Source organism: Anastrepha ludens, chromosome 6, assembly GCF_028408465.1.
Source record: "Anastrepha ludens isolate Willacy chromosome 6, idAnaLude1.1, whole genome shotgun sequence".
Classification (NCBI taxonomy): domain Eukaryota; kingdom Metazoa; phylum Arthropoda; class Insecta; order Diptera; family Tephritidae; genus Anastrepha; species Anastrepha ludens.
Genome location: NC_071502.1, coordinates 80100338 through 80152818, shown reverse-complemented (window position 1 = coordinate 80152818; position 52481 = coordinate 80100338). Strand labels below are relative to the sequence as shown.

At 37.0% G+C, this 52481-nt stretch overlaps 5 protein-coding genes across 13 annotated transcripts; all 5 read right to left on the bottom strand.

The window, feature by feature from the left end:
- Positions 1-4972: 4972 nt before the first annotated feature.
- Positions 4973-12369, bottom strand: LOC128866486 (alpha-amylase 2-like). 7 transcript variants are annotated; one of them, XM_054107280.1, is made up of 4 exons: positions 12256-12369; positions 6451-6742; positions 5914-6384; positions 4973-5853 (listed from the first exon to the last, which is right to left on the bottom strand). In XM_054107280.1, the coding sequence occupies exons 2-4, from the start codon at positions 6640-6642 to the stop codon at positions 5014-5016; spliced, it is 1503 nt and encodes a 500-aa protein (XP_053963255.1). In that variant the 5' UTR covers positions 6643-6742; positions 12256-12369; the 3' UTR covers positions 4973-5013. The 7 variants fall into 7 exon arrangements, with proteins under 7 accessions (XP_053963255.1, XP_053963254.1, XP_053963256.1 ...); XM_054107279.1 differs by having other exon boundaries at positions 6451-6721; XM_054107281.1 differs by having other exon boundaries at positions 6451-6710.
- A 4501-nt stretch (positions 12370-16870) lies between these two features.
- Positions 16871-24208, bottom strand: LOC128866454 (alpha-amylase 2-like). 3 transcript variants are annotated; one of them, XM_054107213.1, is made up of 4 exons: positions 24138-24208; positions 18349-18605; positions 17812-18282; positions 16871-17751 (listed from the first exon to the last, which is right to left on the bottom strand). In XM_054107213.1, exons 2-4 carry the CDS (start codon positions 18538-18540, stop codon positions 16912-16914), a joined length of 1503 nt encoding a protein of 500 aa, XP_053963188.1. In that variant the 5' UTR covers positions 18541-18605; positions 24138-24208; the 3' UTR covers positions 16871-16911. The 3 variants fall into 3 exon arrangements, with proteins under 3 accessions (XP_053963188.1, XP_053963187.1, XP_053963189.1); XM_054107212.1 differs by having other exon boundaries at positions 18349-18640; positions 24082-24157; XM_054107214.1 differs by having other exon boundaries at positions 18349-18566; positions 24138-24155.
- A 3236-nt stretch (positions 24209-27444) lies between these two features.
- On the bottom strand, positions 27445-44066 carry LOC128866943 (leucine-rich repeat and death domain-containing protein 1). The gene is made up of 6 exons (XM_054108003.1): positions 43373-44066; positions 43050-43296; positions 29045-29227; positions 28350-28497; positions 27975-28286; positions 27445-27896 (listed from the first exon to the last, which is right to left on the bottom strand). Exons 1-6 carry the CDS (start codon positions 43454-43456, stop codon positions 27773-27775), a joined length of 1098 nt encoding a protein of 365 aa, XP_053963978.1. The 5' UTR covers positions 43457-44066; the 3' UTR covers positions 27445-27772.
- LOC128866941 (fructose-bisphosphate aldolase-like) lies at positions 34096-35977 on the bottom strand. Its single transcript, XM_054108001.1, has 2 exons — positions 35041-35977; positions 34096-34974 (listed from the first exon to the last, which is right to left on the bottom strand). Exons 1-2 carry the CDS (start codon positions 35837-35839, stop codon positions 34466-34468), a joined length of 1308 nt encoding a protein of 435 aa, XP_053963976.1. The 5' UTR covers positions 35840-35977; the 3' UTR covers positions 34096-34465.
- Positions 44067-51249: 7183 nt separating the features above from the next.
- LOC128867129 (histidine-rich glycoprotein) lies at positions 51250-51660 on the bottom strand. The gene has a single exon (XM_054108228.1). It carries the CDS (start codon positions 51658-51660, stop codon positions 51250-51252), a length of 411 nt encoding a protein of 136 aa, XP_053964203.1.
- Positions 51661-52481: the final 821 nt, after the last annotated feature.

Here is a 52481-nt window from a genome sequence, read left to right as displayed (position 1 = left end):
AACATGATATGCTATATGCGAAAATTAATTCTAATATTTAGTTGGATATCCACGTTGCTTCAGGACTTCACTCAGCCTATTTGGCATTGAACTTACTAATTTCTATGTTTCCTCTGCTGTTATCTTCCTCCATTCTGCCTGCATGACACTCCGCAAAACCTCTTTACTAGTAATCATTTGCTGACGAATTATTTTTTCCAATAGATCCCACAGATGCTCGATGGGGTTAAGATTTGGGGACTGTGGCGGTGTTTTAAGCTGTTTTGGGGCGTTGCACAGTGCGGCCGATTCCCGAAAAGCTGGCCAAAACTCAAAAAATTAAGTAATTGATTCAAAATTTCTTACTCGGGGGTTTGTCGGGGTCGCTGATTACGAATTTGATCTTAAAATTTTGAAAATCCATCCCCTTCCACCCCTATTGGCCACCCCCTCACGTGAAATAGCGTATATTCAAGAACATAATCAAGATGCATGTAAATTTATATGTTTTCGGGGTCGCAAGGTAGCAAGTGGTAGCAGCTGAATCTTGTTTTATTCAGTAACCATTACTTTTTTGAGTAACCCTTAATAGGTTTCAAAGCAGCATATGACTGCGTTGTATTACTATACAGTTTGAAAACTCAAATTTTATAAAAAAAATTGCAAAAAATGTATCTACGTATTGCTGCAGTTAAAAATTTTGTGTCGAGGTATTGATATGTACTAAAGATTTCTCGTATTTTACTAACCTTCCGAAGATGATTCCATTTGGTTTTGTTCAATTTACTCCATTACAAAATCTTTCAAATGTGTACAACTTTCACTATTCATCGACAGTAATACGATGCTCAAACGAAGGCCACGTTGCGACTGAAAATACAGAGGATACTTAGGGTACAGGACGTTGCTATGAACGGTTTTCACTACTCAAGGCATTACTGTAGCCAACCCAAAGGCAAAAAAACTCTATCTAGAAACTTTTTTTTTCGACTTTTGGCCAGCTTTTTGGGAATCGGCCGCACTGTGCGTTGTACAAGAACCAAAGCTTAACGATCTCGGCTGTGTGCTTTGGGTCGTAATCTTGTTGAAACCAAAATGTCTTGATAAGCCGAGATTTTCTGCACTTTGCTTTAAATTCCGTTTTAGTATGTTCAAGTATGCCCATCCATCGTCGAATTAATAAATTCTAACTGACCCACCCCATTTGCCGCCATGCAGCCCCAAACCATAACCCCGCCACCTCCGTGCTTAACCGTGCCAACAAGATTTTGTTTTTCAAGAGCAGTTCCAGGTTTTCGCCAAACCATTTGACCGCCTTTTATTGCGAATATACAAAATTTACTTTCGTCTGAAAATATTACTCTTTCTCCAGAACTGGGGAGGCTTATTTATGTAGGTACTCATAGGAACCTACGTCCGTTCACAAGAGAAATGAAAGGCTTTCTTCGGGCGACTCTACCACGGTATCCAGCTTGACGTAGAACATTTCTGGCAGTTTCAGCGCAAATACTTTTTTTAAATGTTTGATTTATGTTTTCAACTAATTTTGAGGATGCAATCCGGGGATTAACCTTTGCCAAGTTGATTAAAGAACGCTCTTCCCAGGTCGATAATTTTTAATTAATATAGACAAGGAAAAATATCTCAAAATTAACGGTATCTTTCAAATAAACAGGTCGATCGCAAACTTTTTGGTGCCACATTTACATGCTGCTGAAATTATTTTCCCGTTATCTAAAAAGGGAAGTGAGGAATTTTGTTTTTTTTTGCTCTTAAAAGCTGTAGTGAATAAACAAATTGTAAAGATTTCAATTTAATCATAATGTTCTATTTTGTTTTTAATAAATTTAAGAAGGCTATTCGGGTGATCGCAAACTTTGTGGGGCATGTGTATGTACGTCGCAAAATGTATGCAGCAAAAAAATATTGGTTAAGTAACCAATGTCTTGAAATCGAAAGGCTACAAGATTTACATGATGACTTCAATGTTCACAAAAAATTTAAAGAAACTGCAGGGAGTCGTAGAAATACAAGTTGGTCCATCCTTGTGAACTCATACAACAATAAAACTATATGGAAAGATTATATAAAAACCCTTTTCATTGATAAAAGCAGATCAAGCCGTAGTATCATTCGTAATTGCTGTTCGGTTTTCCGATAAGTAAACATGAATTCGAAAATGCTATTAAAAATATAAAATCAAATAAAGCCACAGGTCTTGATCGAATTCCATCTAAAATTCTGAAACTTATTGATGACGATAATTTACAGCTCCTAGTAAAACTTCTCAATCCTCTATATGATACAGGTCAATATCTTCCAGACTGAATGAAATCAACGTTCATTACCCCTCCGAAAAAATCCGATGCTAAGCACTGCAGTGAATATACCTACATACATAGATTGATAAGTCGAATGAGCCACGCCCTAAAAATATTTCTTGAAGTTCTACACAACGCAATTTATAACAAGCGCGAAGAAGCAATGGGACAAACACCATTTGGTTTCCGTAGAGCAATGGGTACTAGAGAAACCTTATTCTCTGTCCAAGTGCTTGTCTAAAATTGCCTTTTTATGTTTCATAGACTACGAAAAAGCATTTGACGCTGTGCAACATTACAAATCGTTCAATATTTTAAGATCCTTGAACGTCGATAAAATAGAAATTCCAGCAACTCGGAATTTATATTATCACTAAACAGCGCATATTATAGTTGATGGTGACGGCACTGAGGACATATTCTTTCCCATTCTCTCCATTGCTCTTTAATATATACTCCGAAAGAATATTCCAGAAAGGTACAGAAAGCAATGAGGACGGTATTAAAATAAAAGGTATTTTTCAAAACAACATCAGGTTCGGCGACGATACAACTCTATTATGTGACAAGATGGCTGGCTTTCAAAAACTTGTCAACAATATGGCAATGCACAGTCAACTATATTATATGACCTCAAACAAAACTTATACATACATAGCTGCTAGCCGAAGAAATATGCAATACAACAATATTCAACAATATTTATTTAACAATCAATGCTCCTGTAGAAAGAGTAAGTAAATTTAGATACCTTGGTTGCCTGCTCAACGAAAACTGTAGACTCAATAGAAATAAGATGTCGCACTGAAGTGGTAAGTTCCGCATTTCTTAAATATGGCAAAGTCCTAAATATCGCGTCTTCAATCTGCAACTAAAAATATGCTTCGTAAAATGCTGAGTATGGTCAATTCTGCCACATGGCATGGAAATATGGGCCATAAAATTGTCGGGCATGAATAGTATTTGAAATGTGTCCTCGTTAGAAATACCCTGGATCGAACACGTTTCTGATGAAGAAAATAAGACAAACTACTACAGAGGTTTCGAACGCAAGCAGTTTTCTTGGTTGAGAAAAATAAGTCAGTGGACCGGTAGACAACGTATGGGTCTCCTCTTGGAAGCAGTTAGAAACAGCCAATATAGTTCAAAATCTATAAAAAAAAAAAACATTTTTAATAATATTTTATTTTTAAATTGTATAATCGCTTACATCCGAATACGAATAGCAAATAAAGAAGAAGAAAGTGCTACAAAAGAAAAACTGAATTTTAATCTGTATATTAATGCCACCATTAATTAAGTCGTTGGTGATATTGTATTTATAAAGCGGTGGTCAGAAGAATTTAATGATCTCTATGCCCCGCAAACGCCTTTTACAACTCTAATAAGACCGATTGGAGAATGAGTTTCGATCGTCTGGAACTCGCAATGCCAAATTTAAATAATCAAGCTTGATTTCACTCCAAAACAGTTTTTACTTTTCATCTTAAGGGGTTAGTACCAGAAAAATTATTTAAAAAAAAAATCGCTTATCTAAAAAGTGAAAATTCTTATAGTAACACAACAGAAACCCATTCACAGTATTTTTTTAATTCAAGATAGTGTATTTTGATTAATTATATTAATTCATTAATACATTTTTCAAACGTAACTCGCGGTTATTTCACAGTTGCAAACAATTAAATGAAATGTAAGCAATTCACTACAGCGAGCGGTTCGTCTTTGAAAACAATACCGCACAGTTTCAAGTTGACCGCTTGCGCGACGTCTTCATCTTCGTTTTCGGCTTCACTTCCACTCTGTCTGCAACCTTAGGGCAGTCTGCTGTTTCTACAAATAATGAGCAAAATTATGGAGTCCTTGTCTGCTCTCAGTTATAAAAAAACACTCTCAGCTTCCTGAAATATTCTTTGTATTTTTATTGAATCTTACAAGGAGAAACTTTATTTTTTCAATAAACAAATCAATAGTAGTCCTCTATGAACTCTACCACTATAAAAGACCAGCAGCTGTGTGCAACGGATCCCAAGCTGTGCCTACTCTACATACGCAGTTTGCTTATAGAGGAAGAAGCCCCCGATGGCGTTTTTGTTTATATTACTGCAATGTTAGCAGTGGATATTCGCCTGCATTTTATTTCAGACCTAAACAATGTCGTCTACTGGTAAAAGAATAATCAAATAAGTCCAATGAAAGAAAATCAGTCTATGTAATTTGCCTCTCTCAATCGAGAGACACGTCGGGACTCGTACAACTGTTCGAAGTGCCAAGGCAACGGGTGAAATATCTTGGTAAGCATCTCGATAAAGGTTTGCTAGGAGAACTTACATATTTTTAAAGCGTGTGACATTCACTCAGAAGCCGATACTCTGAGGGCAAGTTGAAAACAAACTACCTCGCTACAAAACTATAACTCTATAGAACCTTTCTGGACTTGTGTTATACTTACAGTATGACGATTTTCTACGCTGATTTGCAAGTTGATCAAAGGCAATAAATGATTGAACCACACAGCCATAAGTCCATGGACCATAAAGGCCATTAAAACGTTACGAATATTAAACTACGTCAAGGACTATTTTGCTTGACAAATAGGGGCGAACTTTAAAGTAACGAATTATTTTACTGTGTTATTAGCAGCAAATGGCATAAATGAAATAAACAACTTAATATAAATGTATTTTTCTGGTATATTTCTTTTGTTGGCAATCAATTACAATTTGGAATCAACATGAATGGCCAAAACACCATCGTCTTCATTTTGGCCAATTGAAATGAGAGCACGACCATCAGAGCCCACCACAACCAATTTTCCTGTACATGCTGAACCAGACTTTTCACCGGAGATGATGTCGCAATAGGTGCCAGCGGGCAAACAGGTGTCAATCGTGACGTTCAGGTCGTAATAATCGTTGTTGAATGCCACAAAGGCTTTATTGCCACGGCAGAAAGCTATTTGGTTACTGCTATTGTCCCACCATCCTGTTAAACTTGTTCCAGCTGCGATGTTTCTGAAGCCAACCATATTGTAAATTTGGCGCCAACGGTGCTCGCATACCCAACCGCCACTGCAAGAGTTATCAGCATTGAAAGTGGGACTGGCAATAGTGCTACCATCGGTTGTAGGGGGGCCTTGATCGGTGTCGTCGAAAGCGAACGAAGACATGACGCGCGTAATACCAAATGGATGGGCCAACATGAAAGCATTGGCCATTTTGTATTGCTTTGAATTCTTGTAGGTGAGAATATCAGAACCACCAGCACCATGACCACGTTGATTGTCGTGATTGTCCACAAAGATAAAAGCACTACCAGATGCCAAAAATCCCCACTCAGTACCCCAGTTAACGAGCCAACGAAGTTCATCACTACGTCTAAATACCTTGCCGATGGAAGCAGAATGGCGGAATTCAGTAACAACACCGAAACCAGTGTATTCGTCTTTGGAGATAGCTTCACCACCCAAATCTATAACCTCTTGGTAGATGAATGGTCGTGAACCGGAAGCAAAACCGTGTTCGGTGTTAAGATTGTTCAAAGCGGAGTAGATGTTCTGAAAAACAATCCAATTATACTCTCAGCTTTAAAGATATGTCTATATAGAGATGTGTACCTTTAAATCGGACGGCCACATGTGTTTTGCAGCATCAACACGAAAGCCAGCAACACCCAAATTAATTAGTTTGTTGAGGAATTCAACTATGCGTTCTTGTACCCATGAGTTACTTTGATTGAGATCCTTCAGCCCAACCAACTCACAGTTGCGCACTTGATTTGCATCGTTATAATTGTTGATGGCACAGGTCGCATGGAAATCAGTGCTGGAGTAGGGAACAGCTGGGAAGCTCTTGCTGCTGGGATCCGCAGTTGAACCTCCAGTTCCACGAGCATCGGAATGATCGGCGGCCATATGATTGAATACCACATCGACATAGATGCGAACACCGACGTTGTTACAACGTTTTACCATATTGGCAAATTGTTCCTCGTTGCCCGATCGCGTGGTCAGAAGGTAGGATATAGGTTGGTAACGCTCCCACCAAGGACGACTGCTCACAACTACGTTTTCATTTACTGGGGACACCTTTGGAAGGAGAAGAAAATAGTATAAATATGTATGCCATATTATGGTAAAGTAAGTTAGCAATACTTGAACGCCACCATACGCCTTGGGGCCAAGGAAATTCTCACATTCGGTAGCGATGTCATCCCACTTCCACTCGAAGAGATGCACCATTGTGGTTCTTCCCGATGCATAATTCGGACTGAATTGGGCGGTTACTCTGTGGCTCGCAGCGGCCAGGATTAGCAGCACACAGAAACTGATTTTAGTCAACATCATGATTTCGAGGTTTCTTCCAACAAATGCTTAGAGTTTGCAATTTGAAAATTTATAGGAAACTTTGGCTGCTTATATACGACTTTAGGTATAGAAATAATCACTAAATATTTAATCAAACACTCAAGTATGTTAAGTGTATTCATAAATAACTCTGCCACTAAGGGGGCTGAGTTTTGTGATTAGTAAAGTTTATGAATGGTACGAAGTTGTTAATGGGTGGTTTTGGAAAAAGATAGCCAATTCACTTTGAAATATTTTAAGAATACTTGAAAATCAGAAAGGCCAAGTGGATAATTTAAAAAAGAAACATATTTTAGTGATACTTTATTCAACTTCAGATCAGCTATTTATTAAAATATTAGTAGTGGATCAAAACCAAAACCCTCCTACAAAAACACAACAGTCGTATGACAAACCTACCCAAGGATCTGCGCATGAAAGGTGTGCTTGACTCGATAGTGAATAGTATAATCAAGTTTTTCACCTTTGAAGTTGCCTTCAAATGAATGCTAGATATCATCATTTGATCCCGTTATATTTTTAATATACATATATCGATAAATTACACTTAATAGAAGATAAATTAATTTAATTGATCATTGGAAATATTGCTTTTTGAGGACATGCGTGGCTATAACTTTCTGAAACATTTTTTTTCTTTTTACTCTGTTTCAGATATTTCAGACATGGAGGACTACAACTTAACTCAGGAAATGAAGATACATGCAGTTATCGTCACTCGATGTGCAAATCTCACCAATTTAGAAGTCCCTAATTTTCTGTTCATTCATTCATAAGTTTAGCCATGAATTGAAAGCATCAGACAACTGTTGCAATATGCAAATAAACGAAGAATCCTCCGACACTAACCGATCTGCAGAATTTATTCAAAAAGAGCAAGCGATCATTGATGAGGGCGTTTCAAAATCATTGAGGATACTTGGGAGGAAACTTACTGTTTCAGAAGGTCTTATCCGTCCAGTTGTTCATGAAGATCTTCGGTATAAATCCTACATTATGCGCAGTAGACAGTTTATGTAGGAGCAAACGGGAGAACAGCGAGCTGTCCGATCAAAATTTTCTAAAGAAAATTAAATACCCTGAAAATCTGTTTATTTAGATCTGTTTTCTGACAGTCTCTTAGTTTGCCGGATTGTCGTTTCCTCTGCGTAATATTGTATTATTTCTCACAAATAATTTGGATATACTTATCTCAAAAATTGCGGCCGCCGTAGCTGAATGGGTTGGTGCGTGACTACCATTCAGAATTCACAGAGAGAACGTAGGTTCAAATCTCGGAGAAAAACCAAAATTAAAGAAAAACATGTTTCCAATAGCCGTCGCCCCTCGGCAGGCAATGGCAAACCTCCGAGTGTATTTCTGCCATGAAAAAGCTTCTCATAAAAATATCTGCCGTTCGGAGTCGGCTTGAAACTGCAGGTCTTTCCTTTTGTGGAAAAACATCAAGGCGCACACCACAAATAGGAGGAGGAGCTCGGCCAAACACCCAAAAAGGGTGGACGCGCCAATTATATACATATATATATACCTATATCTCAAAAATTTGCCTTTGCATTCTCTTACTCTTCAAGCAGATAAGCAGTTGAGTTTACAGGGTTTTCGTATCCAATTTCTATATTTGTGATTTGCACTAAATTCTCTTTTTTAACGCAATTTTGAAATAGCACGGTTCTCTAATAAATGTTTTTACACGACGTTTTTGTTCTTGTACGAATTTCTAAACGAAAAATGGTTTTCTAAGCAAAACATAATTCCTAAAAGAATGAAAAAAGAAAAAAACAAGAAAAAAATTGTCGGGTAAGATTAAATAAATATACATGCATACAAATGATCCTTCAAAAACGATGCAATAAGTACATTTTAGAACTAACCAAATCCAACTGCGCAATAAAATTTTATCGTATTCTCGAACTCGTTAGATAAGAAGAATTGTATAGGTCAGCCTGGTTGGCATTAAGCCACGCATAAACCTTTTGGCTCCTAGCGATACCAGATGTAGACCGACCTCTATGAATATTGAAAGTAGACATAATGTAGGATGTCAACGCTTGAGGTGTATCAAAGCAGAGCTGGGAGATCCGCTTTTGAGACGTCTTCCAGACCCTCAAACAGTGGGGCTTCCAGGCATTATAAACGCGTTTTTGATAATGCGGGACAAATGCATATAAGGTGTTCTAAAATTTTTTCGACATCCTCATGTTAAATTCATGTTGTTCAAGGGTATACAAAATATAATCTACTGCAAAAAAAAAAAAAAAAAAATTGTTTTTGCTATTTGACGCCTTCGAGGCACTCGTATAATAATTATATGCGGGCGCCGTAGTCGTTCCGTGACTACCATTCGGAAGTGCTCAGGTTCGAATCTCGGTACATGGAACCCCAAAATGTTAATATAGAAAAAGTTTTTTCCAATAGCGGCCGCCCCTCAGTAGACAATCTCATAAAAGATATCTGCCGTTCGGAGTCGACTTAAATCTGTAGGTCCTTCCATTTGTAGAACAACGCACACCACAAATAGGACGAGGAGCTCGGCCAAACACTCAAAAAGGGTTTAAGCGCCAATCATATATTTATATTTAATGACCCAAAATACTCCTCAATGTCAGTACGTGTATGGCTTTTATTCACCCCATCTAAGCTCCATTGAAAACCTTTGGAGAGATTTAAAGAAGCCAATCGGAGAGGAAACATTCGAAAATAAGAAGGAGTTATGGCAAAAAATCAAAGAACTATGGTATTTCACTCCCACAGAAACTTTCCGTAAGGTCATCAATTCTATACCAAATTGAATGTAGTACAAAAAGTGATAGACAATTATGGTGGACATAGTGATTATTGATTCAACTTCGTTAATGAAAGCAACACTTTTAATAAAATCATTAAGTTTGGTATTGCTCATATTTCTTTTTAGTACTTATTTCTGTTGCTTGTTCTGATGTCGCCCAAGGTAGTCCTAGGTCCGTTACTATTTGCCCTATTCATTAATGATATCAGGAGGAGTAACTTTCTTCTATACGCGGATTTTTAGATCAAATCTATTATGAAATGAAATATCTAGAAGATTTATCTCCTCTCCAGCGTGAGTTGAATAACTTATATAGTTGGTGTGTGCGTAATCGTTGTTCCTTAACATTAGTAAATGTCACTATACTTCGCATGCGAAAGGTTTTAGTATTGTACCAACATCTTACTACATCTCAAGCTCGCCGCTAAAGTGAATTAAAGAACCTGAGTGTTTATTTAGACTTCAAGCTCAACTTCACCACCCACATAAATTATATGATTTCTAAATCGCTCGCAATGTTAAACTTTACTCGTCGAAATAGTTCTTCATTTTCTGATCCTTATACTCTCAAACTGTTACTCGTTCTTAGTTCGGTCCAGTTTAGAATACGCGGTATTCGTTTGGAGACCGTTTCATGCAGTATATATTAATAGATTAGAGTCTGTACAGAGAACTTTTGTGCGCTCGATAAAATTAGTTGATCCCATACCGTCTCATAGCTCTCGTTGCTTACAAATAAATCTCATGTCTTTCGAGTCTATACGTGTTTTGTTGTCGATGTGTTTTGCCTTTGATATTTGTGCGGGCTCAATAGATTTTTCGTATCTGCTCAATAAAATTCATTTTAATGTTCCCTCACGCATTTTCCGTTGTAATGAATAGATTTTTGTGGTAATTGATAAAACTGTTTATGGAATGAATGCTCCTTTTAGGAGGACGCTAACACAATTTAATGCTTATTCTTCTTCCTTAGATTTTGATTTTTCTTACCTAAGTCTACTTCTAAGAAATTACTTATAAGACTCTTGTCATAGGGTCTTCGTTTGTATCTATCTGCCTACAAGCGTCCTGTATGTTGATTAATAAATAAATAAATAAATATATTTATTTTGTTCGTATTGTCACTAGTTTATGATTTCTTCTTCTTAATTGGCGCGATAACCGCTTACGCGATTTTGGCCGAGCTTAACAAAGCGCGCCAGTCGTTTCTTTCTCGTGCTAACCGGCGCCAATTGGACACACCAAGTGAAGCCAAGTCCTTCTCCACCTGATCTTTCCAACGCAGAGGAGCCCTTCCTCTTCCTCTGCTACCACCAGCTGGTACCGCATCGAATACTTTCAAAGCCGGAGCGGTTGTATCCATTCGGACGACATGACCCAGCCAACGAAGCCGCTGGATCTTTATTCGCTGCGCTATGTCTATGTCGCCGTAAAGCTCATACAGCTCATCGTTCCATCGCCTGCGATATTCGCCGTTGCCAACGTGCAAAGGTCCAAAAATCTTACGCAGAATCTTTCTCTCGAACACTCCAAGCGTCGCTTCATCGGATGTTGTCATCGTCCACGCTTCTGCGCCATACGTTAGGACGGGCATGATGAGAGCCTTGTAGAGTGTTAGTGTTGTTCGTCGAGAGAGGACTTTACTGCTCAGTTGCCTACTTAGTCCAAAGTAGCACTTGTTGGCAAGAGAGATTCTAGGTGGATTTCAAGGCTGACATTGTTATCGGTGTTAATGCTGGTTCCTAAATAAACGAAGTCTTTTACAACCTCGAAATTATAACTGTCAACAGTGACGTGGGTGCCGATACGCGAATGCGCCGACTGTTTGTTTGAAGACAGGAGGTACTTCGTTTTGTCCTCGTTCACCACCAAACCCATTCGCTTTGCCTCTTTATCCAGTTGGGGAAGGCAGAACTAACAGCGCGGTTGTTAAGGCCGATGATATCAATATCATAGAACGATTCAGTTCACGATTTAGAATCCTTGAATTATTAATTATATTTGTTATATTTATCTATGAATCTGAATATATATCTATTATACCTACATTAATGACCCTGTGGTGTGTATAATATTACAATATAAATATTCAATCCCCAATATATCATATTAACAATTCTTCAAATTGGACAAGAGCTGTTTGAATTGGTTCACATGGGCGGGCTGCTACTGTATAGATTTTGCTTTATTTTACAATTTCTTTCAATTCCTATTTGCTCCTATAGTATAAGACAACCAATGAGAATTAAAGTTTTGTGTTACGTTACGGCGACGGATGAAAACAAAATGTTTTTTTTAGCAAACATGTTGTAACCTTGTATTGTAAGGACATTGGCCAGCGATACACGCACACGAACATAAATGATTGGATATTTTTAATCGTTGAAGTGCTTTTTTACCCCCCACAAACATTCTCATTTCTTTTATTTTCTTTTTAAGTAGTTCCACTTGATAGACTTTACTAGATGCTTACACTCGTACCCTTAATTTATAACAAGGCTAACAATTGCTTATCGGTTTACTTATAAGTCCAGAGGACGAATATTCTTTGATTCAATCTCAATGGTGGTCTATCTTATCAGTAGCATTCAGAGGCAGTAAATTATCACAATAAACAAATATCACACATATGTACACACATAGACATATGCAAGCATACATATGTATGTACATATGTATTATTTATGATACACTTAATTTCGCGTAGTTTATTCGATTGCTGTTTTTCTTTGTAGTCATTATGTTAAAGATATAATTAAAAATATCGGATTAATTTTTTTTTTTTGCGAACCGTGCTATTCACATACATAGTTTACATATAATTATTTATTTTTGGATATTTTTATCTATCGAACTAATTTACTATTCACAATTAGCTGCGGCAACTACTTGGTGCTGTCATCAGTGAGGCACAACTGATTTCAGATTGGCGACTGCATTTGGCGTTGATACAAATACAGGGTGGTCCAAATGCGAATTCAGTTTTCAAATAATTACAAACTTATTTAAGAAGTATGTGCTAAGTTGCCCAAAATTGTGTATTTATTGAAAGTGTTGAGTGTTTTTTTTTTTAATTTTATTTTTATTATTTTTAATTAATTATATTTTTTTAAATTATTGCTTTAATTTTTTGTTATTTTTTTTAATTTTATTCTTATTTTTTTATTTTTATTTCATTTAATTAATTTATTTTTTTTTGTTTGGAGTGTTGATCTAACAGAAGAGCCCATCTTGTCTGCTGTCCGCAAGTGTGTTCAAAAAGTGTAAGAGATTGATTAAATAGCGGATAATACAAACTCCCGTCGTCGTACGTTGCACCTAAGTATCAAAAACATAAACATTTCATCTCTCTCAACAATCCTACATTTCACGCAGCAGATGAGAATTTTGCAAACAAATAGTTTATAAATAGTTTAGTTTCCTCACGTGAAAGTAAACGAACATTAGTTTGGTTGAGATAAGATTGGACATTTTATTTCAGATAGCAAACTCTACACGTGGTAATCAAGAAGCCAATACACATGCACTTTGAGTGGTACCACTGGTGGAGATAGTTGCTCTGTTGTAAGTTCTTTTTCATTTGGTCACATAACCATGCTCCCACTGCCAACACCACACACTTCATTACTTATTCTCTCCTTAGCTCACCGACTTATATTCTTACATCTATTCTTCACGTTTGGTAATTTGCTCCCTTTCTAACTGATTTTTTTCTTTAATGACATTATCTAAACCAATCTATTTCTCTTCGTTACATAACAGCAACAATTTACATTTTGACTCTCACTATTAGTTTTTAAGTCATATTTGTTAACAGGTGTAACAATTATGTAACCTTGGAATCATTAATAAAGCTACCTTCGAAAAAAATGGATTATTATTATATACAGCAACGTCAGGGATTATCTTGGGCCTCTGTTTTTTGTTATTTTCATAAATGATTCCAGTGAATGCTTTACACTATAACTAGAGAAAAAAATAAAAATTCTTTCTGATATTAAAACTCTGCAAAATGGGTTAAATAATTTACTGTAAAATTATGTAGATCTCCAATTGTACCTCACTATACTCGGCCGCTGTAGCCGAATGGGTTGGTGCGTGACTACTCTTCGGAATTCACAGAGAGAACGTAGGTTCGAATCTCGGTGAAACACCAAATTAAGAAAAACATTTTTCTAATAGCGGTCGCCCCTTGGCAGGCAATGGCAAACCTCCGAGTGTATTTCTGCCATGAAAAGGCTCCTCATAAAAATATCTGCCGTTCGGAGTCGGCTTGAAACTGTAGGTCCCTCCATTTGTGGAACAACATCAACAAATAGGAGGAGGAGCTCGGCCAAGCACCTAACAGAAGTGTACGCGCCAATTATTTTTTTTTTTTTTTTTAACCAATGTCATGAAATCGAAAGGCTATAAGATTTACATAATGACTTCAATGTTCACAAAAAATTTAAAGAAACTGCAGGGAGTCGTAGAAATACAAGTTGGTTCATCCTTGTGAACTCGTACAACAATAAAACTATATGGGAAGATTATATAAAAACCCTTTTCATTGATAAAAGCAAATCAAACCGTAGTTTCCTTCGTAATTGCTCGGTTTTCCGATAAGTAAACATGAATTCGAAAATGCTATTAAAAATATAAAATCAAATAAAGCCACAGTTCTTGATCGAATTCCATCTGAAATTCTGAAACTTATTGATGACGAGAATTTACAGCTCCTAGTAAAACTTCTCAATCCTCTATATTATACAGGCCAATATCTTCTAGACTGAATGAAATCAACGTTCATTACCCTTCCGAAAAAATCCGACGCTAAGCACTGCAGTGAATATAGATTGATAAGTCGAATGAGTCACGCCCTAAAAATATTTCTTAAAGTTTCACACAACCCAATATATAACTAGCGTGAACAAGCAATGGGACAAACACAATTTGGTTTCCTTGAAGCAATGGGTACTAGAGAAACCTTATTCTCTGTCCAAGTGCTTGTCTAAAATTGCCTTTTTATGTTTCATAGACTACGAAAAAGCATTTGACGCTGTGCAACATTACAAATCGTTCAATATTTTAAGATCCTTGAACGTCGATAAAATAGAAATTCCAGCAACTCGGAATTTATATTATCACTAAACAGCGCATATTATAGTTGATGGTGACGGCACTGAGGACATATTCTTTCCCATTCTCTCCATTGCTCTTTAATATATACTCCGAAAGAATATTCCAGAAAGGTACAGAAAGCAATGAGGACGGTATTAAAATAAAAGGTATTTTTCAAAACAACATCAGGTTCGGCGACGATACAACTCTATTATGTGACAAGATGACTGGCTTTCAAAAACTTGTCAACAATGTGGCAATGCACAGTCAACTATATTATATGGCCTCAAACAAAACTTATACATACATAGCTGCTAGCCGAAGAAATATGCAATACAACAATATTCAACAATATTTATTTAACAATCAATGCTCCTGTAGAAAGAGTAAGTAAATTTAGATACCTTGGTTGCCTGCTCAACGAAAACTGTAGACTCAATAGAAATAAGATGTCGCACTGAAGTGGTAAGTTCCGCATTTCTTAAATATGGCAAAGTCCTAAATATCGCGTCTTCAATCTGCAACTAAAAATATGCTTCGTAAAATGCTGAGTATGGTCAATTCTGCCACATGGCATGGAAATATGGGCCATAAAATTGTCGGGCATGAATAGTATTTGAAATGTGTCCTCGTTAGAAATACCCTGGATCGAACACGTTTCTGATGAAGAAAATAAGACAAACTACTACAGAGGTTTCGAACGCAAGCAGTTTTCTTGGTTGAGAAAAATAAGTCAGTGGACCGGTAGACAACGTATGGGTCTCCTCTTGGAAGCAGTTAGAAACAGCCAATATAGTTCAAAATCTATAAAAAAAAAACATTTTTAATAATATTTTATTTTTAAATTGTATAATCGCTTACATCCGAATACGAATAGCAAATAAAGAAGAAGAAAGTGCTACAAAAGAAAAACTGAATTTTAATCTGTATATTAATGCCACCATTAATTAAGTCGTTGGTGATATTGTATTTATAAAGCGGTGGTCAGAAGAATTTAATGATCTCTATGCCCCGCAAACGCCTTTTACAACTCTAATAAGACCGATTGGAGAATGAGTTTCGATCGTCTGGAACTCGCAATGCCAAATTTAAATAATCAAGCTTGATTTCACTCCAAAACAGTTTTTACTTTTCATCTTAAGGGGTTAGTACCAGAAAAATTATTTAAAAAAAAATTCGCTTATCTAAAAAGTGAAAATTCTTATAGTAACACAACAGAAACCCATTCACAGTATTTTTTTAATTCAAGATAGTGTATTTTGATTAATTATATTAATTCATTAATACATTTTTCAAACGTAACTCGCGGTTATTTCACAGTTGCAAACAATTAAATGAAATGTAAGCAATTCACTACAGCGATCGGTTCGTCTTTGAAAACAATACCGCACAGTTTCAAGTTGACCGCTTGCGCGACGTCTTCATCTTCGTTTTCGGCTTCACTTCCACTCTGTCTGCAACCTTAGGGCAGTCTGCTGTTTCTACAAATAATGAGCAAAATTATGGAGTCCTTGTCTGCTCTCAGTTATAAAAAAACACTCTCAGCTTCCTGAAATATTCTTTGTATTTTTATTGAATCTTACAAGGAGAAACTTTATTTTTTCAATAAACAAATCAATAGTAGTCCTCTATGAACTCTACCACTATAAAAGACCAGCAGCTGTGTGCAACGGATCCCAAGCTGTGCCTACTCTACATACGCAGTTTGCTTATAGAGGAAGAAGCCCCCGATGGCGTTTTTGTTTATATTACTGCAATGTTAGCAGTGGATATTCGCCTGCATTTTATTTCAGACCTAAACAATGTCGTCTACTGGTAAAAGAATAATCAAATAAGTCCAATGAAAGAAATCAGTCTATGTAATTTGCCTCTCTCAATCGAGAGACACGTCGGGACTCGTACAACTGTTCGAAGTGCCAAGGCAACGGGTGAAATATCTTGGTAAGCATCTCGATAAAGGTTTGCTAGGAGAACTTACATATTTTTAAAGCGTGTGACATTCACTCAGAAGCCGATACTCTGAGGGCAAGTTGAAAACAAACTACCTCGCTACAAAACTATAACTCTATAGAACCTTTCTGGACTTGTGTTATACTTACAGTATGACGATTTTCTACGCTGATTTGCAAGTTGATCAAAGGCAATAAATGATTGAACCACACAGCCATAAGTCCATGGACCATAAAGGCCATTAAAACGTTACGAATATTAAACTACGTCAAGGACTATTTTGCTTGACAAATAGGGGCGAACTTTAAAGTAACGAATTATTTTACTGTGTTATTAGCAGCAAATGGCATAAATGAAATAAACAACTTAATATAAATGTATTTTTCTGGTATATTTCTTTTGTTGGCAATCAATTACAATTTGGAATCAACATGAATGGCCAAAACACCATCGTCTTCATTTTGGCCAATTGAAATGAGAGCACGACCATCAGAGCCCACCACAACCAATTTTCCTGTACATGCTGAACCAGACTTTTCACCGGAGATGATGTCGCAATAGGTGCCAGCGGGCAAACAGGTGTCAATCGTGACGTTCAGGTCGTAATAATCGTTGTTGAATGCCACAAAGGCTTTATTGCCACGGCAGAAAGCTATTTGGTTACTGCTATTGTCCCACCATCCTGTTAAACTTGTTCCAGCTGCGATGTTTCTGAAGCCAACCATATTGTAAATTTGGCGCCAACGGTGCTCGCATACCCAACCGCCACTGCAAGAGTTATCAGCATTGAAAGTGGGACTGGCAATAGTGCTACCATCGGTTGTAGGGGGGCCTTGATCGGTGTCGTCGAAAGCGAACGAAGACATGACGCGCGTAATACCAAATGGATGGGCCAACATGAAAGCATTGGCCATTTTGTATTGCTTTGAATTCTTGTAGGTGAGAATATCAGAACCACCAGCACCATGACCACGTTGATTGTCGTGATTGTCCACAAAGATAAAAGCACTACCAGATGCCAAAAATCCCCACTCAGTACCCCAGTTAACGAGCCAACGAAGTTCATCACTACGTCTAAATACCTTGCCGATGGAAGCAGAATGGCGGAATTCAGTAACAACACCGAAACCAGTGTATTCGTCTTTGGAGATAGCTTCACCACCCAAATCTATAACCTCTTGGTAGATGAATGGTCGTGAACCGGAAGCAAAACCGTGTTCGGTGTTAAGATTGTTCAAAGCGGAGTAGATGTTCTGAAAAACAATCCAATTATACTCTCAGCTTTAAAGATATGTCTATATAGAGATGTGTACCTTTAAATCGGACGGCCACATGTGTTTTGCAGCATCAACACGAAAGCCAGCAACACCCAAATTAATTAGTTTGTTGAGGAATTCAACTATGCGTTCTTGTACCCATGAGTTACTTTGATTGAGATCCTTCAGCCCAACCAACTCACAGTTGCGCACTTGATTTGCATCGTTATAATTGTTGATGGCACAGGTCGCATGGAAATCAGTGCTGGAGTAGGGAACAGCTGGGAAGCTCTTGCTGCTGGGATCCGCAGTTGAACCTCCAGTTCCACGAGCATCGGAATGATCGGCGGCCATATGATTGAATACCACATCGACATAGATGCGAACACCGACGTTGTTACAACGTTTTACCATATTGGCAAATTGTTCCTCGTTGCCCGATCGCGTGGTCAGAAGGTAGGATATAGGTTGGTAACGCTCCCACCAAGGACGACTGCTCACAACTACGTTTTCATTTACTGGGGACACCTTTGGAAGGAGAAGAAAATAGTATAAATATGTATGCCATATTATGGTAAAGTAAGTTAGCAATACTTGAACGCCACCATACGCCTTGGGGCCAAGGAAATTCTCACATTCGGTAGCGATGTCATCCCACTTCCACTCGAAGAGATGCACCATTGTGGTTCTTCCCGATGCATAATTCGGACTGAATTGGGCGGTTACTCTGTGGCTCGCAGCGGCCAGGATTAGCAGCACACAGAAACTGATTTTAGTCAACATCATGATTTCGAGGTTTCTTCCAACAAATGCTTAGAGTTTGCAATTTGAAAATTTATAGGAAACTTTGGCTGCTTATATACGATTTTAGGTATGGAAATAATCACTAAATATTTAATCAAATACTCAAGTATGTTAAGTGTATTCATAAATAACTCTGCCACTAAGGGGGCTGAGTTTTGTGATTAGTAACGTTTATGGATGGTACGAAGTTGTTAATGGGTGGTTTTGGAAAAAGATAGCCAATTCACTTTGAAATATTTTAAGAATACTTGAAAATCAGAAAGGCCAAGTGGATAATTTAAAAAAGAAACATATTTTAGTGATACTTTATTCAACTTCAGATCAGCTATTTATTAAAATATTAGTAGTGGATCAAAACCAAAACCCTCCTACAAAAACACAACAGTCGTATGACAAACCTACCCAAGGATCTGCGCATGAAAGGTGTGCTTGACTCGATAGTGAATAGTATAATCAAGTTTTTCACCTTTGAAGTTGCCTTCAAATGAATGCTAGATATCATCATTTGATCCCGTTATATTTTTAATATACATATATCGATAAATTACACTTAATAGAAGATAAATTAATTTAATTGATCATTGGAAATATTGCTTTTTGAGGACATGCGTGGCTATAACTTTCTGAAACATTTTTTTTCTTTTTACTCTGTTTCAGATATTTCAGACATGGAGGACTACAACTTAACTCAGGAAATGAAGATACATGCAGTTATCGTCACTCGATGTGCAAATCTCACCAATTTAGAAGTCCCTAATTTTCTGTTCATTCATTCATAAGTTTAGCCATGAATTGAAAGCATCAGACAACTGTTGCAATATGCAAATAAACGAAGAATCCTCCGACACTGACCGATCTGCAGAATTTATTCAAAAAGTGAAAGCGATCATTGAAGGGGACGCTTCAAAATCATTGTGTATACTTGGGAAGAAACTTAATGTTTCAGAAGGTCTTATCCGTCGAGTTGTTCATGAAGATCTTCGGTATAAATCCTACATTATGCGCAGAAGACAGTTTATGTAGGAGCAAACGGGAGAACAGCGAGCTATCCTATCAAAATTTCTTCTAAAGAAAATTAAATACCCTGAAAATCAGTTTATTTAGACCTGTTTTCTGACAGTCTCTTAGTTTGCCGGATTGTCGTTTCCTCTGCGTAATATTGTATTATTTCTCACAAATAATTTGGATATACTTATCTCAAAAATTGCGGCCGCCGTAGCTGAATGGGTTGGTGCGTGACTACCATTCAGAATTCACAGAGAGAACGTAGGTTCAAATCTCGGAGAAAAACCAAAATTAAAGAAAAACATGTTTCCAATAGCCGTCGCCCCTCGGCAGGCAATGGCAAACCTCCGAGTGTATTTCTGCCATGAAAAAGCTTCTCATAAAAATATCTGCCGTTCGGAGTCGGCTTGAAACTGCAGGTCTTTCCTTTTGTGGAAAAACATCAAGGCGCACACCACAAATAGGAGGAGGAGCTCGGCCAAACACCCAAAAAGGGTGGACGCGCCAATTATATACATATATATATACCTATATCTCAAAAATTTGCCTTTGCATTCTCTTACTCTTCAAGCAGATAAGCAGTTGAGTTTACAGGGTTTTCGTATCCAATTTCTATATTTGTGATTTGCACTAAATTCTCTTTTTTAACGCAATTTTGAAATAGCACGGTTCTCTAATAAATGTTTTTACACGACGTTTTTGTTCTTGTACGAATTTCTAAACGAAAAATGGTTTTCTAAGCAAAACATAATTCCTAAAAGAATGAAAAAAGAAAAAAACAAGAAAAAAATTGTCGGGTAAGATTAAATAAATATACATGCATACAAATGATCCTTCAAAAACGATGCAATAAGTACATTTTAGAACTAAACAATTCCAACTGCGCAATAGAATTGTATCGTATTCTCGAAATCGTTAGATAAGAAGAATTGTATAGGTCAGCCTGGTTGGCACTAAGCCACGCATAGACCTTTTGGTCCCTAGCGATACCAGCTGGAGACCGACCGCTATGAATATTGAAAGTAGGCATCATGTAGGATGTCAACGCTTGAGGTGTATCAAAGCAGAGCTGGGAGATCCGCTTTTGAGACGTCTTCCAGACCCTCAAACAGTGGGGCTTCCAGGCATTATAAACGCGTGTTTGATAATGCGGGACAAATGCATATAAGGTGTTCTAAAATTTTTTCGACATCCTCATGTTAAATTCATGTTATTCAAGGGTATAAAAAATATAATCTACTGCAAAAAAAAAAAATTGTTTTTGCTATTTGACGCCTACGAGGCACTCGTATAATAATTATATGCGGGCGCCGTAGTCGTTCCGTGACTACCATTCGGAAGTGCTCAGGTTCGAATCTCGGTACATGGAACCCCAAAATGTTAATATAGAAAAAGTTTTTTCCAATAGCGGCCGCCCCTCAGTAGACAATCTCATAAAAGATATCTGCCGTTCGGAGTCGACTTAAATCTGTAGGTCCTTCCATTTGTAGAACAACGCACACCACAAATAGGACGAGGAGCTCGGCCAAACACTCAAAAAGGGTTTAAGCGCCAATCATATATTTATATTTAATGACCCAAAATACTCCTCAATGTCAGTACGTGTATGGCTTTTATTCACCCCATCTAAGCTCCATTGAATACCTTTGGAGAGATTTAAAGAAGCCAATCGGAGAGGAAACATTCGAAAATAAGAAGGAGTTATGGCAAAAAATCAAAGAACTATGGTATTTCACTCCCACAGAAACTTTCCGTAAGGTCATCAATTCTATACCAAATTGAATGTAGTACAAAAAGTGATAAGAAGTTTGGTATTGCTCATATTTCTTTTTAGTACTTATTTCTGTTGCTTGTTCTGATGTCGCCCAAGGTAGTCCTAGGTCCGTTACTATTTGCCCTATTCATTAATGATATCAGGAGGAGTAACTTTCTTCTATACGCGGATTTTTAGATCAAATCTATTATGAAATGAAATATCTAGAAGATTTATCTCCTCTCCAGCGTGAGTTGAATAACTTATATATATTAGTTGGTGTGTGCGTAATCGTTGTTCCTTAACATTAGTAAATGTCACTATACTTCGCATGCGAAAGGTTTTAGTATTGTACCAACATCTTACTACATCTCAAGCTCGCCGCTAAAGTGAATTAAAGAACCTGAGTGTTTATTTAGACTTCAAGCTCAACTTCACCACCCACATAAATTATATGATTTCTAAATCGCTCGCAATGTTAAACTTTACTCGTCGAAATAGTTCTTCATTTTCTGATCCTTATACTCTCAAACTGTTACTCGTTCTTAGTTCGGTCCAGTTTAGAATACGCGGTATTCGTTTGGAGACCGTTTCATGCAGTATATATTAATAGATTAGAGTCTGTACAGAGAACTTTTGTGCGCTCGATAAAATTAGTTGATCCCATACCGTCTCATAGCTCTTGTTGCTTACAAATAAATCTCATGTCTTTCGAGTCTATACGTGTTTTGTTGTCGATGTGTTTTGCCTTTGATATTTGTGCGGGCTCAATAGATTTTTCGTATCTGCTCAATAAAATTCATTTTAATGTTCCCTCACGCATTTTCCGTTGTAATGAATAGATTTTTGTGGTAATTGATAAAACTGTTTATGGAATGAATGCTCCTTTTAGGAGGACGCTAACACAATTTAATGCTTATTCTTCTTCCTTAGATTTTGATTTTTCTTACCTAAGTCTACTTCTAAGAAATTACTTATAAGACTCTTGTCATAGGGTCTTCGTTTGTATCTATCTGCCTACAAGCGTCCTGTATGTTGATTAATAAATAAATAAATAAATATATTTATTTTGTTCGTATTGTCACTAGTTTACGATTTCTTCTTCTTAATTGGCGCGATAACCGCTTACGCGATTTTGGCCGAGCTTAACAAAGCGCGCCAGTCGTTTCTTTCTCGTGCTAACCGGCGCCAATTGGACACACCAAGTGAAGCCAAGTCCTTCTCCACCTGATCTTCCCAACGCAGAGGAGGCCTTCCTCTTCCTCTGCTACCACCAGCTGGTACCGCATCGAATACTTTCAAAGCCGGAGCGGTTGTATCCATTCGGACGACATGACCCAGCCAACGAAGCCGCTGGATCTTTATTCGCTGCGTTATGTCTATGTCGCCGTAAAGCTCATACAGCTCATCGTTCCATCGCCTGCGATATTCGCCGTTGCCAACGTGCAAAGGTCCAAAAATCTTACGCAGAATCTTTCTCTCGAACACTCCAAGCGTCGCTTCATCGGATGTTGTCATCGTCCACGCTTCTGCGCCATACGTTAGGACGGGCATGATGAGAGCCTTGTAGAGTGTTAGTTTTGTTCGTCGAGAGAGGACTTTACTGCTCAGTTGCCTACTTAGTCCAAAGTAGCACTTGTTGGCAAGAGAGATTCTAGGTGGATTTCAAGGCTGACATTGTTATCGGTGTTAATGCTGGTTCCTAAATAAACGAAGTCTTTTACAACCTCGAAATTATAACTGTCAACAGTGACGTGGGTGCCGATACGCGAATGCGCCGACTGTTTGTTTGAAGACAGGAGGTACTTCGTTTTGTCCTCGTTCACCACCAAACCCATTCGCTTTGCCTCTTTATCCAGTTGGGGAAGGCAGAACTAACAGCGCGGTTGTTAAGGCCGATGATATCAATATCATAGAACGATTCAGTTCACGATTTAGAATCCTTGAATTATTAATTATATTTGTTATATTTATCTATGAATCTGAATATATATCTATTATACCTACATTAATGACCCTGTGGTGTGTATAATATTACAATATAAATATTCAATCCCCAATATATCATATTAACAATTCTTCAAATTGGACAAGAGCTGTTTGAATTGGTTCACATGGGCGGGCTGCTACTGTATAGATTTTGCTTTATTTTACAATTTCTTTCAATTCCTATTTGCTCCTATAGTATAAGACAACCAATGAGAATTAAAGTTTTGTGTTACGTTACGGCGACGGATGAAAACAAAATGTTTTTTTTAGCAAACATGTTGTAACCTTGTATTGTTTGGACATTGGCCAGCGATACACGCACACGAACATAAATGATTGGATATTTTTAATCGTTGAAGTGCTTTTTTACCCCCCACAAACATTCTCATTTCTTTTATTTTCTTTTTAAGTAGTTCCACTTGATAGACTTTACTAGATGCTTACACTCGTACCCTTAATTTATAACAAGGCTAACAATTGCTTATCGGTTTACTTATAAGTCCAGAGGACGAATATTCTTTGATTCAATCTCAATGGTGGTCTATCTTATCAGTAGCATTCAGAGGCAGTAAATTATCACAATAAACAAATATCACACATATGTACACACATAGACATATGCAAGCATACATATGTATGTACATATGTATTATTTATGATACACTTAATTTCGTGTAGTTTATTCGATTGCTGTTTTTCTTTGTAGTCATTATGTTAAAGATATAAAAATATCGGATTAATTATTTTTTTTTTTGCGAACCGTGCTATTCACATACATAATTTACATATAATTATTTATTTTTGGATATTTTTATCTATCGAACTAATTTACTATTCACAATTAGCTGCGGCAACTACTTGGTGCTGTCATCAGTCATTTTTAATTAATTATTTTTTTTTAAATTATTGCTTTAATTTTTTGTTATTTTTTTTAATTTTATTCTTATTTTTTTATTTTTATTTCATTTAATTAATTTATTTTTTTTGTTTGGAGTGTTGATCTAACAGAAGAGCCCATCTTGTCTGCTGTCCGCAAGTGTGTTCAAAAAGTGTAAGAGATTGATTAAATAGCGGATAATACAAACTCCCGTCGTCGTACGTTGCACCTAAGTATCAAAAACATAAACATTTCATCTCTCTCAACAATCCTACATTTCACGCAGCAGACGAGAATTTTGCAAACAAATAGTTTATAAATAGTTTAGTTTCCTCACGTGAAAGTAAACGAACATTAGTTTGGTTGAGATAAGATTGGAAATTTTATTTCAGATAGCAAACTCTACACGTGGTAATCAAGAAGCCAATACACATGCACTTTGAGTGGTACCACTGGTGGAGATAGTTGCTCTGTTGTAAGTTCTTTTTCATTTGGTCACATAACCATGCTCCCACTGCCAACACCACACACTTCATTACTTATTCTCTCCTTAGCTCACCGACTTATATTCTTACATCTATTCTTCACGTTTGGTAATTTGCTCCCTTTCCAACTGATTTTTTTCTTTAATGACATTATCTAAACCAATCTATTTCTCTTCGTTACATAACAGCAACAATTTACATTTTGACTCTCACTATTAGTTTTTAAGTCATATTTGTTAACAGGTGTAACAATTATGTAACCTTGGAATCATTAATAAAGCTACCTTCGAAAAAAATGGATTATTATTATATACAGCAACGTCAGAGATTATCTTGGGCCTCTGTTTTTTGTTATTTTCATAAATGATTCCAGTGAATGCAAAATGGGTTAAATAATTTACTGTAAAATTATGTAGATCTCCAATTGTACCTCACTATACTCGGCCGCCGTAGCCGAATGGGTTGGTGCGTGACTACCATTCGGAATTCACAGAGAGAACGTAGGTTCGAATTAAGAAAAACATTTTTCTAATAGCGGTCGCCCCTTGGCAGGCAATGGCAAACCTCCGAGTGTATTTCTGCCATGAAAAGGCTCCTCATAAAAATATCTGCCGTTCGGAGTCGGCTTGAAACTGTAGGCCCCTCCATTTGTGGAACAACATCAAGACGCACACCACAAATTGGAGGAGAAGCTCGGCCAAACACCCAAAAAGGGTGTATGCGCCAATTATATATATATGTATATATACTCTATTTCAGATACTGTTCTTAATTCCTCTGATAAAATTAAAGACCTTGGAGGGTTTTTGACTCATCGTTTATATTTACTGAATATCTGAATTACCATTTACAAGGCGCACTAGTTTCGAATTAACGAATTCCTATATATCGGGATTTTTTAATAGCTTTAGAGCTTAAAATAATAAGAAGAAACAGAAATATTGCTGGAATGATTTTTTTTTATTATAATCTAGTAGATAATTTCATGGCATCTATTTTTTGAATATCCGGCATACATATGTCCGCCGCGGCTACTTTTTCCTGTAAATCTGAGTAATAAATCTAAATAAGCCCAACCAGCAAAATTGCGACGCAAAAGATGGTCATTTGGCTGCAATACATGCATAAGCTGTATTTTATAGGCACATAAGCCAAGATCCCTGCGTAAAATGTTCCATGTAGTCAAAGGGCAAAGGCCAACTAGTTGAGAAGGACGTCAAATCAACATTTCGGCGTCTTCTTAACACTTCGCTTTATGGTGAAATATTTTCAGATGTATGCTCTTTAGTACACCGTTATTTGACTCTGAGCGAATTTGACAGAATGAACTGAATGACGACACTTGGGATGTGTTTTCAAAAAACTGGGATTGTTGACTGGGATGGTGATACTTCGTTGCCGTCTGAACAACGACTGATTGGACGAGTATGTGAATACATGTGAAATGATCGTGCAGAATTCGGTTCAATCTTCCAATTGCCATGACAGCCAAAGTTCCCCTAACAATTTTCTTTTTACCTTAGTTAAAGAGCAAACCTTGTGAATTTATCATCTTTGACTTCGCTCTATGAACTTCGTTTTTTCAAGGTAAATTTCCACAATTTGGAAGCATTGCTCTAGCGCCAAACGATTCACTTGCCAAACCTTACTGAACAGAAATGTCAACACATTCCCATTCTCAGCTGTTATAGCTCTGTATAGTTCTCAAATACGAGTATAGGGATATACGCTCTTATGCCGTATCTATTTGTCAAATGGTTTTCATCGACCTCCGTTTTCACATAATCTTAAAATTTAAATATGATTTTTGATAACTAGAAATTTTCGCCAGTTACGAGAGTCGTTTGAAAAGTCCGTGCAAAAAAAAAACCTAATTGTTTAGGGTAAACTTATTTTAGTTTTCGGCATTGTCTCCTTTTAGCCTTGTACACCTAGTCCAACTATCTTTTAATTTGTTGATTCCTTCCGATTAATATGATTTGTCCAAGTCTGATAAATAGCTATTCGTTTCTGCAATCACCTCCTCGTTTGAAGAGAATCTTTTTCCTGCAAACTATTTCTTCAAATTGGGCAACAAATAGTAGTCCGACGGAGTCAAGTCTGAGAATAAGTGGATGTGAAAGGAGCTGGAACCTTATTTCTATTAATTTTGCAACCACAATTGGTGAGACGTGAGTTGGTGCGTTGTCATGATGGAAAAAGAGAATCACTCGACTTGCTCGATTCAAACTAATACCAATCACAAAGAAATAGGCCGATCTGGCTAAAAGTTGTTGTGGGTTCTTCCAAGAGATGCTATTATCTAAAAGTAACCTCTATACGCGCCAGTACTGCCATCCCTCTGACAGCTAAACTTACAACACTTTGTTACTTATTCAATTTTTACTCTATTAATTTTTTTATCTTAATAAGGTCAACAGCATCGAGCCATCCTGTGACATTTTTATTTTGTAGTCTTATATTTGCTCATCCACCTTCATGCCTTACTCGGAATCTTTTTCAGTGGGCTATTGCATTTTTTTGCGATACTGTCATTTCACAGCTGGTAGGCGTTTCGTTTTCGCGATCCGGTCGGTGTAAAATGTGTTACCATCGTTACATGTCTTCTATAGACCAAACCTAAAGAGGAGGAGGACGCTTATATCAAAGTAGTCGCAAATATTTCAATGAAACACCTCTCAGGCTACTTACAATGGAAAACATATTCGTTACCTTCTTCTCCAAAAATCCTTAATTTCTAAAGTAGTTAAAATTAATTCCAAAAATTTATGTTTCTTGTTTTCTTTATCGATCACAATCCATTTATTGTCAATATTTAAATGTGTGTGCTATTGAGAAATCGGCCGATTTAACGGTCAAAATACCGACAATCCGATCTAATTCGGAGCTTACGTTAGCTCCTACTTCAACACAGAGATCAGTATTTGTACCATACATATAATTGCATATATCCTACATATTTTTAAAATTTTTATTTTATGTAAAAATTTGTGGTATTTACTTAAATTTATTTTTCTTAAGTGTAAACCCATCATAATAAATAGTTTTTACTTTCATTTAACTGTACATATTTACAACGACTTTTTATTTTGCACTCTCATAACTTTAACGATCACAAACCTCCCAGTCCAGCTGATAGTATTTTTTTCCATTATCCATCAGCCATAAGTTCGCGCAGTGATTTGAGCAAAAGTAGCAGGTGAAAATTTGCTTTGAAGTACTTCCACGTCTGCACAGCAAATGAAGTTTATAAATAAAAAAATACAATAGCTACTAAAATATATTCGCTAATTCAATTATAACTCACCGTTTCACAGCCATGAAGTAATAGGAAGTGTACAATGGGTTGGAGCAATTGAACAGTGTACAACGGGCAGTCGGTCCATTCACTATGTGGTCATAAATGAACTTTTCCGGTAGCATTCGCTTCAGTGCCACATTTTCCCACAAGGGCATATAACGGTTTAGATATTGTACGGCGCGTAGGCAGTCATCGTAGAGAGTGACTTGGTTGTCCAGCGAAGGCACATGGAAGATGCGACGTGTTCCAAAAGGTAGCAAAATTCTAGTATTGGTTTCCTTCTCCAGCACCCAGAAGAAGCTCTCGTGCGACACTGACCTGCATGATATGACAAAAGTTAAACTGAAATCTTCCTCTTCAGTTTCTCGCTTTGATAGTTACATTGGTGTTGCTTTTGAACGATTGTCATAGAAAGTTTGGAAGAACTTTTCATAAATCATAGGCACATGAGTGATGGAGGTGTTGTGAAAGATGCGCACATGGTTGATAAACTTTGAAAGTGCCACCGGTAAGTAAATGAGTGCACAACCTGGCAAGGGAGTAGCAGAAAAATAAAATAGTAAAATGTGAGGACTAGAGCTGTCGAACTATCGCAGTTACATAGTATCGAAAGTTTAGTTTTTTCACACTATTGACACCAATTTTGAGTGCATGCATCCCACGCTAGATGACGACCCGCTTAATTGGTGGAAGGTAATATATAAACTACATTAAAATTCCAAAGTGAATATGTTTTAGTTATAAAATGTCTTATTTCTCATTTGTTTATTTTTTTTATTCAAAGTGGCGGGGAGTCAAAACCGCAACGATTTTTTTTAAATCCCCGTCTTCAGTTGAATCTGAACGAATTTACAACAAGGAAAGTTGATGCGCAAAAAAAAACTTATGAGATTATATTGACCGTAAATACATAATTTTAATAATATATGCATTTACGGTTAAAACAATTTACGGTGTTATTATTCGATAGTATCGTTAGTTTAAACATCAACCATTAAAAACCAGTCTTAACTATCGACAGTTTGACAGCTCCAGTGAGGACAAAACTATTTGCTAAATGACTGAGAGTTACTTACGATCGGCTGACAGTGACTGTAGCGATGGCAAGTTTGAGATCCGTTCGGGTATATGCCAGATATTGACATTATCACTGAGGTTGAGTTCGTTCAGTCGTTGACACTCGCTTAGTTGTATTGGCAGGCGTTGAAGGTGATTCTTGGATATGTTAAGTTCTTCTAGTTGTTTTAAAGCGCCAATTTCTGGAATAAGAGGAGGATGCATTGAAAAAACTAGCTTGAAAATACAAATCTACAAAGCTCTCTAATCATTTTTGTGTTACATAAATAAATATTTAAAGCCACTTTAAGTACACCTCAGTATAAATACCCACTGAGGTGCATGAAACTCATTTAAACCTACTGACATTGAGGCATCTATTGTGAAGGTTGCTTGAAATCGTTTACATACATTTTTTTTCTATTTAAATTTAATTAAATTATAAACTTACATCTAACTTAACTATTAGAGTTAGAGTTCAACGGTACAGAAGTTTCTTTCTTTAAAACTTAGAAATCTAGGAATTAAGAATTTGAGATCTCATTAAAATCACAAAGGGCACTTTCAATAGGAGCAATACGAACATAATTTGCAATGGACTTATTTATAATACATAGAAAGGAAGAGCGTTACGAAGAATTCTGGGAAGTGTAAGAAAATAAATATTTCGAAGCGGAAATGGGCGGTTAAGTCACCCTTATTGACATTGAAAACAAACGATTGGGTAAGAATCGATCTTCTACTTTCTAAAGACTTTAAGTTGACCAATAGTAAACCTGATGTCGAAAATGGGACAGGATAAAAAAATGTTACTAATCTTAGTACAAATTTCAGAGACACCTTTTGCACACGTTTGATCCGGTCGATTAAAAACTTATTGTAGGACCTCCAAATAAACGCAGCGTATTCCAACCTAGAGTGAACGAAAACAGTATACCACAATTTCAGGTTATAAGGGTTCGTAAAATTTAAGCCACCCCGTCGTACAAAGCCTGAAACAGAATATGATTTTGATAGAAGGTAATTAATGTGACAATTAAATGAAAAAACGACCATCAAAAATTACATCTAAATCTTTAGATTCTTTACGCCTTGCGCATAAATAGGATTTCAACCATTGCAGAAAAACATAGTGAACCCCAAGCGAAGATAATCTTTAATCTTGAAAATTTATCAGTAATTACTTAATTCATTCTTATTGCAGTTTCTAAAATTCCATGACCGACATCATCATCAGCTCATAATTCAGAGTTGAAGATTGATTAAAAGACCGATCTTAAAAGCGATGGGAATCTGAATCACTATAAATCTGAACAAAATTTGATTGGCTTTGAATTCTGCGTAAATTGACTGCCTCTAATGGCGTATTAGCAGTCTTACTACCAAAATAAATAGCAGTTGGAACACTACTACAGGATTTCTTAGATTTAATGTAGTGCCAAAAAGTCTTATCGCTAGATTTAATAATCTCTTCAACACTTGGAATGTAGTTATTGCGAAGACATTTACATATTTCAGCAATCGAGTTTTTGCAGGTACTGCTTGCAAATAAATTATATGTATATGACTTTTAGGGGTAGTCAGAGGCCCGAAAAATGATGATTTTCAATAATTTGTTTTTGCTGGTCAGTTGCTTTATTTTGCAAAAATAAAAACATAGCATTAATACATCCTGTTTCGACTTGACTTTAGCAAAATTAAAAAAAAATTAATAATTGTAAAAGTTATCGCTGTATGTGTATTTCTCCAGAAGTCCGTTGCGGTGATCATCACAAGTCCTTAGAGATTCATCAAAAATCAATCGGACAAGAGAAATTAGTTTTATTAATATGATATATCGTCCCCTTAGTATAACAATAGCCTATGTGCTCATAGGCTATTATTTTTTTATTGAATTTTCGGATTCTCCATCGTCGATTTTATATGTGGTCAAAATTTGGTCAAATTCTAGTTCCACAAAGTGGGTCAAAACGTCAGTCAAAAATAATAAATATTTACAGACATAACGAGATTTGAGTGAGAGCTACTTTCGACAAAAAGTTTGAAATTCATTTTCTCAAAACATCAAAAAATTTATAGGCTATTTTAATACTAAGGGGACGATATAATCTTGTGCCTGATCGAAGCTTTTTTTCAAAATTTACAATATGGCGGCCTCAGAAAATATTTTTCAGATTTTCGAGAAAAAACCCGACAATTATTTGTTTAAAAAAATCGAAATTTAAAAAACAACCCTTCGATCAGCACGAGTTTTTTATGTTTTTCAAAAGCAGTATAAATTTTATTGAAATCTACCAAGCGGTTTTTAAGTTACAATGATCACCAATTCAAAAAACATAGTTTTGAGAAAAACGCATTTAAAGTGTTCCTATTGATTTATGTAGAATTATACGAATTATTTAATTACTTACACTGTGTCATCTATTCCTGGGCCATATAATAGTCTACAGCCGTCATAGCAGCTTCCAAAATATCGATTTGCTGTTGCCTACCGTTAGCGCGCTTATCTGCCACTTTCATACGTGCAGCATCCATTTTTTCAGCATACCGATGAGAATGAGGCCCATAATTAAGTCCCAGTGTATTCATTATAAACAATAATTTATACCTTCATTGAATATACAAGTATGTAGCTATGTATGCAGCAATTTGTACGATAGTATAGCGTTTTTCAATAGGTGCGCTTCAACTTTTTTCCGATAGGGAGGGCGAACAACGCAATATTTTTTATATTTCGCTTGTCATTTGTAAACTTCATTAGTATACATTTCATCATGGAACGCTACACACTTCAGCAACGATTGCAAATCGTGCAAATTTTTTATGAAAATTTATAAATTTTTCAAAAAATCATCTTCAGTGATGAAGCTCACTTTTGGCTCAATGGCTTTGTCAACAAGCAAAATATGCGTTACTGGGCAGAAAGCAATCCACACGTGATTCATGAGGCACCGTTGCATTCCGAAAAAATCACTGTTTGGCGCGGTTTACATGCCGGCGGCGTAATTGGCCCATATTTTTTCGTTGACGAGAACGATCGCCACGTTACTGTGAATGGAAATCGATACCGCGACATGATAAACGATTATTTTTGGCCGCAATTGAATGGTATGGACTTAGACGAAATGTGATTTCAACAGGACGGGGCCACAAGCCACACAGCACACGCTACAATTGATTTGTTGAAGAGTAAGTTCGATGAGCGCATTATTTCCAGAAATGGACCGGTCGAATGGCCGCCGCGCTCGTGTCATTTGACGCCTCTAGACTATTTTTTTTGGGGTTATGTGAAGTCATTGGTCTACAGTAACAAGCCGGCGACGATTTGTGAGCTCAATATTGAACGCGAAATTGCTGGAATTTCGGCCGATTTATGCAAAAGAGTGGTCGAAAATTGGGTTCAACGATTGGACTTCGTAAAACGTGCACGCGGTGGTCATGCAAAAGAAATCGAATTTCATACTTAAATGTATATGTTCAAACTCGATAATAAAAAAAAAATTAGTTAAAAAAGTCAAACCGTTTGTGTTTTATTCGAAAAAAAAGTTGAAGCGCTCTTACTGAAAAACGCTTTATAACTACATACTATGTATGTATTTACGGTTTTTGGGCATATTTGCCATACTAGTTGATTATGAAGCTTGGTAAACTGAAAACTTTCAAGCCGTTTCTCTCCACATTTTGGTTTTTGGATTAGGACACTAATGAAGTAAATGAGCGATATGTGAATTTTGAAAAGTATTTTAGGCTAATAAAAACAGAGTTGGCCTGAAATTGTAAGATTTTCGCAAGTACTTGGTAGTACGTTAATATCAAAGTGAAATACGGTCATTTTATCATTTCATCTTCTATCTTTCATTATAGCACATACACAACATTTTATTTCGATTTGTTAATTCATTATTTCAATCAATTCATTTGAAGTTGATGGGCCAATGTATTTTTTGCAGGGAAAGAAGCGTTGAAGGTTTATCAGCAACAGAAATTCATAAAAAAATCGTTAAAGTAATGAAGTAATCTCTAATTGTGTATCTAGGGGTTTTAGAATTTAGACGTGATCGCACGTGCAGGTGTTACAGTTGGCGTCAAATCTCGTTTGAGACATATTGAAACTATTTAGTTCCAAAAGAATGATTTCGAAGCAACTCTGTGTCGGAAAAATTTTAAATTTGTATCAATCATATGGGTCGAAAAGTCCCGGGCTGAACAAATAGATGTCACTAGTTTTACTGCATTCACCTTTTATTCAGTTAGTACTAGCCTTAAAAGGGCAGCTAACGCATCTTTACGGCATGTCTTGCGCACGCTTATGTTCCACAATCGTGGCGTCTGGTGAAAGTTGTCTTTGTCTTAAAGCCCAGCAAAGACAACTATGCAAGGGTTCTAAGTCGCACCCTCTCAGTGTCAGATAACACGCTTACCAATGTGAAAAATCCTGTGAGTCGACTCTACACGAGTGCGTCAGCATAATCGAAAAAAGGGTTTGAAGTCAGAGAGTAAACTGTTGGTGTGTTTTTGGACATTGAAGAAGCTTTTGATAATGCTACCTTTGATTCTATGTGCTTTTCTATCAGAAGGCATGGAGTAGAGGAAATCACTGTCACAGGGACTTACTCTATGCAATCCTAGAGACTGCTTATTACAGATGAAGGAAACGATGAAGGAGTCAAAGTTGAGGTTAAGAGGGCTGCCACGAGGCGGTGTACTCTCTTCCCTACTTTGGTGCTTTGTTTTGGCTCTCTTCTTAACAATCTGTGGGAAATCGGATACGGTCAAGCTTAAGCGGATAATGTGTGCGGACTAATCTCAGGACCGCAGTGTAAGAGAACCTTTGCCAAGACATGGGGTCTAAGACCGACGATAGTATGTACACTGGTTGCACATCGACCTGATTAGACCCATTATTACACACGCCCCTGTAGTCTGGTGGAAAGCTACTATGGTTAATTCTGGAAAACCCCTAACCAGACTACAGAGAAGTGTGTGCTTGAGTATCACAGGTGCTATGAGTACGACATCTGGCGATGCCCTTAATACCATCCTGAATCTGCGAGCTCTAGATCTTTGGCATCACAAAAGATATTCAGTCCCTCTACACCCTTATGAAGAGTGGAAACCACCGTAATTTAACCTAATCCATGCACAGTTCGATAAATACACACAGATCTACTCTTTGTAATAATATTTTTTTTATTTTATACACCTGTGTATTCTCATATTTTGATTTAGAAAACATTGTTTTGATATTTTGTGTGGGCATAGAGAAAATTGGCGGTACTGTTTAGTTGGGCTTCAAAAAGTGATGCCTGACCATTCCCTAATATGTGAGCCTCATTGAAAATAATATACACTTAAATTTTCTTCGAAGAGTTTCTTCTACGTTCACTGGTAGTACTTGAAATATATCATAATTCAATAATATTCATGGATATAGGTACTTTTTAAACATTTTCAACATTTTCAACATTTTCAACCTTTTCAACATTTTCAACAGATAAATTCGGAGCCGGATCATTTGCAATGGTCTGCTCTTTGCTTATTTCTATCTCAGATTTTTCAGGTTGTTCGGTTTTCGCGCCCATGGCAAGAACAGGAGGAGGTCGGGATATTTCATCATATTTCACACAATCGTCTGGTAGAGGTGCTGGTTTTGTTTTGAAAGCCTTCAATGGTTTCTTACAGTAGCACTGATTGGCCAACGATTTCATCGAACCTGGAACGTACGTGCCCTGAGCGGCTTGCGAGAAAGCTTCAAGCATCTTCAACAAATCCTGTTGTGCCTTTTCAATGTTTTTACTTTTACCAGCCCATGCCATAAATATCGACGTTTGCATAGTACCGTCAAAGCAAAATGTTATTGGCCACGGCTTTGGTGATGGATCGGCAGCAAAGGCATTCCACTGACAAAGAGTTTTGTCCTCCGTTTTGTCATCCACATGCAAAATTACGCCTTAAAACCAAAGATGGTAGTTTTCTTTGAGATTTTTTAATCATTTCTAAATCAAAATTATCTTACCGCCTGTTGCCGCAGGGACGGTATGTCTTAGAAGTCGTAGTGTTGCCTTGGCGATTTGGCCTGGTGAATAACGTTTCGCACACTTTGAACCCGAATTTAATACAGGCACTTTTAGCAAAGTTCCTTCCAGACTGACATGATGGTCGGAAAGCGACTTGAAAATCGCCGTCAAAACTGTTTCGGTGACCTTTTCTGCACGCTCCAAGTCATTATCATCCGATGGTACTACGTCCACTTCCAGTATAGCTAACATTCGTTTGGATTGCGAGATGGCTGCGTATTTTCCTAACGTATTGGCGTTCTCAATTATCGCCAGGTATGAAGGTGTGAACTCGCCTATGTTATACTGAGCTCTCCACATGGTAAAATCACAACCACAATCTTTATATTCAGCACATCTCACAGCCAAATCGTCAAGCCCTTGGGTGGTGAATTCTCCAGAAGAACATAAGATGGGCACAAGCCCTTTATCTACTGTTACTCCAACCAAAATATTTTTTCGCCGCACTTGGCAGTGAAGCGCGCATCCGTTGGAAGTTGTCTGATCCAACACCTCTGGATGCACTGCTATGCCCGAGATATGGTCGGAGATTGTTTCTTTAGCTGAGAAAAGCATGTTGCGATACTGAGCGCGCATCTCTTCACTGCATTCAATGCCAAATATTTCCAATTTTTTTTCCAACTGCAATGGGGATTCGTCTGTAATGAGTATTCCATGACCAGGTGACATGAGCATCGTGGATATGTGGACCAAATCATCAATTACGCTGCGCGAAGGACAATTGAAATATGTAGACATGTTGGATCCGATGCAGTCTTTTTCAAATGGGCAGATAATTTGCAAAAATACGTTCAACGTGAAATTTGGAGAACAAAACAAAAAAAAAAATATTTCGAAAAGGAGAAATTTTAATTCGCTTGCTAAATATTGCTGTTATTGTTATATTATTGTTTTTATTTGACAAATCTAAATTTTCGTTTTTATTTACAACGAAAAGTCATCTGTAGAGTAGGTATTCCACATGATTCAATTATTAAAGGTTTGCTCACTTGTGACATCAGGATTCTGACACCCCTTACAAAAGGTCGCATTTGTCGACAGACAATGGTAAACCTCCGAGTGTATTTCTGCCATTAAAAAGTTATTCATAAAAAACCATATGCCGTTCTTAGGCTGTAAGTAATTACAAACTACAAAATTAACTCTTGTTAGTAAGTTATATGTTTTTAAAACAATCTAGTGAGTACTTTTGCAACCTATAATTTAAAGGCATCGGGCTCAGATTGTCAAAATGTCCATCTTTTGCGCTCATTGCTCCATCTATGATATCTTGATTTAAGCGGTATGTCCGGATGTACTCCATATCGTGGTCCATATTGGTCCTAAACGTACCAAGCAAGTTCTTGCTCATAAGCACATCCTTCTGGAAGCGAAATGTTTTTCCTACATATTTTACTTTACTTCCACTTTAACTATAAATTTCTCGAGTTAGCAACCCACTGCCTAGCTAAGGGAGCCGATTTGTCAAGAGGAAACGAGAAAGCTGCTTACTGAGCAAACCTTTTATTATTGAATCTTGGGTATTCCAGAGGCAAATTTGAAGTTGAATTTCACCAAAAAGATTACAGAAGAGAAAGGGTGAATGATTGCGTTGATATTTTGCAAAGTTACCTCTATTAATACTCGTATACATACATTGAGTATGAAAAAGATGCTGATTATAAATATTCTAGAATAATCTGGCGGAAATGATAACGCAAAATTGGTAACGCTTTACTCAATAATTCATATATACGTGGACGTTTGACTAAACAGCAATAAAAGCAATAAGCTCATATTGTATTAATTACAAAAATGTTCAACGGAGCAGGGAGGCCATAAAAAGGCTAGCCGCAAACAGTAGGCTGCATATCTATTGGGTACCTGGTCACAAAGGCATTATGGGAAACGAAATAGTAGATTCGTACTTACGCTCTTGCGAAAAGTCTGCAGAACAATCATAAGTATGTTGGCAGGTCATAATCTATTGGTTGCACATACTTACAAGATAGGAATTGCTAACACGGACAAATCCAGGAAATGCAGAGAGGGTGTTGAGGAAACTTTAGAAGACCTTCTGTGCATTTGTCCGGCATTATTAAGAACGCGTTTGAGGGTCTGGAGGACGTCTCAAAAGCGGATCTCCCAGCTCTGCTTTGATTCCCTAAAAGCGGTGACATCCTACATGAAGTCTACTTTCAGTATTCATATACCTATGTCGGTCTCCATCTGGTATCGCTAGGGACCAAAAGGTCTATGCGTGGTTTAATGCTAACCAGGCTAACCTAACCTAATATTTAAAGATTTGCTAAAGAATCTGGAAAATTCTCACAGGACTAACTACCTTTATCTCTGTCTCTATTCTTTCCTATCTCTTTCTCTGATACTTTTCTCCATCCCTCCTTGACTATCTACCCTCTTTCCAGAGCTCTAAATACAATGGGCTTTTTAGCCTGAGCAAAATAAATTATGTCTATTTGAGTCGAAGGCGCCACATATGAGCCATACGCTAAGAGAGAGTAGAGAAAAGGCTAGGTTAAACCAAGTGGTCCTGTAAAATGAATGCGTTTCCAGGTCTCGAAGTTATGGTAGCACTCACCGTCTACGACTACCATAAATTTTATTAAAAACCTCTTTCGCTTCAATAAGCATTAAATTTATAAATTTTTCACAACCAACAAAACCTGTTTCTGCAACACAAAATATGGTGTTTGCTTTCACGAAAATCAAATGCGTTGCCGCAACGGGCACAAAGGGCCCATCGTGACAGCCCGATAACTCTTTTTAACAGAGCGAAAAAAACATGCTTGAATAATAACTACGCACAACATTCATAATTTGAAAATAGCGTTTGTAACCCTTTGTATACCCTACTTATTCAGCTTACAAAAATTACTATTTTTTCACTTTAGTTTGAAGTTACAAGTTAAAAAGGAGGATAATAAGTTATTTTGACCGAAAAACAGTAAATTGAGAAATCAGCAGTTTTTACTGCGGCGGTGACGATATGGGTCACTGTAGAAGTAATTCTGGCTAGATTGCATTGGTAAATAAATTTTTAAAATAAAAATAATTTCAGAATTTTATCAAAGTTTTGTTATACACTGACATTTCGGACACTTTAATCTTCCCAAAGTTCTAATGAATTGCCCACAGTGAACCAGCCATTGACAACATGCCTATTTGACAATTTGTATGTGAAGTGATTTATAAGTGTTAGTTTGCTCCCATTAACCCATAAGAAGCAAATGGGGTAAAAGTACCTAAATATATAATTTGGTATTTCAATCAAAATTTTGTAAAGTAATATAAAAAATGCGTTTGAAATAAAACTCACTAGCTTACGTAGCTATTTTATAAAGTTTTTTATTTATAGTAATATATTTTTTGCATTGCTTTTGCTTCAAAATTTTGTTCAAATGCTGCTATAAACCATGCACGAGTAGTTGAAACCAACCAAAGTCAACGTCGGAAAAACGAAAGCGCTGCCTCTCAATAAAACCATATAGGAACCACACAACAGTTCGAAACCGTTGACAAATTCTGCTACCTTGGTTGCATGGTCAACCCTTGTCGGATTTTACAAATTTTCTGACCCCGGACAATAACCCACGCCCACGCAAGCTAATCAGCTCGACGTCGCATCAGAAATCAAAAAAGGGAAATGGCATTGGATTGGCCACATGCTATGGAAAAACCACGACAATATCGGTAAACAAGCGCTACGCTGGAATTTATTTCAACAAACTGGTAGAGGAATTGTCAGACCACGCAACACCTCGCGGCGCTCAACTGAAGCTGAAATGAAGTCTATTGGATTATCATGGAACGAACTAAGATCCCTGGCACAAAACCGTGACCGTTGGCGAAGAGGAGTGGTTAACGCCCCATGCTCCAAATAGGAGTTAAAGGATCACATATATATATACCAGGTGTTTTAAAAAAATAAGGGGAATTTTCAAATTTCGCCGGCCACGTACTTTCGACTTTCGATTATTATTATTTTTATGTTGCTACACTCGTCTCGAAGATATGTTCATGGTTTTAGCAATATAGGCTGTTCAGTTTGTTTGTGAGAGGCATAAATAAGACAAGTGTTTTATGTGTTCGGCGACTTTCTGCTTTGACTCTTGGCTCTCCTGGACTTTTCCATTAGGACGACTGTCTTTGGTTTCGATGTCACAACCATATACCCATGATTTGTCACCAGTTATGACGCTTTTAAGCAAATCTGGATCATCTTTGACGTCATTCAACAAGTTCCTCACGGCGAAATTTAAAAATTCGCGTTATTTTTGAACAATCCTCGTATAGATATAATTATGTATCCGTTAATTTCTAAACATACATTTTCCAAAAAGTTCTGTATCATTTGGCTTGATCAAATTTCTCTCTTTTTGGTCCATCCATGACCATCTACTCTCGCCCGAAATTTGAGTTATTAAATTAAGTGTACCTGTATACCCCTGTATACCTCATGTTCCAGGCCATATTGGGTCAAATTGTTCGTTAAAATTTTTTCAACTACAAAATTTAGCTTAAAAGCCGTTCGAGAAAGAATTTGCAGGAATCCCCTTAGGAAGAAGAAAATCATGTCCAGGGAAATAAATGTCAAGACTAATTAGAGATGATCTCCACATGAAAACATTCGGGGCTCATCTGGTCATCTTTTGACAACGCTCTTGAAGAAAATTAGACTCGACAGATGCAAGCAGTTTCTTCGGTGGCACGCGGTTAACGGCCATGAAAATATTTTATCACAGAAGAGAAAATATTCACTGTTGAACAAGTTTTTAATAAACACAACGACAAAATCTATGCTTAAACTTCTAAAGACGCAGAAAATTTTGTTCCAAGACTTCAACCACAAGCCAAGAAGGATGCCTTAGAAGGCGTGGTGAATCAGTTGAGCAGTACTCTCTTCAATGGAGAGCGTTGGATCTTTCAGCAAGATTCACCTCCAGCCCATAAGGCGAAAACCACCCAGCAGTGGCTAAAAACAATATTCCTGGGTTCATAGCCGCAGAAGACTACAGTTTGTGGTTAGACTTGGAGAACATGGTCTGTCGAAGACTACACAGAAATTCGGAGAGTCTCAAACAATCTTTGGTTCGAGCAGAAAAGTCAATATCCATGCAATAGCTGAATAGCCTAATCGTTTAAAGGTTTGTGTAAAAGAATTTCGAATGAAAATTAAAATTGTTTTTTAATATTTACATGATTAAATAAAACTAACCTCATTAAAAAAGTATTATTATTTCATATTTATAACGGACTTAACATGTAAAAGAACTGATGGCAGGACCAAGTACATACATATAATCTTTTTCCTCAATTTTTCATTAGAATAAAACTATTGAGCTATTTTAAAATTAATACAGCATTTTTTCCAAACTGGAAATTAGGTAGTGTGAGGTCTGTTCGAAAATATTTTGAACATATTTGGTCAGTGTATCGATCCATGCCATTTATTTATGAGACAAAAGCTAAAAATATTGTCGAGCAATGGAAGGATTCCGTTAGTCGGTATACGCAGATACGACTTATGGTGCATATGCTTATCAAGTTCTATCCCTACGTATGAAGTTTGGCTTATTGATTAGCTTAAAATCATTGCCGAACAGGAGAATAACACAGGCCGACAGCATTTCAGACCCAGAAACCAGACTATATATTTCCGAAGGTTTATGATACGCTGAATCCAAATCTGGCCTCAGAATTGCTCTATCAGCTCTGGTTTTTGAGATATCCTAACCTAAAAGTGCAAAAAACACCGTTTTTGCCCATATTTGAGGTTATATAGCCTTGCAGATGTTTTCTTTCACCAAAAAAATAGGTTGGCATCTTTAAGTACAAGTCTTCTTCTTTCAAATGGCGTTTTGTTTGCTCAAATATCATTTTTTTCGCAGAGATATCGCATTTTGAAATTTTCATGTTTCTAAATTTTCCTACACCTGAAAATCGATTAAGATAACATAAACATGATATAGTCGATTGCTAACTCACCAAACCCCAACACTATCTAACCCACGGATTCAGCGCATCATAAACCATCGGAAATATATAGTCTGGTTTCTGGGTCTGAATGTTGGTTAAATTTTGTCGGCCTGTGTAATCTTATCATCGTCTTTCATTTTTGTTTTGACCAGTGGGGCCGTTGACTGTCCGGTGCTTCTTGAGAGGAGTTTCTTTAATATTCCGGCCAGAGCTCGGAGTTTTTCTATATTGGTCTCACAAAATCTCTTTATGCTTGAAATTCTCCTATTGCAATTCACTCTTATTGAGTTTAACAAATCTCTAAATGTATCGAGATAAATTTTGCATGCCCAAAGGTTCGTCTACTGGATTTTTTAAACATCTATTATAAATAGTTTATTTGTATTAGATTGGGGAATAAGTTGCGTAGCGTTTTTATATTTTCTTTTATTTTACAACGTTTGGTTTGCTGTTTGGTAGCATTTATTCGATAGAACTGTTTCTGCTCTACAAAACTGTGTTAATTGTATTTTTGAGTTGCTTAATTTTTTATTATATTAGTTTTGAGGCTTAGAAATGGTATACCCAGGAGGCAAAAATGAACATTTTCGACACTTGCTCTTCTTTGCTTTTCATCGACGCACAGTGCGGCCGATTCCCGAAAAGCTGGCCAAAACTCAAAAAATAAAGTAATTTATTCAAAATTTCTTACTCGGGGGTTGTCGGGGTCGCTGATTACGAATTTGATCTTAAAATTTTGAAAATCCACCCCCTTCCACCCCTATTGGCCACCCCCTCACGTGAAATAGCGTATATTCTAGAACATAATCAAGATGCATGTAAATTTATATGTTTTCGGGGTCGCAAGGTAGCAAGTGGTAGCAGCTGAATCTTGTTTTATTCAGTAACCATTACTTTTTTGAGTAACCTTTAATAGGTTTCAAAGCAGCATATGACTGCGTTGTATTACTATACAGTTTGAAAACTCAAATTTTATAAAAAAAATTGCAAAAAATGTATCTACGTATTGCTGCAGCTAAAAATTGTGTGTCGAGGTATTGATATGTACTAAATATTTCTCGTATTTTACTAACCTTCCGAAGATGATTCCATTTGGTTTTGTTCAATTTACTCCATTACAAAATCTTACAAATGTGTACAACTTTCACTATTCATCGACAGTAATACGATGCTCAAACGAAGGCCACGTTGGGACTGAAAATACAGAGGATACTTAGGGTACAGGACGTTGCTATGAACGGTTTTCACTACTCAAGGCATTACTGTAGCCAACCCAAAGACAAAAAAACTCTATCTAGAAACTTTTTTTTTCGACTTTTGGCCAGCTTTTTGGGAATCGGCCGCACTGTGCGACGCCAAAAAGCTGCCGAAGCAGCCCGGGACATTTGCGACGTGTATGGAGAAGGTGCCATATGCGAGCCTACAGTAAGGAAATGGTTTGCAAAGTTCAAAAATGTCAAAGTCATCATTTGTCGATGACACGTCCCACAGCGGAAGGCCTTTTGAATTCGATTTCTTCGCTCCCTGTCAAACCATATGAAGGGCGTTACCTTCGATAACAAAGTGGTCCTTAAAAATTTGCTTAAAAACTTCTTTGACACCAGACCAGGCGATTTATAGCGGGACGGCATCAAGAAATTGGTCGAGAGGTGGGAGGAGGTTGCAAACGGCGAATATATAATTGATTACTTACTGATATAATTATTGTTTTTTGTTGAAATAAAATATTTCGGTAAAAACGCTACGAACTTATTCCCCGACCCAATAATATTTTTAATGCCTATTAACTTAGTCTTTAAGAATTTATTATATTCATAAATACATAAAGAAACATTTCAATTTATCACTGGACGATCGGCATTGAAAGTAATAGTTAAAAAAGATTTAATAAAAAAAAAAATCCAAACTAATGCAAATCCTGACCAAACCGCAAACTAATTCTATAAATACGTGAAATAAATTATGAACTCACCAGCGGGCAACTCCGTGAGTTCGTTCCCACTCACATTGAAACGCTGCAAGCGGTCCATCAATCCCACGGTTTTTGGGAGCTGACGTATCTGATTATTCGACACATCGAGAAATTCCAAATTTTCTAGCAGGTACATTTCCTCTGGAAGTGCGCTCAGATTATTGCCAGCCAAGTGTATGAACTTCAAGGTCGTAACATTTAACAGCCATTTGGGAATTGTGGTGATAAAATTCTCCTTCAGGTAGACCTTTGACGGTAGGATTGAATAATTCTAAAATAAATATTCCGCTGTTGAAATACATGTATTCCAATGTGTTGTTTACCTCCTCAAGATCTTCGTACAGGAAAAGATCCATGGGCACATCTTTGAAGTTGAGATAGCTCCAGTGCAGTGTTGTCTTGTTCATTGTGGCGTAGCGTGGTATAGGGAAGGGGAGGCGTATTCTCGGCTGATCAATTTTCGTGCGTAGTTGGCGCTGCAATGCGCTTTGGAGGAGCAGAATCTTGACTTAGATCACTCTGGTGATATGCCAAGCGTTGATTTTTTATTTTCGCATTGAACTCACACGCATGAAAATGTGTGCAGTTGGTTTTATAACTAAACCATAACTAGCACTACTGACTTTGTACTTTATAGAGCAAATTATTACACAATATTTTCACTACATACGTGAATGTACTCCTCTGTTGTACGTCGTGGCAATTTATTATATTGTTTTATACTAAAGCACTTGCATGTAACTTTGTTATCAATTATATCACAGCTTAATTTTGGTGTTGTCTACGAGAACCGAAGAAACAAATTTAATTAAATAAAAAATGTCGAAAAGTATCCGTTAACGCCTCTGCAAGAGCAATGATATCTAAAACACAACCCTTGTTTGTGCTGCAGTGCATCCGCGGTTCGATGGTGGTTCGTGCAATGCTGCGGCACAGTATCAGGGATGTCGTATGTAAATTCAAGCGCGAAATATGTTACTCGGTCATGAGCGCTACCCGAAAACTAATTTGAGAATGCGAAAGATCAGAGAAAATACATCGATGGATCCACGTCAAAGAGGATTTTTCTTAAAATTTTAGCTTTGCAAAGCCAAATGTGTTTTTATTTACTTTTTTGCAAAAACTATTAATCGATCCCAAGCTATTTTTAATCTAATAAATATTATTTTGGCATACATACGGAAAATTATCTCATAAAAGTTTGGGAAACAAATAAAATTCTTTGCGATTTCACTCAGAATTTTCCGAACACGAAAATCGGTAGCAGAAAGCGTTACAAAACAAAGAGGCGAGACATTTTTGAAAAAGAAAATGAGCAAAATAAATAATAAAATACATATAATCAATGGCAATGACAATTTTTGAACTCAAAAACAGAGTGTGAGCGTATACGTGGGTATGAGTGTTGGTATCTGTTTATTTGCATGCCTATTCGTAGATGCCCTGCGAGGAAGACTTCAAATAGTGCGGCAAGTTTCTGAGGCAGAAATAGTACAGCTGGCGAAAAAACTAGAGCACCTCAATATTTTGTTTAGTTGTAAAGTTTTTGAATTTTCATTTATATATGCCATCAAAATTAAAATGAGTTATTTAAATGAAAAATTTTGTTTGTTTTATATAAAAACAAAATTCACTCCATAACACAGGCCATATTAATCACAATTACATACTTTGTACCAAGACGAATCTCTTAAAGGTGATAGCAATAGACTGGCTGATTTGTACTTGTTTCTTTCGCCGTGTACTTTAGGGTGCCAGCATTACTAAAATGTATAAGCCATGAAATTGCATAACAACAATTTTTCTATGAATTCATATTAAAAACCATGAAATTGTGAAATTTTCGATTTTGTGTATAAAGTTTGAAATTAGTATTTATATGGTGTTTGTTACACAATGAGCTACACTTAATAAAAAAAAACAAATAACATAAAAAAAACAAAAATAGTCCAAACTGGTAAAAATTCTTGAGGCGCTATAGCTTTTCGACGATATATGTATGTGTAATGACCTCGAAGCAATCGGGCACGCAGAATAATATCGACGACTTAGTTCAGGAATCGATGAATGTCGGACGAAAGATCAATGCGGAAGAATCCAATTCACTAAGAGAAAATATGGCGGATCGTGGGAGCAGTTTTAACGCGTCAAATACCAATATTGAAAATGTCGATTACTTCACTCACTTGGGGTGATGACATTCAGTTTTGAATCGCAAAAGCGCGTGACGCTCTTGCGCAACTTAACAAAGTCTGGAATTCCTCAACGATTTCCACTATTACTCTAAGATGCGCATTTTTAACTGGAACGTCAAATCTGTTCTTCCGTATGGTTGCGAAACATAGCTGATGACGGACTTGCTCGCCAACATACTAAAAGCTTTCAACTACAATCGCCTACGGCGGATTCTGCGCATCTGCTCGCCCAGAACAATCACCAACGCAGATTTTTGGGATCAGCGCACGCAACTACCCATCCAGTGGGAGATAAAACTTAGAAAGTGGAAATGGATCGGGCATACCTTATGAAAGGACACAACTGAAGTCTGCAGACAGGCGCTGGAATGGAAACCACAAGGTAGCAGACAGCAAGAGAACGCTTGAAAAGGAGATAAGTGCTACTGGAAAGTAATTTAAGGAAAGTAAAGTCATTGCGAAGGACTGTACGCGATGGAAATGGTTTGTGGAGGCCCTATGTTCCATTTGGATCAAAATGAATGGATGATGAGGATAGTTTTTCGGCAGTTTTATGAGAGTGCGCTTTTTACGCCCTTTTCTGAATAAGGGGAAAATCTGATATTATAGCAGTCTACTAAACAATCACGCCGTCGTTTTATTCACCAATAAATACAGCAAAGAATTAGTGCATTAAGGATTGCACTGAAAAATTGGCTCAAACGGAGCCTCGACGCTATTAAAATTTTTATTTTGGTCATCTGCTCCCTGTAAAAACTATACTCCTTTCTTATACCTCGGAGAGTGAGGATGTTGGTTTTGTTGTAAAATCAAATCAGTAAGCAAGGGAAAATCGAATTAAAAACATTAATAATAAATAAATAAATAGTTGAAGCAGTTAAAGAAGTTTTTTCCAGCATTTAAACTGATTTATCAATCGAGAAATTTTGGTATATCAGAAGTAAGTACAAATAGTGATATCTAGAGGACATCAAATGATCTGTAGCTACGGGGTTTGATGTTATTAATTGTTAGATTGAGTCGAGATAGAAAATATAGAGATAGAATTGTAAACTTTCTTTCTCTTCAAATCTATTTCAACTCCTCCAAAGTAATTTAAGACGTCAAGATTTGTCTCGTCTGTGCTGAGTTAGACTGATGAAAGTTAAATAGCGAATGAAAAGTACCCTTTTCATTTTTCAATATAAATCCCCCCAACTAACTTTTCGCTTCGTGAATAATACGCTTTATCTACCTTTATGCCACTGAAAAAATTGTTCTTCTTATTATTTGGAGGGGATATATACAATATAACCCTAACTTAATTAGCACACTGGCGACTAGGGCCTTCGGGGTTCACTGAAAAAATATTCAAATAGTTTTCAAATAAATATCACATATCTAATGAAAAATAAACAAACATTTTTTGCCTTTCCAAAAATTGAACTCGATACCTTATATCAACACTCCCTAGTCCATCTTTGTATAAACTTATAATAAGAGAATAAGAAGCGTGAGTTAGGCTGGCTCTAAATTCACTTGATGTCCATCAGTTTGGTAGGAATGGATTTTCCAACTGGGTTTGTTGGTGTACACACATATACACATATGCCTACATATGCATATGTATGTATGTATGAAATTTATTCTTGCGTATTCAAGTTTCATTTTTAAATTCATTTGCAAATCTTCACACTTGCCGGCACGTTTAAGAAGTCCAAACTAATGCAAATTTGGAAAATTTGTCAACATAGATTTTCAATGCCAAAAGCCGAAAAATTTACGTCACCAATAGAAAAGAGCGAAGTACTTTTCTATGCGTTGCTAAAAAAAAACAAACATCGACCTTGACATGTTTCATTTTACTCCGGTTCGCGTTGCATACTTTGAGGCTGCGAAAACAGTTCTTCATACGCAGGAATGTAAAGTGCGCGCGAATGGTATCAAAAATTTAAATAAACAACGTTCTCAGTATACACAAGCAAGTATTTGAATTTGTCGTACCGCTGAAACTAATAACTTTTATTCGGATAGCTAATACGAGTATTTTGTCTTACATAAAAACACCTGCATTCAACCACTACTTTAATAAACTATTATCCAACTGCAGCGAGTGTGGTGAATTCGACGCTTCATTTCGTTGGTTTTTGTTGACATTGACATTGCAGCTTGACTTGAATGCAACACGCTGCACTTTTCAGCGTTTGCGTTTTGTTGGTTCGATCGATTTTTTCCTTTACATACATATATTCAAACACACTTCGATACATACACACGAGTTACGTCGGTCACATACTCATATGAGTTTGTATGTAAATTTACGGTTATCTTATTTATGCCGTTTTAATGTCCGAATTGCAACCTGTTAGTTTTTTATGGGTAGTTCTGTGACAAAAAAAGTGTTTGCCACGTCTATTTGCATTTCTATGCACTGAGTGAATTTCTGTAGAGCTTTATGAAGCTTTTGAGTTTTTTTGTTCTTTCAAAATATCCCTCAAACTATAATATGTGGCTTCGAAAGTAAGAGTGAAAAACAGCTGTTTAACGAATGCACATCCGCATACATACATACGTACACAGGGGTCTATCCATTCATATACTTATATATATACATGAGTATGTATGTAAATTAGGATCTCAAAAGGTTTGATTGTAGTTAAAAAGTTAAATAAGAGCGAAAAGTAATTTTGACCCCCAATAACAAAGCAGAAGTATGGGAATTTTTGTTTACTATGAGACAATTCAGAGGTTAACTCAATCGTTTATACCCCGTGCACAGTAGCGCACTAGGTCATTGGAAAAACAAAAACTAAAGCAATAAAAACAAATAACATTCTATTTCGACACTGTCAACACATTTTTTTTTATATTTGCTTTTCCAATTCTTTAGAATGTGTTGCGGGATTAACTTCGTTTTGCCGTTATCTCTGCTTTGCAATGATCACATCGATGCTTTCGTTTTATCCTTCAGTGACAAAATTTTACTTACTTTACTCGGACTTCAAATTTAAAACCAGAGGTTTTAAAAACCCTGGCAAAAGATGATCCTTTGATATTACATAATTATTAAATTATAATCACCATTTGGGTAAAAGCGTTCAGGAATTGTTTGAAATGTTTTCGGTAACACGTCTGACAGTTTGTAATGTTATAAATCGAGCAGAAAAAGAGGGTAGATTAGAGCAAAAGCGTGCAGGTGAGTCTAAAACTGAGATAACTGGGCGTGAAGAACCCTTGATGATCCGAAAATTGGATAAAATACCGAGAATTTCCTTGAGAATAATTTCAAAGGAGCTTAACGGGGAGTCTTGTATTGTTGGCTCTCATTAAGCAGTGCGTCAAGCCATACTGCCCCACAAATATTCATCGAGATCAGCACGTAAGAAACCATATCCGGCACAAAATGTAGAAAAACATCTGTATTTTGCTTTGAACTACATTTCCGAACCAAAGGAATAATGGGACGACGCTTTTGCGATGAGACAAAGATAGTGCGGTATTACAACGATGAGCCAACTAGAGGTTGGTCGAAATACATATAACTCCTATGGTTAGGTTAGTTAGGTTTGGCAGCCGCATCGCACATAGAGAAAACGATGCTACTTAGACTACGAAATGGGTCCGTTGTGAGCCGCGGGGGCTGGGCTACATTTCCCTCTCCATTTGGGACCATCCTGAGCTTTTGACAAAGCGTGAAAGGTTGTTGATACCTAATGTGTATAGATTATCTATATTCGATAAGAAGTAAGATTTTAAAAATCGGTTCCTACTTCTGGCTAGAGCTGGGCATGTGCAAAAAAGGTGTTGAATTGTTTCCAACACCTCCTCATTTCTGCAGCTATGACAGAAATCATGCTTGTAAACGCCTAATCTAATTGTATGATTTCTTATGAGACAATGTCCTGTGAGGACCCCTACTAAGGTCTCGATTTGAAGTCTACTCAATTTTATAATACTCTTGGACAGACGTAGATTTAGCCTTGACCATGTTTGCCTAGCAATTTCACAGGTGTTAACGCTAATCCATTTTTGATTTACAGAACTTATTAGTGCGTCCTTAATGAGAAGCTTAAAAGTTGCGAGAGGTATCTCCATAAAATTACTTATGTCTAGCATACAGCTACCTTCTCTTGCAAGTTGGTCTGCCCTACAGTTCCCTGGTATATCTCTGTGGCCTGGAACCCAGCATAAGATTATACGACATTGCTTGGCCATCTCATTTAGAGATTGTCGACAACGTAAGACACTCCTTGATGTTGTTTTTTCACTAATAGAAAGCTCTTCGCAAAATAACCCTGATCATACACCGGTGTCCATTTTAGATCCGTCCGTGTAGATCTTAACGGGTGTGTTGGGTGTTGGATCTTCTTCAAGCCGTTCCAGTCTAGAAGGGATTTTCATTAGGAATAATGGGAGGATGATAATTACAGTCACTGGGTATATCCGTGTAGGAATCTAAGATGATGAATGTCCATGTGTGACAGACCTCCATTGTGAGCTCGCTTTGAGCCGTAAAGCGGAGCAGGCCGCTAAGTATTTGCAGAAGAGATCTAGGAGTGGCAGATGTAATATGATATCCAAAGCCATGGCGTGGTTTTCATGACGCCACATATTGCTAATTCCGCTGATCTCTGCACCTTATTCAATAAATTAGAATAGGTTTTTTTCTGCATAGCACACCACCAAACAACATTTCCATATATGTAGAAGAATGGGTCTGGCGACAGCAGTGTAAAGCCGATAAGCAACCTTAGGTTTAATTCCCCAGGTCTTACCTAAAGCTCTCTTACAGGCATAAAAAGCTAGGTTCGCTTTCCTGACTCTTTCTAAGATGTTTGACTTCCAAGTCAGTTTCCTATCTATGTTTAGTCCCAAGTACTTGGTTTCTTCCGAAATCACAAGAGCTTCCCCCTTGAGCATAATTGGACTTAACTGAGGAATTCTGTGTTTCCTACTGAACAATATGAATTGTGTTTTGTCTAGGTTGACTCCTGCACCACACTTTTCTGCCCACCTGGAAAGTATGTATATCTAGAGCATTTTGTATTAGGTCTCTTAATGTAAATACAAATTTACCAGAGACAGCAATAACAACATCATCGGCGTAAGCTATCACCTTACAGCCCACCGACTCCAGTATTAACAGAAGTTTATTTACAACTGCGTTCCATAAAAACGGTGAGAGGATTATACCTTGCGGTGTACCTCTACTTACCAATCTCCTGAGCACCGATTCTCCTAGTTTCACTTGTAGTGAAAGTACCATCACTTTTCTGTAGCAGTTCCCAATTGTGAGGACTTCCCGCTAAAATCTTACGAAGTCTTGAGGTCTCAGTTGCCCCCTCAACCTTTTCACAAAAGGATTTCTAAGATTGCCTTTCGGCATTTCTGATTTCCTTCTTATAGATTTTCAGAGCACCTTTATAGCCTTTTCAATCTTCTGCGAGATGTATTTTCTTTACCTCATTAAAAGCGCTTCTGCTTGTTTTTTGAAGCTTGCTTAGTTCAACAGTCTACCACTTAGGCTTGGGTTTACCCCTCAGTCTTCTTATGGGACAGGCTTCCATAAGGCAGCATTCATGTTGTAGGTAATCTTATCAACCAAATTTTCTAGTCCTTCTGTGCTTTGTGGTACCACAGATGGACATGTTAATAAGGGTAACCCCGATACAATCTACATACTTTTCTTGAATCAGGACAATATGTTGTCCACCTTTGGCTTGGTGGATTATGATCTGGTTTTAAGTGCATTGATTTGATTCCGATATGTTTTTATGCTTTTTTCAAAGTTGTCGTAGAATAGCGTTCACTAAAATTGCATTTCTTTATTATGTAAATGATCCAATTCAGCAAATAAATAAAATAAAAATTTAATCAACAAAATCCACGGATTGGGAAAGAAGAATTTCATTAAGAGGCGCATTGAACAGCTCAAATAAAATGTTTATATTGTAATATTGTAATACTAACACATATCAATTACATGTAAGTTCTTATATTATATAAGCACCAGCAACTTTCCTTTTTCAAGTTGTTAACCCGTCACTTTGAGGAGTACCCGTCGGTGGGTTTGTAAAATAGCTCTCGGAACCACCATAATAGTCGCTATAGTATCCGTTGTAGTGGCCGTCATAGGGGTAACCATAGTAGCCGCCATAGTAGTCGCCATAGGGGTAGTCATAGTAGTCCCCACTGTAGCCGTCGCCATAGTAGTCGCCATATCCACCATGGTGGTAATGATAATGAGGTTCGTGGTAATGAGTGTGGTGGTGGTGGTGATGCTGAGGATGATGGTGATAAATCGGTGGCTCATAGAAATGAGGATAACCGTGATGAAAATGATGATGTTCGGTTATATCAGTTGGTGCCGATTCGGATTCCTGGACGATCGCCAATAACAGAGAGATGAGAACTACAGTAGACACCTTCAGCTTCATTTTGACGTTTACGCGAAAATCACTCGATACCTGCACAACAGTCGCTTAAATCGTAATGAAATTCATATGCAACTATTAGCGCATTTTATAGAAATCTGAAGTTTGAATATAAAAAGAAAAGCTTTAATGAAATTAATAATGTCGGCTGCTTCAAATAGTTTCAGAAGTACAGCACAGCGGTCAACGTTAAAACTTGACGTTGTAAGAACAAATACATGTGCGGGAGTATGTGCAGGCGTAAACAATTGCAAAATTAAAATATACTTCATTGCTGCTATTGCTAGTGAATGTCTAAATGTGTAAACATCACAACTCTGTTTAAAAAATGTCACTTACTGGCCTCAAGAAGTTTGGGAAACGATTTCCGGAAAGATCCACAAGTTCACCAATCAATCGGAATTAATCGATTTCCATCACTCAAAATCATTTGCCTTTATTTAGTAAAACAGTTATTTAAAAACAAAATTGTGTAATCAATTTCTCGTATTCTTTTATATTTGCATGTTCACCTATACATTTATAAAAACGTAGTGAATTTCTACGAAAAAGCATCACTCAAAAACTAATATCCCGATTTGAGCCTTTTTTGTACCGTTCTAAGAAAAGTAATTTATTAAAAACTCCGATTATTTGATTAAAATTCCGGTTATCTAAAACACCTTGAAATGATTAATCCGCTGTTTCTATTGACCGTTAATGAACAAATATTCCCTCGGAAAAATAGTCAATCCTTTGTGTATGCGTGGGATAATTCGAAACTTGGCGAAGCCCTTAAAAGACAGTTGTTTATAATTAAAAATTTTATACAAAAAGGTGAAAGA

Coding starts and splice junctions, on each gene's coding strand:
- LOC128866486 (XM_054107280.1), bottom strand. CDS start 6,642: ATGATGTTGACTAAAATCAGTTTCTGTGTGCTGCTAATCCTGGCCGCT. Junction 6,385..6,450: donor AGGCGTATGGTGGCGTTCAA/GTATTGCTAACT, acceptor CTCCTTCCAAAG/GTGTCCCCAGTAAATGAAAA. Junction 5,854..5,913: donor TGTGGCCGTCCGATTTAAAG/GTACACATCTCT, acceptor ATTGTTTTTCAG/AACATCTACTCCGCTTTGAA.
- LOC128866943 (XM_054108003.1), bottom strand. CDS start 43,456: ATGAACAAGACAACACTGCACTGGAGCTATCTCAACTTCAAAGATGTG. Junction 43,297..43,372: donor TGTACGAAGATCTTGAGGAG/GTAAACAACACA, acceptor CTACCGTCAAAG/GTCTACCTGAAGGAGAATTT. Junction 27,897..27,974: donor TACTTCATGGCTGTGAAACG/GTGAGTTATAAT, acceptor TTTGCTGTGCAG/ACGTGGAAGTACTTCAAAGC.
- LOC128866454 (XM_054107213.1), bottom strand. CDS start 18,540: ATGATGTTGACTAAAATCAGTTTCTGTGTGCTGCTAATCCTGGCCGCT. Junction 18,283..18,348: donor AGGCGTATGGTGGCGTTCAA/GTATTGCTAACT, acceptor CTCCTTCCAAAG/GTGTCCCCAGTAAATGAAAA. Junction 17,752..17,811: donor TGTGGCCGTCCGATTTAAAG/GTACACATCTCT, acceptor ATTGTTTTTCAG/AACATCTACTCCGCTTTGAA.
- LOC128866941 (XM_054108001.1), bottom strand. CDS start 35,839: ATGTCTACATATTTCAATTGTCCTTCGCGCAGCGTAATTGATGATTTG. Junction 34,975..35,040: donor CGTCCCTGCGGCAACAGGCG/GTAAGATAATTT, acceptor TTTGGTTTTAAG/GCGTAATTTTGCATGTGGAT.
- LOC128867129 (XM_054108228.1), bottom strand. CDS start 51,660: ATGAAGCTGAAGGTGTCTACTGTAGTTCTCATCTCTCTGTTATTGGCG.